This window comes from Fulmarus glacialis, unplaced genomic scaffold (assembly GCF_000690835.1).
Source record: "Fulmarus glacialis isolate BGI_N327 unplaced genomic scaffold, ASM69083v1 scaffold2661, whole genome shotgun sequence".
Lineage (NCBI taxonomy): Eukaryota > Metazoa > Chordata > Aves > Procellariiformes > Procellariidae > Fulmarus > Fulmarus glacialis.
The window spans coordinates 1-65,009 of NW_009193207.1; the positions used below are offsets into that span (position 1 = coordinate 1).

At 40.6% G+C, this 65,009-nt stretch overlaps 1 protein-coding gene across 1 annotated transcript; it reads left to right on the forward strand.

Annotated features, from left to right (window-relative positions):
- Positions 1-3: 3 nt before the first annotated feature.
- On the forward strand, positions 4-27,684 carry SLC15A4 (solute carrier family 15 (oligopeptide transporter), member 4; the record flags this gene model as incomplete). Its single annotated transcript, XM_009587348.1, has 8 exons — positions 4-372; positions 8,849-9,144; positions 10,021-10,189; positions 11,240-11,317; positions 13,693-13,861; positions 18,172-18,327; positions 23,705-23,863; positions 27,217-27,684. Coding segments are annotated over 8 exons (1,545 nt in total), but the record flags the coding sequence as incomplete, so codon positions are not given.
- Between the last annotated feature and the right edge of the window lie 37,325 nt (positions 27,685-65,009).

The window sequence follows — 65,009 nt, forward strand, 5'->3', positions numbered from 1 at the left end:
GGTGCCCAGGCCAGCCAGGCCCTGCTGCTCTTCATGGGCATCACCTACCTGGTGTCGCCTTTCGGTGGCTGGTTGGCTGACGCCCTCCTGGGCAAGTTTGGCACCATCCTGCTCAGCATGGCGCTCTACCTGCTGGGCATGCTGGCCTTCCCCGTCATCGCCGCACCGCACACCCGCCAGGGCCTCTGTGGGGACATCCCCTTGTTCCCCGTAGAGAACTGCTCCTCTCCGGCAGCCAATGCCACCATGGCGCCTTGCTCCCAGGTGGGAGCCACCCGCTACTGTGCCACCGCCACCTTCGTCGGACTGGTTCTCGTGGGGCTGGGCGTCGGGTCGGTCAAGGCCAACATCACCCCTTTTGGGGCGGACCAGGTCAGGTATTATTTGGCAGCTGCTGAATTGTTGGGTGCCGATCTGAACCAGGGGATGGCTGTCAGTCATACAGAGGGGCTTGCTTTGGTGGGATGGGCAGTGCACCTACTGATTCACATCTCTGTAGGTGTTAAGTCTCAGAGGGAATTAGATCATCCAGCTTTGTTCCCTGTGTAATGCAAGCTGTTAAGTTGTACCCTGCTTGATACAATTTTGGTGTCTCTGTGGTGTCTGATCTCTTATGACCCTTTGTCTCCTGGTAGCCCTGCCATAGGTGTGGTACCTGGTTTGGCTAAGGCATCACCATGATGAGGAGTTGGGTTGAATACTTAATGGCCACTAAGTGGATTGATAATTATCCTCCATTGTGGAGTTTGTACCCAGTTAATTTGACCTCAGAGCTCATCAGGTGAAATACCTGATAATACATTTTAGCTTTGACAAAGATAGCATGGGCCTTCTAGGGCAGTGGTCAGAGGCCTTTATCATCCTGTGATAAACGAAGGCTAGAGAACAAACAGTTTTTTATGCTTTACGTATTCTCTGTGTACTGCATTGTGCCCTTGAGTGATATTTTTGTGCAGGCTAATGTTGCACCAGATGACGGTGGGAAGGTGCTCTCAACATGGTAAACATATTACCTGGCTGTTCTCATAATGACATGTCCTGTCAAACGACCTTACTCGGATCCACTTCAGTGATATCATTCATTGGATCATCACTGCAGAACCAAGTGGCTTTACAGAAAATATTCGAGAGACAGCTCATAGTTCAGTATGAACTGGAATGCGCTGTTGCATGTATTTTTTTACAATCTTACACAAAGGTAGTGTGCTGACTGTGGATGTTGAATTGGAGTATAATTTCTGCTTTACAAATTGAGAATTTCAGATGCTTAGATACTGAGCAGCTTTTCTAACCAAACCGTTCTTGATGGCAAAGCAAGGAAAATACCTCCAATCCAACTGCATGTCTGTTTACTGGCCCATTGAGTTATGGTTAGTGCAGGTATCAGAAATGCCATGAAATTCTTTGCAAGAGGTAGGATCTACCACAATATCTTTGCCAAACATACCTCTGTTCTCTGCTGTGCAGTTTACATTTGTCATTCTTTGGCATTTCATATATTATAAATTCTGCAGTTCTGGGTGAAAGGCAGTATATAAATGTAAAACATTATTATAGCCTAGGATTGTGTGTCCCCAGTGTATTGGTTCTGTTTAAGCCAGCATGAGCCCATCAAGTGAAATAGCTTTAATATGACTTTATCTTGTAAGGTGTTTTTCAAAACTGACTGCTTATCCCCAGAACACTTTATGAACGTTAAATATAAGACATAAATAATGGCAGGAACAGAGCAAGAGAAGAACCATTGCCAATGGAAGTGTAGCTGTGTAGCTGGATTTTTTTAAAGGCTTTCCCCCCCAGGATTTCACGGAAAGCAGTTTTTGGCTAGGTTTGCAGATAATTCACAGTGATTTATGTAGGGTGAAGCAAAAGAAGTACTCCTTTCTGGTTCATAATAATCAGCAGAGCTCTGCTGGGGACTGAATTTTCTCCCTTCTCTGTTTTTCTGGCTTATCTACTGTTAAATATATTACAGCATACCACTTACCTGTTGTGCAGTTTTGGGCCCTCTTGGGTGCCTTCTCCCTGCATAGGAATGTAGCAAACTGCTGGGGAGATGGATATATATTGCTGAGAATAAAGTCTGTCTCCCAGAGTCACATTCTTGGGAGGCCAGAATACAATGCAAATATGTTTTGGCTGGGCGTATGCTGATAAGATTTTCCTCTTTCCAAAACAAAGGAAAATATGAATTGTATGTCGTGTACTTTAGCTGACATGAACTACCTTTCAGATATTGTTAATTACATTTCATTGCAGATCTCTTAAAAATTACCATGTACATTTTTCAGTTTTAACGGATAATCTATAATTTGGGTAGAGAACCCATATATAATGAGGATTTTTTTATTTAGAAGAAAAGAATCACTTTGTGGAACATTGGAAACTAAATTCCAATACTTATTCTCCTCTGAGGTTAAAAAGATGTAGTTTCTTAATATCTGTTAAATGGATGCTTTTAGAAGTGCTGTTACAAGTGACTAAGTAGACTTAGTATAGAGTAACTTTTGCCAGTCAGCTTAGCAAAAAAAGAGTTACTGCAAACTAGGTACGGACCAGCAGACTAGCTTTACTTAACTGTGTTTATAAATAAGAGCCATTTTTCTAGAAGTTGCAGACTGATCCATCATACAGGTCTAAATCTGAACTGATGGTTCTCAGAATAGTGGTTTTAATCATGTGATGTGTATAACCTGGCACTTTCCAGTTCCCCTTTTAAGTGCGAATGTTTTGCAGTCACTTCCTGTTCTATGTAGCAGTTTGTGACTTTCTGTAGTTAGGAAACAATGTGACTATCCCTCATTATTGTGAAAGCTGGTTTAGCTTCAGCGTTGAAGCCAATATTAGTAGTAGACTACTGATCTTGTATCGGCTATAATCACTGTTCTGATTATAGATGGATCTGTTTTGGGGTTATGGTAATCACTGATGCTAGTTTTAACCCACAGTATATCTTCTTTCTGAATTGCCATCATAGTCAAATCTATCGGTCCATAACCTGCCAAAAATCTTCTAGCTAAAGAAAACCATTGTTGTTACAGTGGCATCACCAGAGGCAGGACGCTACTGGAAATTGCTGGTGTAAAGATGGCTTTAGAGTGATTTTTGACCTTTATTTATTTATTTGTAGAACTTAGATTTTCCAGCTTCTGGGGAAGGATGGGGGACCATGTGTAAAGAATTGAAGGTCACTAACTGCAAGTTACTTTGTTATTGTTGTTGTTGTTGAACTTCTCAGGAGACTGTGGACATCTAAGACTCTGCAGATAACAGTTTGAAAACTCAAGTTGTGGCATTCACATGGGCAGTACTAATTTGTTTCTGTTTCCGACAGAAACAGAATAGATATGACACTAGTGAGAGGAAGCAGACTTTAAATGTGAACTGGCCAAATTTTAGTATAAAAATTTGAAATTATGTAGCAACTGAGTAGTACTGTATAGCTCTGTTACGGAGCTCTCTCCAGATGCTCTCAAAGAATAACTGGTGTCTGTAGTGATGGATTAGAAGGTGAGAATTCTGCAAGTGTAAATTTGACTGCGGAAAACTATTGTCATTGCTCTTCCTTTTGTAGGTGAAGGACAAGGGCAAGCTTCTACATTTTCATCCTTGCTCTGTTGTGTGACTGCTCACATAGTTGGCTGGGATAAGTTTGGGTTTTTTTTTTACATTTGTCACTTGTGACTGTCAGTCGATTGCAGGAACAAATGAAAACTGCTCATGTCAGTAACTTTTAAATAATCTTCCTTTTATGTGAGTCAAATAGGAGGTCATAGCTTTGGATCTGTCATGATGTGAAGAGGGAGAGAGGGAAGATTATGACCTACTGGAATTCTGAAATGTTGGTGTTTAGGAAATACCTGAGATCTTTAGCAGATGATGTCAGGAATCAGATGTCACAGTGGAATGGTAGGCACCAGATAGGCACTAGCTGCAGCTAGTGCCTGTGGATAACCATTTCTTTGAAACTGACCTAGCTGTAGAGAGCTAGGAAACTACTTTGTGACAAAGCAAAGCACCTAAACAGAGGAACTATGGAGAAGCAATGATGCTTGTATAGATTCCTGGCTCTTTACATAAAAATCAGGAGGATATAATAGAATCTTAATATTTGAGCTGTGTAATATTTTTGGTTTCAAGCTGTACGAACTGCTTTGGTTAGTACTTGGATCATCTCCTAAGGAAGATACTGGTGTTGAAAAATCCAGGGGAGGGATAATTCAGCAAGTGATCATCTTTCTTCTAGGTCAGAATGAGGTCTAAGTATTAACTTTAGGGACAGCTGTGCTGTGGAAGTTGCAGTCGGTCAGATATTTGTAATGACTTTTCATCAGGTGTTGTAACTAAAGATCTAGTTACTCTTTCTCTCTTTCTTTTAGTTGCATTTAAAATTTTGTTCTGATTGTAATATGTTAACCTTATATCCTAAATGAGTTTAGAGTATTGCAGTGCAGAGTTACACAGCTGATGTGTCCTCTGCTGAAAGTGGCTGTAAATAACCTAATGATTACACAATTCCCATAATATAGTGTTCCAGGCACTCAGGATTCTTTATCATGAAAACTGTGGTCGTAATTACATCTCATCTGACCATAATCATTCTGATATAAGTGTTTTGTATTAGAAGTATTGATTTGGAGAACTATTCTTTTACTATTTTGAAATCCAGTGCAATATAGGTCCCAGTTACAAAACTCAGAATGTCACTATGCTTTTTTTTCTGCGTTTGGATTAACTATATGTAAACGATAGTTATTAGATATATCAAGAAAAACACCTTTTGGACTGTAGAAAAATCAAGTGTTAGGTTAGATTTTCTATTGCAAAAATTATGTTAGATATCTTGAAAGTAGCAAGATTATTTTATTTCCTCTTTAGAGGCCCACCTGAATGCAGGCAGCATTGACATGTGGCCAATGACCGACAAAGCAGCTGTGGCCAGAATACTTAGTTGCTCATTTCCTTCATTTCTTTGTTGGTGGGGTTTTCTGATGTGGGTTTTTTGTTTAGTTTTGTTTTGTTTTAATTAAAATTTGCCCTATAGTTTAAAAGAGGAAAATTTAGGGAAATCGGAATGCTTCTTGTATGATACAATAGGTCATTCTGTATTTTTATTGAAGTAGAAGCACTACTGGATTGTTCCTTAGTGTTCTTGGAGAATGATGTGCTATCCCATTTAGTAGGGAAAAAAGGTGTGAAAGTTTGAAGAATGCAGAACAGTGAACTGGAGACTCAGGACTGGATATTATGCAATGGGAGTTGATCTAAATAAGTGACAGCTGTCCAACACTAGTAAATTCTGTGGAAAATGTCTGAATCTGAGCTCATTTGCAAAACAACGTGTTACCTAGAGCAAATAAATTGTGTGTATTAGATACTTGTTAATGTTTGTCTGAGTCAGGGCACCTTTGAAACAGTTTTACTACAGTGGTTTTGTTCAGTGATAGGAAGCCTTGCACTCTAGCCGTGGCATTTTGCTGATATTGTTTGCATTCTCCTGTTGTAAGGAGTTTGACTAAAACATGTTAAATCTCAGAAGGTGACATTTTTCATACCTTTTAGGCACTACTACTGTTTTTAAGCTGTTTTGTTGTGATGGGGACAAAATCTTTTAAACATACCTACTTTGACTTTCCGAGCAGGGATGTTGAACCCTTATCCGACAGGACAGATTCGATCCAGGACCCACACCATACTTCTGCCATTTATGTGCATCATTTTCCTGCTGCAGTTGCTGGTAGGATGTTAAGAATATAATGAAGCTGGTGATGCTGGTACCACGAGGAGAGTGCTGCTATGCTTGAGCACAGATGAAATTGAGCAGAGGGAGTGATAGATTTTTCTTTCTGCTTGGGTGATTGAAAATAATGCAAGCATAAGGGAGAAAAGGAGAATTCCTGCAGTTTTGTGAAAAATACTTGTTCTTGGTAAAAATAAAATAATAAAATTCTAAGATGGTTTTCTTCTTCTTGGTCCCTTATTAAAATGTAGCATCTAGTTTTGAAGAGAATAAACCAATCTATTTTGTGCTGTCACACAGCTCAAGTAATAGCCAGCAGGGGGAAACTTTGAGTAGTCCGCTGTAAATGTAATATAGCTAATATTTTGGGCAGCCGATGTGATGTTGGAAAGGAACTACAAGGATTGCCTTTTAACTTTACCGTGTTTTCTGGTTTTGGTATGACATCTTCATAGTTCTTCCACTTTGACAAGGTATTCCACCAGCTAGTTCAGTGTGACTTTTATTAAGTTATTGATGTTTGTCAATAAAATGCCATAGTGGCATTTCAGACGTGGCTGTGATGTGATTTTTAGTGTGTATATATGTTTTGATAAGGAAGCAGAAAATGGATTATTTTCATTTTAAGTCTGTGTCTGTCCCTTGAGCATTGCATTCCTTTTTGGTCACTCTGTTTCAAAAAGGATAGTGGAGCTGGAGAAGGAAGTTTCAGGGAAGGGCCACAGACATGGTCAGTAGTTTCCATGCAGGGAATCATGGAACAGTCTACAACTTCCTATCTCTGAAAAGGCAGCTAGAAGGAAGGTGTGACAGTGGTTTGTGGAAATAATGGTCAGGGGCAGAGAGGCAGAAATGGACCAGGCATGGGATAAAGCTCAGCTGTCTTGTGTTGTTTCCTGGAACTAGGGAAAACGCGTGAGGCTAGCACAAGGCAGGTTCAAATGGAGGTGGTTCTTCCCACTGTATAATTAGCTGAGGAACTCTTTGCCACAGGATATTATGGATTCTAAAAGCTGACCTGGGTTCAGAGGCAGGCTGGACAAGTTCATGGAGAGGAGCTCTGCTGCATTTATTAAGTAGGTAGAAGCCATCCTTGGTTCAGAAAGTTTCTCAGGAGCTAATGGTTAGAGGCTGGGATAATTCTTGATAGAAGCATCGTGCTGTGCTTGCCCTGTTCTTACCCATGTCAAAGTTTGCTTTCATCTCCCAGCTTTTCTTTGCATAGATGTGAGCAAGGTCATTTGTAAGAGAGAGGATGGGAAGTCATCTTCCTTGCAGAAATTATAAGAGAACTGAGACTTTTTGATGAAGAAATGGAAACTTCATAAAATAGATTGCTAACTCTTTACATAAGTTGGAGCACTGTGTTTACGATGTAATTGTTTGCTAATATCCTGCTGCCATTTGGGGTTTAGAAGGAATTCCTAGCTTGATACACTACTGCAGGTGATTACTGTTAAAATTAGGAAATGAGTACCAAGTTGAAACTGGAAAGGGAGAATTTCTTGGATTTAGGCTCTAAGATTGTATTTGACATGCTAACAGACCTACCTGGCTGCCTAACAGTGCTATTAACTATGCATAGGAATAGATGCCTTAATATTTCTTTTGTTGGGCTTGGTTAAATGATACAGATGGGTTTGTGCACCACTGAGAATCTTGAAGCTGTAAATCAGAACTGAAAATGGTAAAAACTTATAGAATCATAGAATCATAGAATCATAAAGGTTGGAAAAGACCTCTAAGATCATCAAGTCCAACCGTTAACCCAACACCACCATGCCCACTAAACCATGTCCCTAAGCACCTCATCTACATGTCTTTTAAATACTTCCAGGGATGGTGACTCCACCACTTTCCTGGGCAGCCTGTTCCAAGGCCTGACCACTCTTTCAGTAAAGAAGTTTTTCCTGATGTCCAGTCTAAACCTCCCTTGGCGCAACTTGAGGCCATTTCCTCTCGTCCTATCGCTTGTTACTTGGGAGAAGAGACCAACCCCCACCTAAAGGTCCTTATTTCAAGACAGCTTGCTTTTCATATTGCAAACTAAACACAGATCTTTTGAAGATTGGGCAAATGAGGAAGGGAAACTTGCAATTAGAAATCAAAACCAACTCACTCAAAGACCGGTGCATGGCACTGACTTGCTAGTCCCTGCTAATGGCCTTTCAGTCATAAAACAGTGACAAATATGGTATTATGAATTCTTCTACAGACTAGTTGATCTTTTTAATGTATTTCAAATTTTAACTTGCATAATTTCTCTTACATCACATCTTACAAGTGATGCTGGGTTCCTGTGACTTAATTACAAAAGATAGGGTGACTTATGGTAGGCAATACAGAATAAAGAGTAATGGTGAAAACTGTACAGGAAAATTCTATAAACCAAAGATGTCTTTACTTTCACTGGAGAGGCATCGAGAGCTTCAAGCAGAAAAATAGCACTATGAACAGTGCTGACTTAATGGAGGGATAAATGTTTACTGGGGCCTTGTAACACCTCAGGCAACCCAAATTTAATTTTTTTTTTTTTTAAAGGTCAGAATGGCAAGTCTTCAATTTATGTTCTGATGACAGGCATTAGGACTGTGTTAAAATTTAAATTTGTGCTTTAATTACCAAGTAGTCATTTGAGGCTTAGAAAATGGAATATGGTAAACTGTTATGTGTATACAGTTGGAAGAAGCAATTGCTGCAATGCTACTAATACATGAATTTTTAGGTAGCTTAACTTTTTTTAACTAAAAAAATAGTTGTTTCAACTTCTGTGGACTATGGGACGTTAATCTGAGAGAGCTTTGTCTAGAGAAATGACCAAACGAGAGACAGCGCAGTAGAAATAATAACAGCCTTTATAGGGAAGCTATGTAGTTATTGTATGGCTTTTTTATCCCTATGCTGAACTTCTAGAAAGTCACTGATATAATGGGGTAGCTCAGTAAGGTGTCATTTCATCAAATACCATGCTAAGCCCAAACACTTTAATCATTTCAGTATGACTATAAATTAAACCTGAACTCTTCAGTGCATTGAACTTGATTGAATTCTAATAAACAGGCTTAATTTTCTTCAGAAATTGAATTACTTGCTTTTAATCTTTTCCAGGTCAAAGATCGGGGTCCAGAAGCCACAAGAAGATTTTTTAATTGGTTTTATTGGAGCATTAATTTGGGAGCTATTCTTTCTTTGGGAGGCATTGCATACATTCAGCAGAATGTGAGCTTTGTTATTGGATATAGTATCCCCACAGTTTGCATTGGGATTTCATTCATGGTTTTCTTATGTGGTCAGAGTTTCTTCATCACAAAACCGCCGGATGGTAGTGCCTTCACAGACATGTTTAAAATTCTCGCATATTCTTGTTGCTCAAGAAAAAGACATGTGGAACGTTCAACTAATAGGTTTGTAATGAGCTCCTTTGTTTAGTCTGAATTCAGGGTATCAGCCTAAGAGTTGGAACTAGTTAGTTGAAACTAGCTGGCAGTAAGTCACGCTAGAGAATACACTAGAATACGCAGTTTTGCTTTGAGAACTGGAACTGGAAAATCGGAGTCCTGGAGATATTTTCTGGGAGTTCTGGAATGAAAGAGAGGCACATTTTGAGATCACTGGATCTCCATGCTGCGAGATCAAGTCTGCTGTTTTCAACTGAATCCTCTGTCTTGCCAGTTCAGAGTTTTTGAAAGTGTAATGTAACCGAAGTATGTTGCTTTTAAGCATTATTTAACTTTCTTCTCTGCTTAGATATGTTTATGGGATGCCTTCTGATTTGAAAAACACTATCATCTGCATTTAATGTTTTAAGTAAGTGGCTTGATGGGCAGCCAAAATGTGTACTGGCTTTTTGCTTTCCAAATAGTTACTCCACACTTAAGAGATGCCCATGGAATACCGGTGGCTGAATTTAGTCACTGATGTTAAGAGATGTCAAGTGCCTCCTCTGCAACGGGCTTTCATGTATTCAGATTGCAAAACAATTCAATGAATTAGAATAACCTGTATTTTGTGATACTGTTTCTTAAGTTCTGCATATTGCAGTGCCAGTTATTTATGCGTGGTGGGGGTAGGATGGGAAATAAGGAAACCTTTATAATGGAAGTTTTCAGCTTGTGCTTTCACCTGCTGATGATCCATTCTGGCCTAGTTGTTTTGCTGTAACTTAGAAGAGTAACGTATTTTGAAAGTGCATGAGCTTTTTATAATGAAGTGTCACAAGATTGCCAGTTATGTCAGTTTTTGTTGTTGTTTAACTAAATGTTTCAAATTCTTTTCAAAAGCGAAGGCCAGGGAGTACTTCAGCAACCTCGCAAGCAAAGCCTGTTTGAGATGGCCAAGCTGTCTCGTGGGGGCCCATTCAGAGAAGATAAAGTAGAAGATGTGAAAGCTCTCGTCAAGATTATCCCTGTCTTTTTGGCTTTAATACCTTACTGGACAGTGTATTTTCAAGTGAGTAGTTTGAAATGGTTAGATTTGTATTTTACATGTCTAAAAGACATAATTTCTAATTTAAGGGCTGTAACTTCCTCTTCTCTCAGTTGCATTTGAAAGGTCTCAGGGCATTAGCATTAAGTTGCAGTTCTGAGCCTGTGTTATAAACCTAACTCCTGTCTGAAAATTGCCCCCCAGAGCAGTTACATGGAGGAAACACACAGAAGCTTTTTGGGGGAAACTGTTCTATAAGGTTTACTTACAGTTAGCATTCAGTAGCTGTGATTCTAAAGAAGGTGAATATTGAAGAGGATTTTTCAGAACTCTGGTATTGACAGTTTGACTTCTTTAATACCCATGTGTTCAATGATGTTAACTACTTGTCTTTCACACACCTGGGTCACACATCTCAGGAATCATTTTAATAATATTAAGTTAGCAAAAATAATACTGTGTGAGGGTAGCTTCTTCTGAATTTTTTTATTTGCTATATAAAATTGTTGTGGAAAGCTTTATTAGCTTACCAGTATGCCAGAGTATCTCATTTCACATTTTTCTGGCGGCTCTTTCGTAAATATGAAGTTGAGAGATGAAAAATGGCTGCTAAGAATAGTTTCAAATAATATCTTAATAATAAAAAAGAAAATAAACTCATTAAAATTATAGATAAAACTAACAGTTGAACAAATTAACATATCTTAAATATTGCGCTCTGTTTCATCTTGCAGTTGATTCAGATAGGTCAATCTGAATGGTCTAGATTTCATTTTAATTAATTCCTTTCTGGCTCTTCCGTCTTAGTGAGATGAATTAGGATAGCAAATATGTTTTGGGGGAAAAATATGCAGAAATTGCTTTTGAAGTCACATGAATGATTCTTTGTGCTTTTAGTAAAAATAAATGTAAGGGTTAAAAAAATCTTGCAGTGTTCTAACAATAATTCTTTTTGTTTTGCTATATTAGCACTTTACCTCTGGTATAATCTTTGTTAATTATTAAAAATGTAAAACTATCTTGCTCTCTGTACTCCTTGTCCAAGTAATCTCAACTCATCTTTCCTAATGCTAGATGCAGACAACATATGTATTGCAAAGTCTCCATCTGAAAATTCCTGAAATATCAAATGACACCAACTCTATTCATACGGTAAGCAGGGCAAAACAAGTGAAAAGTTTTTTCTTTAGTTGAAATGCAAAATAGGTAAGTATTGTACAAAAATTTCAGGAAGTTAAGGTAGTGACTAAGGGGAACTGATGGCCACAGACATTGGGCATTTAGAAGCATGACACATAATACAGAGATTTTGGTATTCCTACCTGTATATCGAGTTCACACCATCGGGTTTGAATGTATTCAGATAATTTTCACTGATTTAATTAAGCATGTCTTTCAAACTGCTGAATATTTTCATATAGCCAAACCAGCTTATTATTCCATTTTCAAATCCATGATCTTGAAATGCCGGGGAAACATTAAGGAGAGGTTAGGATGAATTCAGTTTTACCATCATCATCATAACTTCTTGGGGTTGGCAAACTATGAACCAGAAGGCATTTGCCTGCGTTCTTTGGAAAACTGCAATGACGATTGTAATGCAGAGCAAGAAAGCAATAGTATTTTTAATGACCGTGGTTACAACATGTCTGCATGCAGAGAGTGCTAAAAATGTGCCACATACATACGCTAATGCTGGTTGGAGATTTTGACAAAGCCTAATATGGTTTTGATGTCAGTCAAAGACTTGGTGCTCTTGGTGCAAACTCCTGCTTTGATTATGAAGAACTAAAGGTTCACGTTTTGCTAACTCTTGTTTTTGCAGTTCGTCATCATCTCAGCCATACTGGAGTGATTACAACCAATCAGTGAAATAGGGCGAGAGGTGCATGCCCACAACGTGTTAGAGGCTGAGGGCTTGGGTTATTGAGATGGTTGCAGTGGTTGAGATTTGTAGCCTTAAGGGAATCTGGTTGTCTTCCTCTGTTACTGTGGCTGTAGCTTTAGATTGTCACAGGCCCCTTGGTCATCCTGGATAATCTCTAGAAAATTTTCATCTATTCTAACCCTGAGTTTCCACACACACAGAATCAGTTTAGTACCAAAAACTGAATCCGCATCTGAAACTCACAGATCAAGCAGTGCTTGTATTTTGGGTGAAAGAGTCAGTGTGATGCATAGTACAGTATTACACTGGGGATATTTTAAAAAATATCCCCAAACCAGAACATTTTTTATAAATCTTCCTGTACTGTCTTGGTTTGTTAGCTTAGACCAGAATATTATTAAGCGTGGTAGAAATTGTCTCATTCATACAGTCGGGAATCTTATTGTCAATTACTGAATCTTGCAAATGAGAAAGAATGCATGTATTACACAATACTCTTTGTTCATTTGACAAGTGTAATTTAATTTTAATTGAATTTTGTATTACATTAGTAAAACTGTTTCTCCTGTTTTGAGGCATGTTTCTGAAAGTTCTAAGCCTAATAATAGAAGATCTACAGAACCTGGCTATTAAATACTTTTCATGACTGAAGTAGGAAAAACGTTTAATTGTGTCAGACTAGACTGTAAGCACAATAGTAGGGACTATTTAATTGCATTAAATCACTTCCTGACCAGTGTGCCATTAATATTGACTTCGAATGCTTTTAAAAATGTATCTTGGGATGTATTCATTTAAATAATCTGCACAATTTTATTTACTAAATTTGAGTGGCACAATCAGTCATTCCTCAGACAAGTGTTCTATGACTGAAAAATCTTAATGGCAGAAAAGCTCCCAAAAGACAGTGATTTTTTCCATTAAACGTATTTCACGATGTATGCAGAAAACCTCAGATGTTGCGATAATGCTAATGCCCATCTCAGCTTTCAAAAGGAATTCATATAGTTTTAGTTAGATAGTTAACTTGTTTTAACAAAAATTAATTCAGAGTAAGGACCTAAAATACGAGCCCTCTGAAACTTAGAAATCTTAAAAAAAAATCCTTTGCAAAACATCTTTGCCAAGTTCTACATTTTGTTTTCTCAGAGTACCCTCTTCATCTTCCCAGTAATTTCTTATTCTTCATTTTCCTTGGAACTATGTGCAGTAGTATTTGCTTTTGTGTAAAGAACCTTTTTGCTCTGAACACTTGATGTTCTTCAGTTCCAGCAGAAAGCTCCTATACCCCCTTCATCCCCCTCAAAAAAAAAAACCAACACCCACCTCAGCACAGCTGGAGATGCATCTTGAAAGTGAGAATATGCAATACTGTTGGAGTTACTATGGTGAGGAATCATGTGTGCTTCTGAGCTAACAGAATTATGAACTGCCAAATCAAATGAAAACCTGAATAGCTGAGTGTTTATTTTCTTCAGCTTTTACACACTCTTATTTTTCTTTTCCCAGTGTCTGTCAGTGCACTGTGGTTTGTTTTGGATCTCAGTGTTTCATGGAAAATATTTTTTCCTTGGTTAACGAATAGTAAAAATCAACCCTTAAGTATGAAATTGCTAATATAAGTCATCTGTCCTTTCAGTTTCCAGCAGCCTGGTTGACTATGTTTGATGCAGTGCTTATTCTGATCCTAATACCCTTAAAAGATAAATTGGTGGACCCCATTTTAAAGAGGAATGGCTTGCTCCCATCCTCACTGAAGAGGATTGCAGTTGGAATGTTCTTTGTAATGTGTTCTGCATTTGCTGCAGGTAAGAAAACAACTTTGAGATCTACTTACATAGCTATTTATTCAGCTACTTGCAACAGCATTTTTAAAAAGCCTTTGTGAATCTTTAATTCAAGATTATTCAGAAGTCTTTTTCATGGGATTGTTAGAATGCAACTGCATGAATGCATTTCCCACAATGAAAGAGATTTTATCCAAAAACTTACTAAACTGTTTTGAACAGTTTGCGATAAAATTGGACCATTTTTCCTGCCTGAAATAGACTTCAAGTATACCTTTTAAAACCAACTTGCTAGTTAAGGTTTTCATATATAGTGTTACTTTCTAGTATGCTTGGTAGAGGAGAACTATTTGTTTTCTGACCATACTTTCTCAACACATGCCTTAGCTTCATGATCAGGGTTTGGGTTGCCTGAACAAAGTGTCCAGCATTTGGATGTAAGACTGTTAGTCCTCCTAAAATAAACTTTATGGTATTGTGGAGGTCCATGTTGTCTGATTTATTAACCATTTATCTTGAAGTTGAAAATTTATTTATCCTGAAAAACAAATTAGTTCAGAAATAAGTATGTTCCTTCATATGGTCTGACTTCCAAGTAGTAAAAAAGTGAAATTTTATCTAAAATCCTTTCCCTTTATCTGAAATAATAAAGTTAAGTTATGGCTGAACAAGAGTTTCCTCCCACTTAGGGTTTTTTCTCCCCTACCTTAATGTTCCCTAATGTTTGGGAATTACTGTAGTGTAAAATAGCTTAGCCTTAGCATGAAAGGAAAAAGACAGCAACTGTTCGAACCATAAATCAGCTGCTTTTGAGATGATTTAAAGTAGTAAAGCACTGCTGATGTGGAACTGAACATCTCTGAGCAATGCTTCATAGAACCTATAGCCTTCACCTAGTATCACTGTAATGAACATATTGATAAAGCATTATAGCATTAAATAAATTAATTTCAGCACTTGTAATCTCCTATATTTTAGAGAGAGGGACACTTTATACGGCTATTAAGATTTCTCTCAACGAGAGAGATAATTACCTTATTAGGCCAAGGTCACTTTGTATGTGGGCAAGTAAAGTTCTTAAAGCAAAGTCATTTAAACTTAAAATAGGAATGTTTCTCTTATTCCATGTTACTTAGGACACTGCTACCAGCAAAAGAAGATGATGTAAAACAGTTAAATGTCAGGTCTTTAAATAGAACCTGCTGGCTCCCATGTAAGTGAATTCAAAACCAGCAATATCTGTCTTTGTTAGTACTGGGGGGAAAAAAGCATATCGAGCTATGATAGCTGAGTTGGGGAATGGTTTCATATAGCAGAATTCTTAAAAATTTCAAATGCCTTCTTGTTTTCTATTCACCTACAAATCTAACACATGCTTTTATTGGTTTGATCCTCCCCTAACTCTTCCACAGTAGAAAATGAGAAGGTGAATTCTTTGGGTGGTTATACCTGCAATCTGGTTGGAAAGTTTTAACCTTTTGGAGTAACTTAACATCTCTTCATCATAACATGAATTCAAGAACTTCAATTGTGACAAATTTGGGGCATAGGAAACTTTGTTTATTTCTAGCTGGGGGGAAAGCTTCTGTTGGTTTATCTGTTTCATAAAGTTTTTATTTTCTCATTAAATGATATTTATAGAAGCCATATTTTAATATTCTTAAAATACAACATTACTTCCAACCATTTCTGCCTTAGAGAGAGATACTGATTAAAATCTTAAAAGTATGAAGATGTTAATATCTTAACTTGCAATCTTGGAAGTATCTTAATGATTTGTTTGTGCCATATGTCCATTTTAACTTACTTATCTAACTGGCATTAGTTCTGGACATGACTTAGGCTGCCTATTAGATTGTTTAGATTATTTTAGATATCTTATAAACTGTGTGAGAATACAACTGATTAGATTTAATGAACATCTGCTGTGCTTCATGCATTTTATCGTAAATTCTGAGCAGCAGTATTTAAGATTATTCAACTGGAAAATCTACTTCATTTATAGAGTTTAAACAATTATAGCAAGAACTTAAGATTCTTTTAACTACTAAAACTGTAAGATTAAGCTTGAAGTTTGTCTATCAAAGTCTAAGAAAGAATCAATAGATTCTAGATTCTGAAGTACTTGGCTTTGAAGATAAATTTATGGCCAAGTTTGGTATATGGTAGTTATGTTCCTATGTGGCTAAATGCCTCCTAAATCTGCTTATGTTGTGAAGAGTATCAAACACATTAAGGATCACTACATGTTGTGAGGTGCAATAATTCTGTGTTGAATGTATATGAATGAAATTATGTCTGAGTTCTTAGCTGACCGTACTGCTTAGTTTACATTTTAACTAAGTTCCACTCTAAAATGTTTGTCAGCTATATTAAAACCAAAACATCAAGAAATCCAGCTTTATTTTAATTACATCAGCTCTTCATAGTTCAGAGGGTACTAAGGTGGCTGAAGAGCTAAAGAAAGATACTTAAAAATAAGATGGGTAAGTGGTCACCTAAAAAGAAGTGAGGAAGGTAGAGAAAATGTGGTGGCCTGGCACTAAGAGGTACTACGTTCAGAACAGTCTTTACCTCAAAAACAAATGTTAGTAAGGAAAACACTCTTTTTAAGAAACATTTTGGGGCCTCAAGGTAGTATTTAAACAAACTTGAGTAATTCTGAACTGTTTTGCCTCTACAACTCTTGTGTCTCAGAAGATTAGACTGTAGAGCTGTTGCGAGATTTCATACTTTAATAGATTCTGAACTGCTATGAATGAATAAACATGGATTATACAAATGCAGCTTTCCATCCTTTTCAAAGTACTTTGTAAGTCACTTTTGAATGCGTGCTCCCTCAGTCTCCTTTTCAGAGCTCTGGCTCTAACTCCCTACAATGATGAAATACAATGTTATTCTTAAGTGTGCGAGTTCTAGAACTACTTGTTTAGTTATGGCCTCACCTACAGACTATATATAGGGACTACAGGGAGCTTTCCTCATGCTTTCTTCCCAGCCTGGGTCTCTTGCCATGACCAGGACTAATAAGAAACTGTCGTGGTATGAGGTGGTTTTGGCGAACATCAGTCATTTCCCTTGGAACACTGTCGCTTAGCAGAGAGATGATGATGTGGTTGGCCCCCTCAAGGTTTGTATGTCACAGATTTGGGAAGAAACAGGAGAACAGATATTATATTTTGTATTAGAAATTGCTTGTGCTTGTTTATATGAAAAGTGCTGTCAATAACTTCAGTCAACATCATATTAAATGTCCATGCCATCCTTTGGCTGCCTCTAGGAAAGAAAAAGCTAGAAGTGAGGAAGTAGACATAATCACTTGTACATGGTATGATATGCATGAAGCATCGCGTCTGATATCTAAGCCTTGTACAATTTTTTTTGTAACAGGATATTTTGTGCCCCAAGATTAGGTCAGATCTTGGCTCAGTAAGTAGAAAGAGACTGAAACTGACAGGCACTAAATGGGAGGCCATGTGTTTATAACACGTATTATAGGAAGTAATGTCATAGACTCAACCTTGCTCCTCTGAATGGTGAATAAATCCACCTTACTTCCAAGGATATAGACATTCTTTCTGGGTGAAACAGGGAGTTTTATTAACTCTGAGCTATTCTGTGCATTTTATGTAATGGTGAGGCAAATCCTTTCATCTGGGCAACTTCAACAAAAACATTATTTGATATTCAGCATTATTTGATATTCATTTTCTACTCTAACCTGTTGTGTTGAGCAAGCTAAAAATTGTTATATTTTACACTATCATGTCCAATTTTCATTCTACATGAAGTGCTTTCTTTGCAGTGTATTGCTTGTAAATCAAGCTCTAATGAGCTTTTGGATCTCTTGGGATGAAAAGTGTCATATAAATGTCGTGATCATATTCATAGAGGGTTTTCATAGTTCCACAGGACTAGTGTAGGCATTTTGATAAGCAAAATGGTTTCTATTTTATTAATACAATGGTGGCAGATGCAGTGGTTCAACACTGCAAAGTAGTAGTTTGTGAAAACGAGATTGTCTTTAAAAAAAACACAACATAGTTTGTATGAGAAAGCTCTCAGCAAATCCATCTGGAAAAGGGTTAAGTATTTGTATAATTATTGCTACTGAATAAGAATATAATCACTAATTCTATGGCAGAAAACTGTATGTCTTGAAATAACAATAGCAAAAGTCTGAAATGCTTTATGTTAGGAAATAAGGAGATACATATTCCTATTTTATAATTTGTAATTGCAATGCAAGACTGAATCCTAATTTAATTCTTAATATGAAGAAACAGTGTTTGCATCTTAGGTCAATCTTTTTTCCCCCCTGCTCCATACAGGAATTCTGGAAAGCAACAGACTGAAAGTTGTAAAGGTTAAAACAATTAATCAGACAATTGGAAATGTTACATACTATGCTGCAGATTTGCCAATATGGTGGCAGATTCCTCAATATGTGCTGATTGGATTCAGTGAAATATTTGCAAGTATAGCAGGTAAGAGTCTATGTGTGTTTTAAATCTGCTTTCATATCTATCATAAATGATGGATTCTTAGAAAAGAAATATTTACTTCTCAAATCATTATAAATAAGCTCTAATGTTCCCAAATACAGTACTATACAATATAACTTAAGTGGCAAAGCACACAATTGTCTTTCACATTTGAAAATTGGCTATGTAAGAATATGTTTTCAAGATAGAATTTCAAGCAGACCAACATTTAAATATTTGCGTGTCATCCAGTTAGCACTGGATATTTGCAAGCCCTAATGGAAAACAATATACTCTTTCAATATTGTATTTTAAAGAATAGTTTTAATGCAGTATTGTTTCCTCTGAATCTTCCTTTGTGTTGCAAATAAAATTTGTGCTTTGTAATTTTTTTGGCTTAAAAACTGAGTTCACAGTTTAGAAAGTCAATTAGTAAGTGCAAACACCTTTCTGAGGGAAAAAGGAAGAAATAAACCATCTTTAGAAAGATTTATTACCAGTTTAAATTAGTATTATTTGAGTTTTTACATCTTTGAAATAAGAAAAGTTATGTGACACTCAATCTAAACTAGTTTTTTTGTGAATATTAATAATGAAGTAGCTATTTTTTATACAGTTTTATCTGCTTTATTTAGAGATCAGTTTTTCTGTAGTTGTTTTAGTACTTCAGTGTAATACTAGGCAAACTGAAAACACTGTTCAAATCTTGCCTTTCTTGAACAAATGCAAGAGATCTTAAATTTCTTAATACTGTTCTGTGTGATGTAGTGGACAGTTGTGTGATCATACTGATTTTTAAGCTGAAAGTGAAGTGGGAGGAGAGGGTGAATAGGACTATAAAATCTTATTTTCTGGTCTGTTTCATATACATGCAGTGCTCATTAGCAGGAAGAAAGCACAGGCAATTTATCTGTTGTCACTGTGGTATGCCTAACACCGGTTTACTATGATTGAAATGCTATTGTGAATCTCTTAGCACAGTGTTTACATATCAAGGGCTTGGGAGCAATGCTTAGTTACCAGTAACAGAAACCTTTCATAATTGTAGAAGTAGCTATTCTGATACTACTTAAATAGAATTGCAGAGCTACCTGATGTAATATATTGGAACTCCTCCAGTGACTTGATTTAAAAATCATTTAGTATTTGCTTAACTATAGGTACTTATTAATGTGTTGAAATACTGTTTCAGAATATTGAACTTTGAAGGTCATCCATTCAAACTGGCATTACATATAGCTTTTTTTCTTCGATTCCTTATGACAGAATTTCCTGGTTTCGTTTCCCCTGTAGGAGGTTACTTTCATTCCTCATGCTGGGCAAGCACAGTGGGTTAAAATGAGATTCTCTAATTCTGTAAGATCTTGCTGGCGGTAGCCCCAGCTGTCACATGGCCTCCCCCTGTTAGTGGAACAGAGAACTTCTACTCCACTGGGTTTCTGGTTACGTGTGTTCTACTGTCATCACAGTTGTTAGGAAATAAAACAAGGTGGTTGGATTGCTTGGCAATTAGAAGAAAATGTAGGGTTTGTTTTGGTTTTCTTTTTTTCTATCCGCTCATTTGCTCTAAGCTTTTTTCCCAGCTGTCTGGTCTGGGATTTCATGTGACTGGAAGAATTAGACATATCCATCACGTATTAAACTCTACCTTAGTTATTTAGTATGTTGGAGGAATTCTTTTTAGATACGGCTTTGTCTTGTGTGTATTTGTAGTTTTGCGGTATGCATTCAAATGCACCACTAGCGTAGTCTTTCCTTCCTGGTGGATGGTAGGTTGATGTCTGACACCAGGTTGTTGTTGGGAGTGTCCCTTTTGCAGTGTGAATGCAAGGTCGTCCAACAGTTAGCTCTATGCGTGCACGGCATGTACCTGGAAACCAGCACCTAGTACAAACTCTTTTGACAGTAGACACAAGATTTGGACATAAGGTCCTACTGGATTGCACCAGCTGAAATCCTAGTTCTTCACTTTTTGTACTGCAGCAGTCAGTATTGTAGATGCACCTGTAAGGGTCGAATGGCTGAAGGTCTGAGGTCACTGTCTGATATCTGATAAGGGTCCCATTCCTGGTTCCTCGTGTGGTTTCCATCACCTCCCCCCCAGTGATGTATAGACAAGTTCTTGAATTAATTTGCTTCAATAAAGAACTAGTAAGGTGTGGGGAGAGTTCATTATCTTCAAAGCACACTAAGACCCAAGATGCTAAACACTTTAGATTCTGAAATGGAAAGTATGCTTTAGCAGTGCAATCAATAGGTATCCTTTGCTAGAGGATGTATCTGCATGGTCATTGCTGTCCTATATTACAGTACATTTCATTATGTGTGACCATCACGTTATGTAGCCGTCACAAATCCTAACACATAAAAATCTGAAGATGGAACTCTTGCTTAATTGAGTTACTTATTAAAACTAAGGCTGTATTTAACACTTTTATCAAAAGAGTGAAGTGAATTACTTACCTTTAGTTACAACTTTAGGGATTGTGCCAGTTAAATCTGAACTCTGATAAACAGATGACTTATCAGAAATGCAAGTGTTCCTGCAAAAATAAATAAATGTCTTCCCTCTTACACATTCTTGTTTCTCTGTCAGTCACTGTTGCTAGTTTATAGGTGTTCACAAGGAAAAAATAACAAACCTATCTGCAGCTGGTGGAAGGGTCAAGGACTTGATGCATCCTCTCCAAACTGAGGGTTGGTTTTTTCAACTGCTTTAGTGGACTTCTTCATGAGAAGTAAAGTCTTTAAGGCTTACACTATTCTTACGTGAATACCCTGCTGTTCTGCACTTGCTGGGTCTGTACCAACAGCTTTATAACTTCAAAAACTGTTGGTCAATGCTAGGAAAAATGCAAATGCTTTTCTTTCTTTGAACCAGAAATTCTATGCAGGTCTCAATTGCTTTGTGTATTACACTTTCATTTGATTTGTTTTACAAAGCTTTTTTTCCTGCCTTCTGGTTGTTACCTAAACTGAATTCTTAGTATCTTTAAGAAGGCCTCTCAAGACCTAATAGAGTATACTTTACCAATTTGATACTAAAAGTTGATGAAGGCATCTATTGTGCTATGAAACTCAGATTTAAAATAAGCAAAGTGTTAACGGTTACAAAACTATAGTGATTTAGAAATGTTTATTGTGAACAAAAAGGGACTAAATATCATAAGAGCAGAAACATAAGGGGTTTTTTTTGTTTACTGTAAAACTAAGCATATTCTTATTAAGCCACATTAGTTACACTTGAGGTACCTTTAAAAAGATGACACACACTGCATTTATCTTTTGTATTATTCTGTCTATCCTCTTAAAGCACCCTTATTTAACTGGGAATTGTAATCTCACATGACAACACCAACTAGAGAGTTTAATTTCAAAACTGTTTGTTTGAGGTAGCATGAAATTGTTATCAATGGCTGCCAGCAGGCAAAAATATCTCTGAAGGCAAAGAAAAGATTTTATATTCTTTATGCCAGATTAAATATTAGGGTTCCTGGAAATATTATGCAAGTTCAGAAACGTGCAAAAAGTGCATAGTGTTACACCCATTTTGGTTTTTGTTTTGAGTCTTAAGATCTTTTTCTAGCAGTAACACTTGCATCCAGTGTATCTGTAAAATGAACAAGAGAAGAAATGGGGCAGATCCTTTCATGTGATGTACTTGAGCTTAGCTTGTACAGAATGTACAAAAGCCTGGTGACCAAAATGTGACTGATTCTCTGGAGACTCATGGCAGCTATGATAACTTAACAAGAGGTTAAAAAACAAGTCACTGTATCCCGAGAGTAGTCTACTTTTTTTTTTTTTTTTTAAGTGAGATTGGCCAGATAAATACTCCTTGAAAAATCTGAATTGTTACACTAGTGGCAAAGCCTAGAAAAAAAAATTTGAGATTTTAATTCTCAAAATAAATATAATTTCGCCCCCATCCCCCCTTCTCCATTTGCAGATGTCTCTCCATCTCTATAATGATTCTTCGTTACAGTTTGAATTTACAGGAACCCACACAGCTGAGTTGCACGAAGAATGTTTCAGTTCCCTTCTAGAATCACAGACAGATTGCTGTTGGCCCATTCTAACATGTTTTGCAAAGGAAAAGAGAAGCAGTGTGTTGGCTATCAGAGATTTCTCAGGTGGCAGTGCACAATGCTGTTAGATCAGTGAGAACATATAGTTCTGTTTCTTTCACAAGAACAAAGTTTCTCCCTCACAACAGGCAAATTGACCTATCTGGCTTGAAGCGTTAAGCCTCTTCTTGAAAAGAAATGCCAGTGTATTTCTATTAAACTCTGTCTGGAATAGCAAAAGTAAAATATCAGTAATGGTGAAAATAAAGCATACCTTTATTATGCAAGACATGAGATTTGTGCCTTTTTCAGGTCTATAATGCTCTCTTTGCCAAGAAAAATGTTAGATGAAGTAGCATTAATTTTCAGTATGAAGCAGACTGTTTTGAAACAAGCATTTCACCTGTCAGAGAAAAAGCTCTGCAAAGAATGTATTTGCCTGTCTCTTGTGAATAATCCCATTTGATTTTTGACAGGAGTATTATTCTAAAAAGGAGAGTTAATCATGGGCATCAGTCTTTGCAAGGCAGAGCCTAACCCAGTCTGTTCTGTTGGTACTAAAATTCAGTAGCACAGATTTTCAAATTTATGTCACTGGTATGTTTTTGTTGGTTTTATTGGTTGAAATTTGAGTAAGAATAGTTTAAAGTTGAAGTCCCATTTCTACAAGCCTTAAAAAGAATAGGCCAGCAAGCAATGAGCTCGGAGAATTCTAGATCAAAATTAAATTAAAACTAATTACGGCCTTTCCAGCTACAATTAATTTCTCTGTCTGCACATTCAGAGATACGGACACTGAATCTGTGAGAAATAAATGTTCATGGTCAATGCAAGAGTGACCTTCAGTTCCAAAGTACTTGGTTCTCAGCAGGGTATGCTGTGTGCTTTGTAAATACTGCACAACAGATAGGCAATATAGAAACAAGGGAAAGGGGGAACATGAAACTTGCCAGGTTACAGTTAGTTTAATAAACTTCTTTGAGGATAATTTTAGACAGGAATATGCTGCTTCAGAACATTTCTTTATTTTATACATGTAATATTAGTAAGATCAAAGTGTGTGTCTCAAATGTTGTGCATTTAATGGGTTGATACATTGATGACCTTTAACAGGGTTCATAAAGCAGTTAGAGGGAACTGGGAATTGATAGGGATTCACTACCTCAATTCCCTGTCTCCTCAAATCCAAGGCTAGTTTTAGGTCTTTAACATACCAGAAGTAGTATACATCTGTAACTTCTATAACACTAAACTAGAATGAACTACTATTGTTTCTTAGATCTTCCAATAGCATTTTTTTTTATCTTTTACAGGTCTAGAATTTGCATATTCAGCTGCTCCAAAATCTATGCAGAGTGCTATTATGGGGCTGTTTTTTTTCTTTTCGGGGATTGGATCATTTGTTGGCTCTGGATTGTTGGCACTGGTGTCTATTAAAGAAATCGGCTGGATGAGTAATCACACGGATTTTGGTAAGTTATTCTCAGTGTATTCATAGTCTATAAAGTAGAAGGCTTCCTTCAGAAGCAGTTAAGCATCAAGCATGTGGAACTGTTGAGTCTTAGCACAGTTATTATTAAAAAAATATCAATATGTCTACTCTTTTGTTAAAGACAAAGTTTCATCTTGCACATAAGTATGAAGTAATGTGACTATGCAAAATGATACATTGCCCTCATGAAAGCATGGGAAACACGCGTGTAGTATTTTACCTCTGTAAAGCCTGTCAATTACCTGCCTAGCTGTTATTGCATTTCATCACTAGAAATTACTTATAAATTTTTGTATTTTAGTAAAAATATTTAAATTATGTGTGGAAGAAGAATATATTTGGTATAAAGTATTGAAATTACTTTCTGTGGTTATGGGGAGTAAAATGTACCCATCTCTCTCTTAGTGATTATTCAGCTTCCTAGTTTCAAGAGACTTCAATGAAATTACCATGAGTTAATGTTGCATTTCTGTCTGCTAGTTAGTTATACTCCTAAAGAAGTCCAATGTATTGTCTGCTTTGTATTGCCAATTGAAGTTAAAAATAATTATTGGCACCAGTAGGTGGCACCTTGGGAATTTCAGTAGATCATACCGTCATCAGTGGGCTAATTAGTTCTAATAGAAGGAGCGTGAAAAGTTACTAAAACGTATGCTAGACCTACTGCATATACATGGCTTAAAAGTGCAGCCTAAACTTACTTTAAATTTAGTATGAGAGAATTTGCCATTTAAGCTTGATTTGCATGCTACCAAAAAGTAATGTTGTCTGGAACAGTATGTATGCCACAAGTTGTCATCTTTGGTTTATAACTTGTTCTTTAAAAAACTACAAAAGATGACAAGTAGCCTTAACTTTATGGAAGTGTCCTCACCAAATGAAAATTTAATCACATTGAGACTTTTTTTCCCCAGTCAATTTCAAAATTAGAAGAGTATATTTTTCTGCAATTCTATATAGAGATAATTCAGTTGATAAAGGCTCAGTAGGAGGATAATAATTTCATACAAGTTAATATATGTGATATTTGATGGTGCTTTTTTAGCCTCTTGCCTTTGTTTTCTGAAGCAGGCTAAGAGAAGACAGTGCCTAATATTCTCTCTGTAAAATATTCAGGTTGTGCTAAATATATCCAGAGTTGGTTAGAACTGGAAGATGTTACCTTTCATGACTCATTGGTCATCTGTTTTGAATAAGCTACTCAGCTCAGTGGATTGTTCTTTGGACAGCTGTCAGAACTGGGTATTTCTACCTTTCTTAGTCCAAGGACTCGATACACAATTGAGCCTTCTCAGCAGCTATACATCTGGCTCAAGGTTGAAGCACTCAGTGGGTGATTTTGATTTGTAGCATCCATAGTAGCTACTGTTATAACTGTTTATATCAGTAACTGTTTATAACTCAATTTTCATTGGTATAACATGGAAAGTTACCAAATTCATATCTAAAATTTACTTAGGTCTTCCAGGGTAGGACTTGTAAGGAGTCGTCTTTATGAATGCATGACTTCGGAATTTTTCATTAGATGCTGTATAATAACTGTAAGCACGTGCACCGAGTTTCTGCTGTTTATGCTAACTCATAATATCATTTGAGGTAACTGACTGCCTCCAAAATCTACTGAGAAAGCTCACTCTCTGCTGGCACTTCAGTGTTGATTGCTGCCATTGAAATGACTGTTATTTCTCTGACAAAAACTGAGATTTCATGGGTTTAATATCCCATGTCATAAAGGATAATTACAACTCTTTAAACACGTCTGCTCTTGAAATGGAGATTCACATGTATATTGTATTTTAAATGTCAAGGAAAGACTCTGTTTAATTTTATTGCATTTTATTATAAGTTCATTTAATTGAATCTTAAGTTTCAGTAATTAAAGTAATTTAATCTGAACATTTATAGGCATGCTGCATGAACAGCTTGTTAGGATCGATGTATACTTCACTATTTTTACTCTCTCTAACCTTCTTGATAATCATAATGGTCCAATTGGCTGTGGCTCATGTGGCATGTTGGAAATGAGCCACAATATATTGTTCTTGGAAGTACAGCAATAGTTAGTGCACATTTCTTAATAGAGGAATAATATTTTAGCAATGAACTTCCTTAATTTAACATTATTTAATCTGGTACAAATCACTGATTTAAACAAGTTTGAGGGAGTGTCAAAGGTGAATTGAACCAAAAAGAAACCATGTATGGTTTCATGAATTCTAAACTTTGCTCCAAAAGAAGGTTGAGACAAAATCTCAGTAATTGCTTTCTTTATATCTACAGAGTTGCCAAACTTTTTCCTTAATAGCATTCATTTTTTGATTCTTTTTATTTTATCTTTGACTTAGCAGAGAAGGGAGGTACAGGCCTCCAGATGCAGAGTGACCGTATAGCATTAAGCAGGGCTGCTTTAGTATATATAGTACAAAAAAATTGTACTTTTACCTGTTTCAATTAAGCTATAAAACATAAGAGATTTTCTTTTTTTTCCTTGACTAAAGCCTTATCACTTCACTGTATTCTCCAGGCTCCTTAAAAGCCCATCTAGTGAGGATGGTAAAGGCTTTAAGTTACTAGCCTGTATGAGTGTAGCTTTGCTTCCATCCTGAATGCTGCATTTCATTGGGAGCTGTTTCTGAACAGTTTATAGTGCAGGGCTTTATTTGCAGAAATTTTTTTCAAGTCCATTTAGTGGCCAGTACAGGGATGTTTTCTTTTTTTCTTTTGAAATGAGTTGTCTTCTCAAAAATTGATAAGTGATCTCTATTACTTACATTACGAGTAAAGTAAATCCTATATGAAAATACACATTGACGTTTTTAGCTGTTTTATCTGAAGTCAGCAAAGCATTGCAATTTTGCAGTAGAAACCAGACTTCAGAAAAAAGGGGGTGGAGGGGGAAGAAGGGAAGATTATGAGCCTATTAGCCTTTTAAAATTGTTTTGACTCTCATGAAGCATGCCCACTACTATATGTGTGTAGTCTTTGGACAAAGTTCTTACAGAGGTAGGAGGAGCTTCCAGCAATTTTTCAATTCCAGCAAAAAAAAGTAAGAAGTCATGCAGTAACAGCATATCAGTTTCTTCAGGGACATTACTTGGTTTAAGGCATTGAAGCACAGAAGAAAGCAATCCTTGTACTGCGTGCATCTTCTGAAGAAGTTCCATCTTTTGCTCTGGGCAATTAAAAACAAAACTATGCTGTCGGATGGAAATGTGAGTTGGTTTGGTTTTGCCCATGTTTTGCAGAAACTCTCACTACTCAAGCTTGAAGGGATTGACATTGTTATTTGTATATTGTTTATTAATGTTTTTTTTTCTCCCCAATTCTCTCTAGGTAACATTAATGGCTGCCAATTAAACTATTATTTTTTTTTGCTGGCTGCTATCCAAGGAGCAACCCTTTTGCTTTTCCTTATTGTTTCTGTGAAATATGATCATCAAAAATCAAAGATTAATGAAGTGGCTGCCAATGGGAGGATCTGATATCTGTTACAGAGCAGACTTTATTACAGCAGCACACAATGAAGTGGCAGTGCACCCTAAGTCTGCGAGATCTTATGTTTTCTCCAGTGAGACTCTTACTAGACTTGCATGTTACAAGAGTTCTCGCCCCTGCCCCCTCTCATGTAACGTAGGTAAGTGCCTTATGTTGGCGGGGCTTAATTCTTGCACTACGTCCTGGCGGAGGACAAACACAAATCTTGGAAGTGTATTAACTCTAGGCATTCAAGTTGCTCTTTGTTAATCGTGAGATGTTTACTTAACTCTTGAAAGTTGGGACACTTACACTTGGAAATTGAGTATAACGAGTGACATGGATTGTTCCTGACTGAAAAACTCTGCTTAGTGAAGAGCAGTGGATCTAGAGAAACACTCAACAGTCTCAAGCCTACATTGAGGGACACCAGAAAGAAAACATTTTACAGAAACCTCAAGTAGTGGTTACAAGAATAAATTTTCAATCCTGAGAGTCATTTTTGGGGGAGAAACAGGGACAAATTAAACTGCAGATTAGGTCAGATCAAAAAGAAATGTAGTTTTATAATTGACCTTTCACTGGCAGCGTCTCAAGGATTTAAGTCCAAACATGCAGTCAAAAGTATCCAATACTGAAGACTGCGTTATATGTCACAGTAGCTTGTCATATAGCTGCTGTAAGTTTTGGTGCACAATAAACACTTGTTGGGACTGAAATGGTTTTACTTCAGAAGTGTTTTTATTTTTGAATCTGCATTAGATGTATTAGGGCAATATGGAAACATACATCTTTTGACAAAGCACTGTTCAGTCTAATGCTGTTACTTCCCTAAGGAATATTCTAAATATTTGCAGAAAGAAAACTGAGATTGAATTCTCAGAAGATGAATGCGCAATAACAATTTAGAAGCCTTTCAGCCAGTTCCTTCAGTCTTGTGTCTTACTTTGAGCTAACATGCTACAGGGTTTGTATCTTTCAGCAACACATTCCTATAGCAGAGCAAATGATTTTATGTTCAGCCTCTTGAATTTGAATGATTCTAACAATTGTACTTAAGATTGTGCACAGACTGGTATGGAAGATGCAAGGAATTATGCAGAAAGAAAATAAAAACTCAACTTTTTATGTGTTGAATTTTTACATTTTCCTTTGTCTGCGTGTATGTTACTTTGTTAAAATGTCCTTCTTTTGTACATGGACATCTTTTTAATGAGTTTACAAAATAAAATGAACTTCCATGCTGTGACTTTTGACCCTTTGTTTCTAAGTGAATAAAATTATACTACAAATACTTTGTTCTTTAGACTTTATTTCCTAAATATACAGTGGAATCCTAAACGTCCACTGGCATTCTATTAGTTTTGTCAGATAATATTGCAGTATGCAAGCTGTCCTGTCTTTGCCAAGATAAATCAGTGGAGATGCTTCAGCTATTGCATTACTTAGTATGATTTAGAATTGGAATAACTCAAGAAAATAAGTAAGCAACATCTCATGTGAGAAAAAGCTAGTTTCCTTTTCTAACTTGTCTTAAAAGCTCCACATGCTATGTTTCTGGAATATCCCACTTAAAACCAGCTAAAAAGACCTGATATTAAGATGGTATAAGCTGCATAAGGAACATATAGGGTCCAAATAATTTCTGTCTTGAATGTACGCTGTTTTAGTCACAGACTTCTGATATGGGGATGAATCTGTAGTGTTTCATGTTTATTTCATTAATTTCCAAAGCACATATAATCACAGGAGAGAACTGGGTTGTGCCTGCTAAGTAGTATTCTACTAGATTTGTGAAGATTTTGCTTTTAGAAGTGTTCCTTCTTCTGAAGGACTAGTATTCTCAGAACCTCCAAGACTAGTGTTGCTTCTGGTGTTAGATGTCATCAGCTTTGGTGTCTTGTATGCTTATCCCTTTTCCAGTAAGTGAACTTAATTAATTTCACTATTTTTTTCCCCAAGATCTAAAATTTTTCAACAGCATTCATAGATTTCCCATCTGATGTGGGTCTGCCGCTTATAGTTAAAACTGAGTTTAATGAAGAATGGAGAGTAATCTGCAGATTACCAAAGAAACTAGGTGTTGAACAGTAGCTGCGACAGTCTGTGTAGGCAAGCTTTAGTGAAACTATTATTTAAGGAAAAATATACTCAATAAATACTAGGTTAGCCTACTCAATATTTAGGCAAATATCTTTTACCCTGTTACAATCATACAGTAAATGTCTGCATGTTTCTGTAGGGCTGTGGTGGTTCTAACACTCGGGAGATGAGACTGAACATGCAATCGCTTGTATAATTTAATTTTTATTTAGAATGACTTGGCTGAGCTCCAGGCACAAGTAATTATGACCATTTATGAAGATTAATCTGACACTTCTCACCAAAGATAAGGCCTTTTTGTGACTCAAAGGCTTAGCTGATTCCTCCTCCCCATCTTATCTTTTAGTGTTTCCACTCCAGTCACAGAAATAAGACTAATCAATTAACTTTTTGACTGAGCACTGCACCTCATTAATGAAATACCTTGAAGTGTACAGTTTGAATTTAGTTATGTTCACTTCATAGATTGTTCCAGTGCAATAGAAAGATCTGACAGGAGTCACCCCAGTGGACGTTTCTAAGCCTCTGACTTTCCAGGTGTCTTAAATTCAAAGCACAACATTGAAAAGTAAGTACTTGTTCAACATGAGAACAGGTATCTGATTAAAGTTCATTACTTTTACCCATAAAGAATTATGAAAAAAATAAGCGTATACCTTACAGTGCCCGTGCAAGCTATAATCTAATCATCTATCAAGAACAGCTGCCCGGGACCCTGTGTTTCATTTGAGATTATAAGGTGGATGCATTGCTCATAATTGTGGATCTTCCAAGAGTAGAGCAAGACTGCTTTTCTCATGCCTTTGTGTCTACAGTCTATACTGACTATCCCTCCTCAGAAAGGGGAGTCTTTTTTCATCTGCTTATATAAACCTCCGAAGTGAGTTTAATTACAGTAGTTGAGGCATCCTTCAGTATTTCGCTTAAAAATCTGTAGTCAACTCTGTGAGTTGTTTTTGTTTTGTTTGTGTCTTTTTGGTTCTTTAACAGAAGCTGCTTAGGGCTGACACCTGTCAGACAAGGTTTCAGCTTAACAATAAACCTGTATTAAAAGATGCATGGAGTTCTTAACATTTTTTTTTTTTGGTGTTTGAAATTGCTTTTTGAAAAATGTTATCCTAGTGATTTTGTTTATATGCAGGGCAAGTTATATGTTGGTGCAGACAAGCCTTCTGGGGAAACAGATTACAATGCTTTCCATTTGAACAGTCAATAGTTTGAGACGCAAATTAATCTCTGAGGAAGCAGAGAATTTGTAGACCAACATTCAATGCTGCTGGTGGAATAATGCACATACCTGAGAGCATGGTACCTGCTGGCCCCAGAGCAAGGATGTCACTGCAGTGAAAGAATAAGCTAAGGTCAGAAGCTGTTAAACGATAAGCATGTAAACAGACACCTTGCTCCAGGTAGCACTAAGTTCAGAATAGCAATGAACAGTGCTTTCAGTCAAGATTGCCCAGTGACAGTTAATATAATCTGGCTGTTGGCTGTTTCTTCATGTCATGTACACAATATGGTTTAATAGTCCTTTCCATCTTGGAATTAATTTTTCCAGTTCAGTATTCACAGCATAGATTTTTGCTCTAATTCAGTGGAAAGAATAGTTGTCAAAACCTAGTTACATAGTAATTGGATCCACTTACAGTGGTTTTCAAATGAGTCTTACTATGTGACTAGTAATCCCTTACCTACAGTCTGTTGGACTTAAAAGATCATAATGAAGGATGAAAAACATTACACTTTTACAAGCACAGAATTGGGAATTAATTACAATTCATCCCACTACCTTCATTCTGCCAGTGGCTGTAGTAATGCTTGAAAAAGGAGGTAAAATAACCTAGCGTGTTGAGGAATGATCAGAACAGAAAGGACTAGGAAGTTTAAGTGGCTACTTTATATCCTGAAGGATGAAAGCTTACTTTTCCTTCCCTTCTTTGATTAATTCCATACTCCATTATATATATTTTTTATTATCTTTCTTAAACATGCTTCCTTTATCAGGACTTTCTCCTACAGTGACTAAGTTCAAAATACGTATGTAACATTAATGGATGTCCTTTAGTGGAAGGAATGTCTGTACTCAGCTGAGCTGTGACTGCATTTTATGTGGACAGTCCTGAGCTAGCGAGCTACCGACCGGAGGAACTACAGCACAGGTCGGTATGGACGATCCTTGGCTGGCTCTGCTGCCTCAGAGGTACATGTCATCAGCGTCCACACGCACTGCAGGCACATGGAGGCTGCAGTGTAGACATACTGCAATACTGTATTCCTCCTTCGGTGCATAGCTACCCTACAGTATTTTACTGTAAGACTTCTCATCCCCCTTACTAGGAAGTGTTTGTCAGCAATGAGATTTAGTGATACAACAGAGTCCATAAATCACTTTTGACAGGGAATAGAACACTTTAATGAACAAGGGAAAACAAGGTAAATATTGCTTAGGCTTTTGAAGATGGAACCTCAAACAGATAACATCCTTTCTGAAAGCTATGAAGCATACTTGACTATCTCTGCACATCTAATGCTGTACATCACAATCTCTTCCTATCTATCCCATCACCTTTTCAAGAGAAGTTTTCTCTTGGCTCTGAACTCTCAGGAGACCCTAAGGTCTTGAATTGTTCTGCCTACTGTAGCTATGGAAACTGGTTAATGCCGTGTATCAACACAAAATGACTATAGCATATTTAAGTAATAATAACTGTTAACTTGATCGTAATGACAAATGGCTTTACTGTCAGGCAAGATGCTATAAACTACTAGTCTGCAAACTAAACATCTGTGAAGAGCAGTGTTCTGCTCGGAGTTAGGATGAAGGGGCTTGAGGGAGAAGATGTTAAGGGCTGGTGTATAGCTCCGAGTTTTAGGCAGATTGCTATGCAGACGCTGCAATAATTAAAATGTGGGGAAGGGTTCCCATTAATTAATTTCACATTTTAGAACTTTGTCAAAATGATCCAGAGTTAAAACAACTTCCTAATGTTGTCTGGCAAATTAATATCCTGCACAGGAAAATCTGGATTAAGTTCCTAGAATGAAATAATTAAGATGACACGTTGGCAGACTTTGAAGTGAGTTTTCATCCCACTCGTAGCTAGGTGGAAGATAACGCAATTGCGGTAATTCTGGAGCCAAGGAACATGTGTGAGATCCTAGTGATGCCTGTGAAGTGCAACTTCACATTTAAATTCTTGTTCTTTCCTTTGAAAGATGACCCAAGCATTTGATAAGCTCTATCCCCTCAATTCCTGACACCCTGCCACCTCTGGGGAGAAGGGCAATAGTCAGATAGAAAAAGGAAAGCAGTCAAAGGATGGCGTAAAGCAGATGTACAGATGCACAACTTCATGTGACGTTACAACAGATATGATACTTCTCTTTCCAGCTTTGTCCATACATTTGGTGAGGTGCTTTTTTCTGTCTGAAGACTAGGGATGACTGTAGAGCACCGGCTTCGCTGTCTTATTTGGAGGTTTAAAAAGTAAAGCTATGCTAATGAAGCATTTCTAATAGTGAAGACATTTTTTTAGAAATAGAAATAATGCTATTTTCTCTTTTTTTTTTTATTCCACTGACAACATATTGTCAGTGAAGTACTCCTGGACAGCTTGATGACTCAGTATGATTTCACAGTAACAATTACAGCCCAACATCAAGCTCTTGGCTGGATAAATGCGAGTGGCCTCATTGACCTCAGCAAATTCCAGTATTGCTCTTATGTTAAACATCAGGAATTTTTCTGCTTGTTTCTTAAGCCATTACTGATTGATAATCTCCATACCATCTAAATACCTGTCAGCTCATCACAAATTAAAAGAAATGTGTTTTTTGATAGGTGTCCCAACATTTCCTAGGTTTTTAATGCAGAATTTAGTATTGTATTAGATGTCACTGATAGAAGGAATTCAATTAACCGTTACTTTACAGAAATCATTGGTGTGGTCATTTTTGTTGTTTCTGCTGCCTCTGCCCACCAGCTGGCACAGAAGACCGTAGAAGCAGTGCAGTGTTATGGCAGATGGTTTATGACGAGAGGTGATAGTCTGGGTTTGAGACTAGAGTTCCTGGGATAAGAGATGGAATGTGCCCTTCCCCTTCTCTTCCAAGCAATTAAAGAAATGGACAAGTGATGCTCTGGGGGGGCTCCGTGGGTTTAGGCAGAACAAGACCTGAAGGATGGGACCAGGTCATTCGGGCCCACTGCAGACAAACGCGTTTAACTTCTATGGCATCTTGTGCAATGAGATGTCTGTCTTGAGGCATAAAAGCCTGAAGAAGACTTTTCAAAAGGTTGAATTTCTGAAGGTCTGAAACCCTGCAGACTAACTTGGATGAAATAAGCTGGTTGTGCATTTCATTTGTTCAGCATAAAAAAGAACCTTCTAGATGCTGCAACCTACAATTTAAAAGTTGATAAATTTCATCTTGATTCTTCCAGAAATGAAGGAAAAACCACCCAAATGTTTCTACTTAAAAGCCTGAAGGACTAAAGGGAGGCAGATGATTACGCTCAAACAGCAGACATTCCACCTCAAAGGCGTAACTCAGAAACATGAACCAGGTGTTCCTCTGCTTGTAAATACAGCACAAGCACTGTAAGAGGTAAATTACTTAAAATGCACAGAAAAAAGTAGAATAAAAGCAGCAGAAGGGATCTCTGCTGTAACCCAAGCTTTTACAGCGTCATATATATTTAAAAGGTGAGTAGCTTTAAAATTAATGAATTATTACTGCATCTTCTAATTTCTTCACTGCTGCTACATAAAAATCCTATAGAGATACTTGCAGAGGGCTGTCAGAGCTGCACTGCAGAAGATGCACAAGTCACTGGCCATGCTTTGGTTTAGTTTAACATTGGTGCTAACAGATAATACAGATAATATTTGGGCTTTTTTTTTCTACAGTTACAATGAGATATAACCCAGTAGTGGTCACATTACATGATTAGTTATACTTGCCTTCTTTTACTGCTGTAGATTACACAACTCCTTGTTACGGTAATTATTAGTGTACAGCCCGGGCTACGCAGATGATAAAAATAACTTCTCTACGAATACAAAACCTTAGATTTGTAAGTTAAGTAGTGATGGGAATCATGGGCCATTGGACACCTCTGGTCTGTCTCATCCATCAAAGGTGACGCCATTATGAAAAAATTACTTAGGAGGTTGTTTGGATATGATGGTGCAGAAGGTCTCTGCTGTGATTTAGCAGTAGATTTGAGCACAGTGCTCAAATCTTAATATCAATGCTTGAAGAGTTACTCTAAATCAGACTAGAAGAAAGAAGTAGAGGGAGTAGTCATAGAGCAAAGGTCTAAATAGCTTATGTTGGGGATTGTCTACAATGACAGGTATCTAGGAGCGTATCTAGAAGATTAGTCTGTCAATAGCTGGTTTATGTTAACTCCTCATATTGATACTTACTCTGTATGGACTACCAGTCTTACCAGTTTTAGCAGTTTTTATCTGAGTTAGTTTAAATGAGAAAAGCATTCCTAGCATGAAGGAGAGCTTAAGACATGTTTGAGTCACCTTTGACAACTCAGTGGTCACCAGCTGAGCCCCTGCTAATTGCATGTAATTTTAACCTCCCAATTGTGAAGCAACAAAACTGAACACAAACCTTTCCCTTGTATTCTAAGTGTCCTTTTCATTGTGTCGGATCACTCGGAGGGCAGGCTGAGAGCCCTCCTGGAACTACGGACAAGACCTCAACAGACATGTAATAACTTGTTTAAGTGCTGCAGTTCAATCTTGTCTCTGAACCTAAAGGGTCAACGTAGCAAGTCAGTGTAGACGAGTGATTACGGCATAAAATAAGTAAAACTGTGAATTTTAAAGCATTTTTGCATTGTAGAGAACCCAAACAGATACTAGAAGTCTAAAGAAGCACTTAAGTCCTGTTTCAACAGACTTGAATCTTGGTAGTTTAACCTTTACAATTTTCCCCCTCTTTACTGTCTTATGGTAGCCTACACGTCAGTTGTGTAGCGGTCTAATATCATTTACAGCTATTAACTGAGCCCAGAAACAGCGGATGGTGGGTAAAGCCTGTCAGTGATGCTGTTACAGGGTTTCAAAAGTTTAATAATTTCAAAAAGTATATTATGCATGTCCACTATCCTCATCATTTCTAAATTCCAACTCATCAAATTTGATGATCTCTAATGTTATAAAATCGTTCTACATGATACAAAGCTGTCCAAATTCAAGTACTTATAAAAGCATGAAGTACTACAATAATTTTAAATAGCTGTGTGCTTTGCAAAGCACTCTCATATTGCTGGAACACTTCAAATATTTTTATAAGGATGGAATGTGGTCAAATAGCCTTTCGAAGTAAAAGCGGAAGACATCAAAACACACTCCAGAGAGTGAGAAAAGCACTTGGAGCATCTTGAAAAATGATAGTTTCAGCTCATCTCCAGCTTGCAGCTTTCTGAAGGAAAAGTCTTTATGTTGATGCAGTTGAAGCAAGAGATTTGTCCCTTATGGATGTGTTCCGGAGTTCGGGTCCTGATCCTGCAAACAAGCGTTTGCTTCATTTTTTATATTGGCCTAATTCTTACAAATTTCCATACCCAAGACAGCAGCTGGCTATCAATGGAGGTGTATCTACTTTTAGCTATCACCAAAATATGTGGTCTTACCTATGTATATCCATACATGTAGTGTACACTAGAAAAGTTCTAAGAAACTTCACATGATTTCTCAGCAGTTACTATGTGCTGAATCCAGCAGCCTGATTTTCATGTTTCGTGGAAAAGATGGCTAATTCAGGGGTCAAATTAATTTTGTTTAGTTTTGCACGTATGAGTAAGACTTGACAGGAGCTGCCTCTAATTAAAATGGTGCTACTGCCTCACTCAGTCCTACAGACTATGTAGTGGGAAAATATGCCATGATAACATCCTCCTTCAATTTCCTCTTTAATTTTTGGTACAATAGATGTATTTTCTTCTGCCTTCTGAAAAAGAGACTAATGCATCCCTGAAGTTAATAAAATGATATGGGGTCATTTTTATTGAAAGAAAGTTAAACATCTGCTGTGTCTATTGCAGTATATTAAACAATATTTTATTATTCTCACTTCCCTGACCTGATTTGTGTCCCCAGCAGGCAGAGAACCCTATTGTCTGCTTTTCATATACACGTAGCAATTTAAAATGTGCCTGTGAAATAAAATTTAGAGATGCAGACCGGCTGCAGATAGGAGCAGTCAAGGACAGGTGGCATTAATGGTCCCTAGCTGTCCTGTGCATGCCCACCCAGCTCGTGAGCCCTCCCTACTCCCCGTTCCGTGAAAGGGCACGTGGAAATTGCTTCAGGGGACATTGTGCCTTGCAAAGGGAGAGGAGTCCTTGCAGTGAACAGCAGTGCTGGGGAAGGGGACACAGCCCTCAGCCGCTGCAAAGAGCATCGGTGCTTTGAACAGATGCAGTGTTGGCAATCCTCCACATCAAGAGCAGTGCTGCGTACGACGTACTTTGTAAGTTTGCTTAGAGTTTATTCCACTCCACTCGCAGAGATCAGCTAAGGGCTCACCAAGAAAGGAACTTTTAATGTGTGCGCTAAGCACGGGGCAAGTCTAGCAAGAGAGAGCATCTGGCCACAGAATGACATCTGGGTAACGGTATGCGGCGAGGCAGAGCACCGAGACAGGACTTGCCCACGCCTCTGCCAGAAAGACGTGGGCTCCCAGGAGATCCACATGCCTGGGATGTTTAAAGCAAGTCTAGATTAAGAGAGTGCCAGACCTGCTCTTAGTCTTTTCCATCTCTAGTAGGAGTAGGATGCTACTAGTTATTATGAATGAGGCACATCGTATTGTTTCGAGTCTTTTATACAATTCAAGTTTACGCAGTAGATGACAGATTCTTTGTTTAAAAGGGTTTTTTGCAGATGGGAAACCGAAACTGCCTGACTGCTCACGTACCTGAAAAGCAAAAGGTCTCCCCCCTAAAAAAAACAACAAAAAAAGACTTTTACTGCTGAAACCCATCCAGATGTCAAATGCTAGACCATAAGGAGCAGAGGCACCATCTCAGGCACAGGAGTTCAGCTTCCAGTCCCCGCAGTTGTCTGCTGTAGCCAGAACTCCTGAGTTTCCTCAAGGTACAGGGAGTGTGGGGGGAAGTTTAGGGATAAGGAAGCTGTTTTGGGGTGGGTTTGGTGGTTTGTTTTTGGTTGTTTGTTTTGTTTTTTTTTTTTAATGTGAGAAGTGAGGTAGTGTTGTAGAGTGATTTGCTTTCTCTTACGCTTTTTTGAAATTACAGCAGTTTTGGTAATGCTTCATATCTACTGTGGGGAAGCACATGGGGAGGAGGAAGGTAGATGAACATTTTTAGGAATTTTTCATCTAGCTCTGATGGAGGCTGGGAGCTCAGGGACAGGCATGAAAGAAAAACACTTCACTTCATATTAACATTTCCTTACGCCCACTTAAGAGCCCTGCATGTGCCAGCAAAAAAAAAAACCAAAAACTAGAGCATCCGTGGGAAGAGAACACAAAAGCGATGTGAGCGGAGCCGGGACTGTGCTCAAGTGCAATTTACAGGGGGAGGAAAAGACTGGCTGAGGCATTTGCCCAGCTCTAGATCTTTCATAGAGATGTTTGCCCCTAGTTGCCAGGATTTAAAATAGATTTGTTTATAGTGAGCACAGTAAAGTGACTATCTACTGAGAGGCTGACGGTTACAATTAAGCCATCGCTGTTGGCATGAGATACAAATTAAAATAGACGGCAGGTTCAAATGGTATTAGTAAATGCCCATGTGTTCCACTACTGCTTTTTCTTAAATAAAATCAACTGAATTCTGTTCATATATGAACTGAGATAAAGCAACACCTATTCAGGCCAACACCTTGTCATTGGGCAAATCTGCCTTTGAACTCCAATTCTCGTGTCAGCAGTGGCATTACTTCAAGCTCAGCGTCCAGCCCCTCAGCACCCCAGCACGGGAGGGGAACAGGTCTGAGGTCCTGCCAGTGGCTCTGCACGCAGCCAGTGCCCTGCGGGCCCTCACCAGGCTGCAAGAGACCTTTAACCTACTGCCACCGATTCCCATCTGCTGAATTTGAATCTGATGATGTGACCCAGCAGGCTGCTGCTGCTTCAGAGCTCTTATTGCTATGCAGTAAAACCAGCCTGGGCTGCCTGCAGCTGCACCCCCACCGTTGCTTCCAGGCCCTTATAAGTGGCACTGAGGGATGAAGCCTTTCAGGACAGAAGTGAACCATTGCCTTTTCCCCTATCCATCCCCTCTCTTTCAGGTCCATCCCGGTTGCTCACAATTAAAAGATGACTCTCGCTTATATTCTTTCCCAGAAATCAGCCTCTCTGCTATTCACCCTTTATTGCTGCGATACCTGTAAAACCCAAATTGGCAAACAGTTCAGCTGTCTTTTGTGGTAAGTGGCATTGCTCCCCTCTTCCCCAGCACTCATATTTCTGTAAGCCAAGTGCACATCTAGAGAGAAATAAAAGACACTTCAGTTCAGGATTTCTGCTTGTTCAGTGCTTAGCACATTCCTGACTTGTCCGTTACGGATCTTCTCAAAACAGTAATATTGCTGATGGAGGAGTCTCAAGCCTGAGGCTGCATTTGAGACTGACCAAACCTACTGCTTTTATTTGCATTTTGTCTTGTTTCCAGTTTAGCACATTCCTACATGTTGGAGTGACAGCGAGTGGCCTCATCTCCCCGTACCAGTGCGGTACAATTGCATAAGAGCTTGTGCTCAGCGTAAGCTGAATATTCCCCTTCTTCCCCGATTCCCACTGCAGAATGGCCTCAATCTACCCACACACATCTTGCACCTTCTCCACGATGAGCCACTGAGCAATTCACCACTCGCCTCAACTGTAATTCAGAAAGTAACTATTTTCTCACTGCCTCTGTCTCAGTCTCCTTGAAGGGCTGCACAGCAGCCGTAGCCCAAGATGCAGCTGTACAGTGAGTTTCAGCAACATCCATTTCTTTACTTACTATCACAAGGCCTTTGTTCAGCCCAATTTTTTGCTCCCTTCTACCGTTACTCCCACTGCAGCATCGTCTGGTGACCACTGCCGCACCTCAGGGGAGCGGGAGGGATGGGGAAGACCTCGATTCAATACCTGACATTACTTTTTCAAGGCCAAATAACAAGTCTGTGGCAATTATCTGTACCTCAGCTGCCCCCATTTGTATAATGAGGGTAATGATTCTGATTTATCTGACAGGGGCATTTTGAGGATCTCTTCAATTCATTAATGTGTTAATGCACCTTGAGAGTCTTTGTTTTAAGGGATTAAACTAAGAATTAGAATAGAATCAACATCTTGTCAGATTCAAGACTTCTTCATGTAAACTGTAATCACAGGCTTAGGTAATTATTGTGTTTCTTTTCCCAGTGTGGCAAAATAAGAGACAAATAAATAATTAGTATAGCCACACGTGAAATTCTTGTAGCAATTAAACCTTCTTCATACCCCTGTTGGAAACCAAAGCCTAACCATAGTCCACAGCACCTCACTAGCCACCGAAACCTCTTCTACACTCTCTTCTCATCCAAAACTAGAGTACAGAAGTCTCTGCACTCTCCAGTCCACAGCTTACAACTGCATATTACACCACACACCTTGCGTACACTCAGTACTATCAGTTGTGTATCAGATGCGTCTCAGCCACAAGAATTTCAACCTTCAGCTGCCAAGAGGCAAGACTGAGTATCTAGTACTAAAGTATTGTACCGTTTAATAGATTAGAAATAGGGATAAAGCCATGGTGTGGCAACACACATGACTTCTTAGGATTTCTACACCAAACAGCCAAGTCCAGAGCACATGCGCTCTGAATAACTTACTTTGTGCCAGGGAACCCAGTCCAAAACCCTCCACAGCCCACGCATCAATGGATCTCGGCCAGATCTGGTAGGAGGAAAAGCTTCCCCTCTGTGAATGAACGTAAGTCAAAGTCCGGCCTGGTGTTATCTTCTCCTGACACTCGGTGTACTTTCCCCCTTGCAAACCGCATATTCCTGTATGCATACACCTTTCTGGTGCCACTTCAGTACACCCCGTGTGATGATCTGCATTGCTTCCCAGTCAAACACCAAGCCTATTACCACTAACAGGGTAGGTACTCTGACAAGGCAGCCATCAGGGAGAGCCCGCGACTGCCACCCTGCTCACATTTAGTGCTCGCCCTCCTGGCATGTTAACTGCCTTTTGAGTGTGCACGGATCCAGCTCCAAGCACTTAACTGGGTTAGGTGAGCCCACCCTCTCCTGGTGGCAGGGACGGTGGTGTCTGCTGGTTTTTGCAGGGAACCCTGTCTGTATTTTGGATGCTTCAGGCTCTCTAGAAAAACCAGCTATAGGACATCTTCTGGTTTTGTTTTTTTGTGGCAGGACTTCCTTTGGACTTCAATCCTGCACGCCACAAACACCTCTCATTTAAACACCTGGGGGAGCAGCACTCCACTTGTAGATGGCCAGAATGGATCAACTGCCATGAGAAGAGAAGCGCAGCATCTTCAGGGGCCTCCTGAACTGCTACTGAGTAGTTCAATCCTTCTCTCCTTGCCTTCTTTCAGTGATAAGGAGGGGATCCAGCTTTCCCTTAACTGTCATACTTAAATTACAGGTTTGCACCGATTACGCTCTTACCTACTCCATTTGCTATTCCATTCCCAGAGCCAAACCACCGCTTTCTGCACAGCTGCACCATTCAATGAGCAAAGGCCACTTTTGCTCCCAGGAGGAGCCTTTCCAGACTTCATGAAATTCAAGAAAAAACTGAGTAAGAGTCACTGCTATCAGCCCACTATCTGTATATTAGGAAGCATTTGAAGGAAATATGTTCCCCCTCCCCACAATTGTTTCCACCTAAACCCTTCACTAACATTATAGTGAAATTTTCCAGCTGGGAAATCAAACTTCATTTTCCCCCAGGGCAGCTCAGGTGATAACTGCTTAGCCACTAGCAAATTTTATTATACCGAGAGGTTTTCTCTTTTTGTTTTCCATCAAACTGTTTTTCTATCTCTACTCTGTATCAGCCAGTGCGTTTGCTTCTCTATTTCTTGCTCGTCAGCTATGCTACGCTGTGCTTCACGTGAAGGTGCGAGAACCGTGAAGCAAAGCTGAATGCTGCTGTCACCTGAAGGGACACAGACAAGTCAAAAACCTCATGGAACTAAGACATGAAAATGCATGTGTTAAAATATTAAAAATCATCTGGGCTTTGGGTGTACTTCAGAGTTTATGATCATCTAGAGGCAACGATGCATTAAATCGGAAAGCTATTTTATTGAATAATATTGGAAAGGTTGTCTGCAAAAAAAAAAAAAAAAAGGTTGAGGGACTATTGAACTCTACCACTGGCACAAGCACAGTTCAGCCAATTCATTAACTCCCAGTATCCTGGAATTTTTAACTGGTCCAATGCATACAAGTAAAGACATAGATGAGCGTTTTTCCCCCAGTTAAAACAAAGCCTAGACTTCACCCATGCATACTCCACTGGCATCATTCATTGCCGTGACACTGCAATCACAGGTTGTGTCGCAAGTAAAACAAAGACAAGCAGCCTGATCGGGGATGCTTGTGCAAGTCTGGGGGTCACAGGATCCCATTTTGCTCCCTCCAAGAAACCTGGGTGGGCACGTTCCTGTCTCTGTCAATTATCCCCCAGGGAACAGGGACAGACCTTCTGAAGTGGAGGCCTGAACTGCTCTCTTTTGGGAAGAAATTAATTTAAACATTTAAAAGGTTCAGCCTATGCTCCTGTTAACATGAGGTCAGAACTTCTCTGCATTTTATCCTACCTATCGCTGCTTTCTTTGCACTATGAGGGGCAAGGCTCAAGAGCAGAAGAGAGGATATGAGCATGGGCTAACCTAAGCTGACAAGGAAAACCATGAATTAGCAGAGTACCGCCACCTCCAAGCAGGTGACAGGGCTTGGTCGGGCAGTTTGGCAAGACTCAGCTCCACCCCACCCCCAGCTTCAAGCCTAAGATTGGGAATAAAGGGTCCCGTTGTGCTCGACCTTGTACTAGCACATAACCTCATCAGTCACTTTTCATCCAGACAGGCATGTCAGACAGCACATACCATAGCTACATCCCACGTGAAGAACCCAAGGGGGTAAATAATTTGCCCAGATCACCTAGAAAGCTTGGAGGAAGATGGGCAATTCAAGTCAGCTCTCCTAGACCTCTGCTGAGTGCTCCCTGCCCTTCCTCCTCCCCCGCACATCCCCGAGCCTACGCCTGGGGACTCCTCAACCCCGAACACGCCTCTCGGGGCTCAGCCCCAGGCGCTGAAGGAGGGCAGGTTACTTATAGGACTGCTGGCTGCTCTGTCATCTTTTTTTATTATCTCTGAGGAGCTCAAAACCTCCCAGAGCTGGGATTTTTCAGGACACTATTTTCATACTGACTGTCTTAACAAAGGTAAAAGCCTCACCAGGGAGCATCCCTGAATACAGAGGACAAACAGCGGGCTTGCTCTGCCCGCTCTGTGTGCAAGCATCACTTAGGTTGCTGGTTTTTTCTTGATACTGTCCAAATATTGACTGTGCTCAAGTGCCACTGAAATAACATCCAGTGCTTGTGCAATCACTTCAGGCTGTGGAAGCTCTCTGCAAGAATACATACTTTGCTGGAGTGCTGCTTTTTAAAAAAAAAAAAAAAAAAGGCACTTTGAGAAGAGTGTTATTGTCCCACAGTCAGTTTTAGAGCGGGACTTAAAGACATGAAGTACAGGCTGGCCTACAAATAATCCTCAGTAGGATGAAGGAAAGGAGGGAAGCAAGTGAGGAACCCCACAGCATTATAGTTTGACATCTCAGAGGGGTTGAGCAGCCTGCACTGGGCAGGGGACACTTGAGGAGAGCTAAATGTGAGCAGCTGGCTCCCTGGCAGGAGCAGCAGGATGGGGCCAGGGCAGAAGAGGCCCCCAGAAGGGCAGGGTGTCCTACAGACTGTGCTCACGTGCAGTCCTGCAAAGAGTCTGGATTAGAGGGAGCATGAGGGGAGAGAAGAGGGAGCACCAAAACCAGGTGCCCACTCCGTGTCCAGCAACTCACGGCCAGTCTCCCAGGAAGGGAGAATTTCAGAGGCCAGAGCGAACCCAGAAGGCTGCAGGTTTCCAGAAACAAGCAACTTCTGATGCAATGAGCAGGACTAGTGCCACCAAGATCAGCCAAGCAACTTCTTCCCTGGTACCGGAGAAAATCTGATGCACAATGTCCCAGGCTGCTGCATCTTTCAGAATATTTTTGTTAATTAAAAGATGAGTTTTGAAGAAAACTTTAAAGCAAAGCATGAAATTCTGCTGCTCCTGAGGGTCTCTAAGGCTAGAGTCCTTCCCTCTGATGTAATGAGCAGTAGGAGAGGTGAAATGACATGTATAACGAAGAAGAGGAAAATAAATAATAAGGAACAGGAAAGTGAATAAGGGAAATAACTCTTCCATTGTTAGAACAGCGCTAGTGGCAGCTTTATAGCACCTTATTTCTATTTAAAGCCTGGTTCGGGGGCTATAATCTCTGAACTGTTTTCTGTACCATCTGGCTGAAATTTAGCATAAAATTTGTTATCTAAGAGGTAAATGAATTCTTTTCCCTTTATCAAAATCGCAGTATTTGGGCAAGGAAACAAAAATATAGAGACCCACATTCAGGAGTGTTTTGATCAGCTAAGGGCAATCTTCCCTTTAAAAATAGCTTGTTGAGATAATCTGGTCATGGGAATGATGTCCAATTCTTCCGCAGTATTTTTCAACATTGTCTGTATATGCTCTGAAAGTCCCATGTGTGAAGCCTCAAAGCTAGATGCGCTGAAACAGCCCCCCAAGAAACTGCCAGGACAGTGCCGTACCCAGAAGGGCACCTTCACGTTTCCCTGAGCCACTTGCCAGGGCTCACAAGCAAAAGCCCCATGATCCAATTTGCACCTCTGTGCAAATTCAGCAACTCAAAGCTAATGAAGTGCATGCAGCGCCAGACCGCACATGGCTGCCTGTTCCTACCTTCCAGCTTCGGCTTTGCCCCAAGTTTGCTATGTGTCCCTGGTCCCGTCATCCACCCCTCTCACCCCACGATACTCATTGCACTGACTTTGGTCAAATACTCAGAGATGCCCGAGAGGGAGAGCTTCGCTCCACTGCTGTCACGTGCTGCTGTACTTGCCAAGGGTAGACAACATACTCAAACATCACTTCTTGCTCCATTTCTAGGCCACCACACTTGGGAGACCGTGCACGCCCTGGAGGGAGCAGCCCTGGGACATGATTCTCAGAAGGCAGCGGCTTCTCACATGCTCTTTCCCCATCTGTAGCCTGAGTAAGGGCTGCTTCCAGTCCTGGCCAACTAACAGGAACAGGAGTTACCATCTACCCATTTTTCCCACCAAGTGCGTGAGCTTCCATTTCACAAGCTGGGGATGCTATAGCTTCGTTTCCACGTTTCACAGCTGAACATTTATTTTTCCCTTAAACCCTAGACAGCTACTTTCTAATTAATTTTATGTAAACCTGATTATTTCCGTGCTCTGAGCTGCTTCACCCCACTGTCATCTTCAGTCATCCTTTGAGTTAAAGGTGTAGAGCTTTATCTCCTGAAAGAAGTCTCTATTTTCCAGTCTGGACCTCGATTATGCAGCAAATAATACAGCTCAGTGGAGGAAGGTTGTTGGAATAATTTGTATCTTTTATACAAACTGATAATAAAAATTTAGCTCCTTGATGTATTTTTCTCCCTTAAACTGTAGTTATGTTTCCTTGAATAGATAAATGCAAGATAAATTCAATTACAGCATAATTTCTCCCAGGATGAATAACCTTTAAATCAGCTCTAATCTCAAAACACTTTATGAGATAACATACTGTCCATTACATTGTTGAAATTGGGGCTATGGCAGTGCCTAGAGTTGTCACTATGAATATCAAATTATTTATGTTCCTCTTTGCATCCTTGAATACCAAATAAGCTCAGGAACACTGACAGCAAGAAGCCCTATTTAAACACAGATTTTTAGCAGAGGCAAGAGGTGCTTGCTTGACAGCTCTTGAAATTGCAGTGCACTATTAATCACGGAGATGTGCAGCAGCATTACAAGCTCCCGCTCTGCTGTTACCTTGCCGAGAGTTTCCCCTCCTCTTGGGGAACAGTTCAGAATTGAAAGCTCAGTTAAGTCTTCCACTTGGCTGACTGCATTGCTGCTGCTCAGAGCTGGTGCTGAACTAAAAGAGGAGCCACCGTAACACTTTGAGTGGGTACTTTGGGTTTGAGCTGTTAATCAGGAGCAGTCCTGAGGTGCCTGCCTTTCCCCATCACCCCAGTCACAAAGATTTATGAGTTCTCTACCTCCTCTTCCACTTTACAAGCCTGAATATTTAACACAGCTATTGTCTGCTTTTGGGGGACGCTTTTGTCAAAACAGTATTCACTACAAAAGCAACACGCCTTAATGTAATCCCCCTCCAAGGTTAGCAGTGTCACACGCTGGAGTCCGAGTGCTCAAGGAGAGCAGCAATGACTCCATGCACCACCTAAATACACTGTGCTCTACGCCACGGAACTTCCTTCCTGCAAATCAAGTTAACCCTATGTTAAATGTGACAAAGCTTGAGATGGTCCAACTTGCTGAGACCAAACAATCCAATGTGATTTTAAGTGCAGACTTGGGAAAGGGAGGGAATTTTTTTTCTTTTTAAGCAGAAGGGTAACTCCAGCTTCACTTGGGAAACAAATGGAGAAGGGCCTTGCACAAGCTAGAAGTCTGCCTGGTCACATTCTGCAAATCAACCTCTGTACAGGTGGTTTGAGACCTCTCTTCCGAAATGCCACCATCCAACAGATACAGTTTAAAAAAAAAAAAAAAATCTAAAGCTATTTGAACTAGGGCCTAGGGGATAAAAATCTGTATCAAAACAGTAAGTGTGCTTAGGAATGGTCTTAGTTTAAAGAAGAGGAAGTTTAATAGTTTATTTCACATCAGAAAAGGCAAACCAAACAATGAACCTATAGTGGACTTGGTTTAGTGGGATGGATGAGTGGAGGATGAAGTAGTTTTTGATTCACCCCAGATAAAATCCCCTTGGCCAGCCACCTAACTCTTCAGTTTGGTCAGTGAGTGAAAAACAAAACTGAATTACTAATACAACCCTACCAACAAGCTGTAGGACACACTGGAGCTTTAGAAAGCAGCTTTTTAACTCTCTAGCAGTCGTTTCCGTTCCTAATTTTTAAGGCCATCAGCATGTCAAGCAGAAAATTCAGTCAGCTGTAGAGAGCTATAATTACCAAGACTGTTTACAAGACGCTTTGACAGCAACAAGCCTCTTGTGCAGGAACAAGTTTACCATTGAAACAATTTGAGTGTCAAAGTCTCCAACTTAAGTGCCTGGATGGCTTGTTACTACCTAATGAAATGATGGGGGCAGAGCAAAAGGTGCTGTCAGAGCTGCTTGAGGCAAATAAGCATGAAAGAGAGAAGCCTTGAGCAAGGAGCACGGATCACCAGCTTCTCCAAACCTCACAGGAGCCTGAAGCACTGGCAGCGAGATGAGCACCCAGGTCCATGCTTCCCAATGCTGGCAGCGTTCCCTGGGCGGCGAGCCGGCAGCCGGCCACGAGAGCTCCCTTGAGTTCCACAGAGGCCAAAAGATACCCTGAGCTTGCCAGCATCCCACCTCAGTGAAGACTGTTGTACCTTATGCCAGGCACGGAGAGGGGGAAAAAACCCCAACAAACCCCAAACCATCAGGGAAAAGCAAGGGTTGGTGCATGCAAGAAAGGCTGTGAGGGGGAGTGGGACCCAACAAACCCCAAACCATCGGGGAAAAGCAAGGGTTGGTCCATGCAAGAAAGGCTGTGAGGGGGAGTGGGGAAGGGCAGGAATCTGCTGGGAGGAAATGGTGCTTTGTTTAAAGCCCAGACAACAGGTGAAATGATTGACAGAAGTGCCTGGAAGCTCCTATTCCTGGTTTTGTGGTAATTTGCATTTTCTTTTGTTAAATACTTTACGACAGAAATAACCTCCTGGGAATTCAGTACAACCCAGGCCCAGGCAGTGTATTTGAATGAATAAGGTTGTCTTACATTCAGTGGTCCTAGATGTCCACTAGGTATTTTTTTAAAGACACAACCTAGACTTGAATTAAAATGCAAACACCCCACCTGACTGAGAGAATTGTGGAGCCACCATGCTTGGGGAGGCTAGTGAACCCCCCCAGTCTCGGAGAGCTCCTCTCCTCGTCCTCCCGAGGGCCCTAGACAAGTACCAGACAAGGCTTTTCTTCACTTGGTACCAGGCAGCCTTCTGCAAGCCACTTGCAATCTGCTTTCTATCTCCTAAAAGACAGAGCTACCTCCAAAATCAAAGCCTTGGCATTTAATTCGATACACACATCTGATGCCGCTTACAGGGGGAATACGGGGTGCTCCCAGATGAGAAGCTGCTTTCTCCAAAGCAGGAGCTGAACTTGACAGTACAAAAAGCTCTTGTTGGTCATGATCCAGCAAAGGGCCCACGTTTATCACTGGGCTTTAGATGGCCCCATTTGACAAGCCTCCGCTAAGCGACTCCGCAAATCACATTACGTTTATCTGCCTTTGTTCTCCTCCCGTCAAGGCAAGTCGCTTTGTAAAAACAACAGCTGTTAGTCACAACCTTCCAGTCCCAGGGAGTCAGCGTAACTTATGAAATAAGACTGCCGGGTGTGATTTACCAAAGAGGGAAAACCATTTAAATTTACTTGACATAACCAACAATAATCATTCTCTCCATCTGAATTTTATTAATATCTGTGCATTGCTGGTGATGATGTATGAAGGAGACAGAATACGATGCTTCAAAGCTGGGAAATGAGGCTGGCCCTGCGGGGCTGAGTAAGTATCTGTGTCAGAGGAGCACACGCTTACAACAGAAGGTGTCATTTTTATGGCACAGCAAAGTCTCTGTGACAGAAAGCAGAATTATTGTGGCAGTAATCTTTCTGAAGACACTCTCAGGTGGGGAGGAGAAGGGAGAGGTCTTCTGATTAGATGGATTTGTTCAGCAGCTGAACCTGGGAGTATTTCGCACTGAAAATACATTCAGTAGGTACCACCTGCACATTCTGTAAAGTCATTTTGCTCTAGGTCAGCCATAGGAACCAAACGCATTTTCGCAGCGAGAGGCAGCACTGCTCAAGGCATATGGAGACGGCACAGGGACCAGGCACACACCCTGACCCTGGAGCAGCTCTGGACCATCTGCTGCCGAGGAAAGTAACTTTATACCTTAGCCTCAGTTTCCCTTCATTTTAAAGGGGGCAAACAGTCAGCTTTTTATGCTATTTAATGAACTTTTTCAGTGTTTTAAAGCACCTAGTACAAGTGTTTCTGGTTAGCAGAAATTGAAACTCAGACTAAGCTGAGCATGACACAAGGCTACAACCCTGGAGATACAAAAGTCCACAGAAGAGGCAAAGCCTGGTCTCAGATACTCCATCTGCTGTCCCTTTGCTGTGGCAGAGCTCTCACAACTGCCGAGAGGGAGCTGAGCGTGAGCAAGGCTGGGAATCCGCAGTGGGTCACATCAGCCAAATCAAAACTCTCCTGACCTTGGGGGATTGAGCCAATGTAGCTCTGCCCTATTTGCACGAGTGATTCCGCGTGGCCGGGCACAGGCTGTGTTTGGGTGGTGGGCAGGCACGGACCCAGACCGATACTCAGCGTTTAACGCTGTCCCTTGTCACCTCCACAGTTCAGATATGCAGCTTCAGCTGCTCCATTTTCAGCTCGAGAGCACGGCAGCTCATGCCAGGCAAAGTGGCAGACTCTTAACAGAGGATGTTTTCTGCCCGTCTAATTATAAGGCTTTTGCATCTTTGGCTGGCTGAATGTTATATAGACACTCTTTGGTACAAAGTATGAGACGAAACTGAAGTAGGGTCAGAGTTGGCAGACCCGTACTCCTGCCTGCCCTCCATGGTATCTGTTTTCCTCTGAGAAGGTCAGTCTTGTGATTAAGACTTCACAGGGAGGTCCAGATTCTTCCTGAAGCCACAGGAAAGTGGCTTCCACTGACATCTGCCAACTTGTAAAAGACCTTTAAATCCTGCAGAGGAGGAAAACATGATCAAAAACCCCTTCTCCTCTGTGCTTTGTTTTATTATTAGAAGCAGCAGGGGAGCTGCCTGCTTCCCCTCAAGCCTTCCTACTTCTGCAACAACCTCTCTGGGAGAAGCTGTCCTCCCAGGTGTACCCCTAACCATCCCCCAGCATCCTTCCCAAGGAGGTGGCTCCTGGCTACAGCAGTCACGCTAGACTAGAACAGCATGAGCGGGAGATGCCCAAGGATTCTACAAGTGCATCCACTGCCTGAACCATCAGAAATCCCTAAAGCCTAAACAAACAAACAAAAAAACCATAGAGCAATAAAACCAGAATCAACCCTAAAGCATTCACCTGCTGCATGGAATCTCTCCAGAAACTTAGTCTCTCATTCTAGCCGCTTGCTACACATTAAAGAGTGTCAAAACCTCCAGCTTTACAAAAACCAGAACTTTCCCCAACAGCTGTTGTTTTATTCAAAGTTTTGGTTCGAGGCAGGCATTTTTCATTCACAAAGATTTTAAATGCAAGCCAAACCAGATTCAAGAAGGCACTTACTGAGGAAGCTTCATCAAGGAGAATTATACCTTTAGACAAACCGTCGCTTTACTTCTATTACCTAATGCACCGCAAGTGATTTAAGAAAGGCAGGGTAGAACTTCCAGTACAGAAATTAATCTACTTTATGATAGCAGATTGCTCTACGATTCTTTTCAGAAAGCACTTGCACAATAATTAAGCTAATACCTACATGATCAACAACACACCATTTTCACTTTGCAACTATTTATGACAGAAAAATGAAACAAACCCCAGTATGATAGTTGTGTATATACACACAGAGTGTTGGCAACAAACTGCAAAACAAAGCTTTCAGCAGCAGATTTATCTTGGGGATTTGAGGGAATAAGCATTTGACTCTTCCCTTTCTGTCTTGATTACCAAACACAACAGAATCATTCTCCAAAAGCGGCCCTCCCTCTACGCCTACAGCGCTTTGCTACTAAGTTTTGCCAAGTTTGCTGCTTTTACGAGTGAGGAAAGAGGGAACTCCACTACACTTGCTGCATGTTCAGGTTAAGGCTTCCCTTTGATAGCCTGAGCAGTGAAGATGATAGCAAAATCTGGTATTTATTGTATATGATGATAAAAATTATTGCCCAATTAACTAAGTGATAGTATACATCCATAAAAGTCATATGCAGGACTTGGGGAAAACTCTGCATGTTTACCAAAACACCACATTAATGGCACAAGGCAGTTTTGTAGTTGTAATCCTCAAGTTGAAAAGAAAGGTTTCTCACATTTCCAAGTAAAATTTGGAAGTGATGGGTGATGTAGGACTCCAATTTCTGCTTGCAAGAGTGATTGAAACCTTATTCTAATAATACTATACTACTTCTAATACTTTGCATACAACAATAAGGACAGAGCAAGATTTCTGAATCATTCCTGGGAAAATTATGGAATTTTAAACTATTCCTAAAAAGTGTCAAGTTTTTTGCTACGTGATCTCCTGAATCACTTTAAACTATTACCTCATCTCTTACATGATGCATGGCTTTCTCCTGGAATTAACAGATCTTGTTGTACGTACACTGCAGACGCACTTAGCATATGCCACCCTTTGAGCTCAGCTGAGTTAAGCATGCATGTAACGGCACTAGAAGTAGACAGGTTTTATTTACACTGCTGCAAGCTTTCTGAACACAGCAGAGATGTAGAGTTACGACCTTGTGTGAAAGTAATTATAGGCAGTGTCCAGGGCAGAGGTATACAGAAGAGACCGACAGCGATAAGGGCCATTGAACAGAGCCTGGTGAGAGCAGAAGGAAGGAGCCAGACAAATGTATCAGCGCTCAGGTCCCAGCCTTCATGTTCCATTATCTAGAGGCACTGGCTGAATAATGCTGCCTACAATGAGGCCCTTCGAAACGCCTCAAGAGAAGCCATGGACAAGATCAAACTAACAGCTGAGTATGGGGATAGAGGGGCATAATGAGCCTCAAATGGTGACCAAATGTCACAAGAACTGTCATCGAGGCTGGAACTCCAAGGCAGGTTTCATGGGGTATGCGTCAGAGAGCCTGCAGACAGCACTGGTACTGGTGGGACTTCCACCCAAATGGCATCTGAATTTTTTGGCCAGTATCTATATTCAAAAACCAAATCCCAGAAGTTTTTAATAGAAGAAAAAGAATAAAAATGTAAAATTCTTCAGAGCAGAGTCAGGAAAAAGGAGAAAAGATACCCTAGCAGCAGCTGGGGCAGAGATCAGATGATGGACATACATGAAATCATGAAGAGGAAACTCAACCGAGGAGTATCAGAAGTGGCAATCAAACTTTAGAAGACTGATCACAATTCAGTCTTCCTGAGAAGGTCATGGTATTTCTTTTACCTTCCTTCCCTTCCCCCCCCCCCCCCCCCCCGCCAGTTCTAATTTGCCTCTTTTTCAGATCTTCCCTTACCTTTCTCTGTAACACAGCATCTCACTTTGCTTTTTCCAAGGTTTGTTTTGTATGGACCATGAAGGCATGACTGAAAAAGCCCACTCAGATACTTGGATTATTTGTAGAAAAATCATTGCACACAGTTCAGAATACAGTCATATATGCTCTTAAAAAAAAAAAAGTAAACCCATCCATTAGACCAAATGGATGTTTAAGAAGGACTAAGTAGCTGTGAACCTGCAGGGAAGTCATGGGTCATCAGTGACACAGTTAAAGCTTCAGCTGTAATGACAAAGTGGAGCTCTGCGCCTTCGATCACTTTTGCCCTTTTACCAAGCAGAAAATTGGTAGAAGCTCATGCTCTTCTCTGACAAATCCTTTATAACCTAGGGGTGTGTTTTTACCATTACTTCAGTTTGTAAGTTGTACTTCAGTCTGCTCAAAATTGAGCAGAAAGAACTAACTGAGCAAGGAACTGTTTCTACCTCACTCCTCCAGCTCATGAGCATCCAGATATAATTGATATCAGCATTACCTTCATGGAGCCTGAGGACAGCTTCTTCTCCTCAAAGACCATAGAAGAGCTCCCTACACCCAAACCTTTACCAGAGGCGGCAGAGCTATCCCAGGTGCACCCAGAAACACAGCAAGAGAAGCCAGCACAAGCCACTCCAATAAGGTGGCACATTGCAGCTTGATGACTGTGCAATCCATTAAGAGCTTAATAAGTTGTGGGAAGTGCATAAGCATAAAGGGAACCCCGAGGTGTGCAGAGGCAGGCTCCCTGGCAAATTAAAAGAAAGCGAGATCTACGTTTCGGCTGTCATCCTGATGCAGTAGCTTGGAAAGCAGCCAGGGATTCGGCCATGTCAGGAACCTCCAGTTAGTAACTCCCAAGCTTGGGGAGGCATTTCAGTCTGCTGGGGCTCTTCAGTGCTGCCTCTTAGCACTCCTGAGAGGGCAGAGGTTGGCTTTGCGTTGAGGCATGTGTTTATATGTATGCGTTTAGGCTGTTCATAGGGAAAACAGAGAGGAGAATTATACGCCCTAAGAAGAAAATAGCAGCACTAGAAGTGAATCCTAGTCCAAGGCTGTTCCCCACCCACTAGCACACAAGACCACCTTATCCTTGGTATAATCCAAGGCAGAAATCTGGACTCTGGCAGCATTTAGCTGAACCAAGCAGCGATAAGGGGGAAAAAAAAAAAAAAGAAAAAAAATTGAAGTTCACAGACCCACATTACCTTTGCAATAGAATTAGTTGCTCAGATGGATTACCCCTTTGGGATTCTTCAGTGAGTGTGCCTGGGTCTGGAGAGGATTTCCAGAATCAAAACTGGGAACTTAATGCCTTTTCTGGCTCAAGCCAACCTCCTTTGTCCTTCATAAGTCCCAGCTACTCATTTAGATGAGCCATTTGACCTGTCTTTACTCCATAATCAAGAGCAGCGTATGGGAATCAGAATGAACCAAAGCTGCTCACTAGCCTTCTGTAATTTCATTTAGCTCAGTAGTGTGATAAAAGGAAATCCATGGAATCAGTATTAGCAATATTAAGTCTGAGGCCACTGGTTGTCATTTTGTTTTCTTAAATTCAGCCTCAGAAGAATGGTTTCCAGATAGGAAAATTAAAGCATGCCAACATCATAGCAATGGGATTATTTCCCCAAATGCTGAAGGCACAAGAAAAGGAAAAGAAAAAAGAAAAATAAGAGTATTGTTAATACTTGGCCTTAAGCACAATGGAAGCATCTGCTGGTAAATGATGAGGGAGAGAAGTTTTGGCAATTTCTGGGTTGTAAATACCGCATGGCTGTGCTCAACTGAGTGGCCAAAGATGAGCTCTGGATGGACTTCACAGTTCCTTTATTGGCCTGATATGAAAAGACTAACTTATTCCCCTTAACTACAACTCTGCTTGATGCTGAAGGGAAAAAAGAAAGATTTTATTATACTTGCAAAGCAAAAGTAATTCTCTTCCACTGCACACAAACTTTATGTGCTTTTAGCTTAAGGAAAGTCTGCGTGAATGGACCATAATGCAAAAAAGGAAAGGAATAACAACGTGTGGGGGGGTTTGCTGAGGGAGGGAAGAGGCATCTGTGTTAGAACTTTTTATTGCTTATTCTGCAAGATGGCAGGTGAAAGGAGCAGTTACTCCTGGAGCATACGCTGGGAAAACATTTGGTATGAAAGTTGGTACTGCATCTCCTAGATTGCTCACAGCTATCGATCGAGGAGGGGAATTGATGCTCCTCTGCTGAGCGGGGTGTGTGTCCTTCACATTCTGATCTCTTATTATCATGGAAAAAACACCCGCTGATATAGTCATGCCCTAGCCACCACTTCAGGCTCTGCTCCATTGCATGTTTAAAACACAGCAATAGGAGATTTTGTATGGAAATCTATGCACAATATCCGATCCTCATTTCCCAAGCACTATGTAATGTTTTCCTTTAACTGCTTACCTTCAGTCCTGCCCCAGCGGGATGGTAGAGAGCTGCCGTTGTCACTCTGTCAGGAGTGCTCAGAGTCCGGCAAGGTACAACACAGCTGTGCGCTATTTATTCAAATACTTGGCGGGGTACAAGAGGGACCCTGCAGCCTCCTCTTCTGCTATAAAGTTACCTTAGGTCACGCTCATAGGAGGAAGCGGGGCAAGAGGGGTGCACTTCTGGGAAGGGACCTGAGCAGCCTGGGAGAAGAGAGGAAGAAGGTGGGGGATGGCATATCCTCAGCATTGATTTACTTTGCTTTAGCTTTATCTGTGGATAGAAATATGATTGAAGAGACCCAATTTACAATGAGGTATCATGCAGGATAGCTTATGCCACAACGTAAGTGTGAGGAGCAGCAGCACAGTAACCCTGGGGCAACAGGACCCACATGGCCACCAGTAACTCACTGAGGACCTCGCATGCTGTTGAGTCCCAGCCCTATTTCTCTCCTTTACGACTCATGTTCTCAGTCAGGTACAGGCACGCAGAGAGCCCATAGCCTAAGAACTGTTGCTCTCAAAACTATTTGCACTCTGCAGAGATCATTAGCAACTAACATAAGCTTTTCTGATGTTCTTTACATCAAAGAGTGTTACAGAAAGCAGAGAGAACAGTTCTACAGGTTTCTCCCTCCCTGCCCCCTCCTTAAAAGTAATTTTTCTACTGACAAGACACATTGTGAAATTGGTAATGTTTTCTTGCTGCTAACAGCAGCAGCTCCACCTTAGGTATGAGACATCTCCATCATAATTACACTTTTCATCTTCATTTTTAAACTGTTATTCATTCAGAAAATCACTCCATTTCTGGCTCCACACACTCAATTATTCCAGGAGGTCCTGAAGCTAGTATGCCCCTTGTATTCAAGGTGCAGCTATAAAGATTGACAACTGTATCTGTATTTGCAGACAGAAGAATTCCACCGCAGTGGAACTGTGCTATCCAAGGGCAGATCCCTCTCCTCAAGAGATCCATAGCAATACTAGAATTGTGCAACAAGCCCCGGAGTTTCTCAACAGAGCTTGCAAGTCACCAAGATAAGGGTTTCAGCAGTGACTTCTTGTTTGCAGAAACTGCCCCCCTATTTTCCTGGATCACAGACCCCTTTTAGGCATAAGGATGCAGCTGCTTACAAAACCTTAGGCTGTACTGATTATACAGAACCCCATCAGCTCTAGGTCTGCATGTGCATAAACTATTACCCAATAGACTAGGAGCAAGCAGATAGGACTCCAAAACACATAGCATGCCATACTTTGAGTGCCATCTTCTGGCAGATAGTACTGCATGCCTGCATTTGTATACAGAGCAGTCTTACAATGCTGATGATGTCTTGACACTGGTTAAGCAGTTAATCATCTCTTGCAATCTCGGCCAAGATTTCTGCCTAGGTAGTTTCCCTTTACTGTATCAGGTTAGCACTTACATTCCTGAGAAATTTCTTCATTTAGGAATACACCAGCTCCTGGTCTTCCCCACTATCAGCTTGGTTTTATTTAACCTTGAAATCTTAGAGCTATCTTTTTCTTATAATAGAATTTTTCTTCATAAACATCATAATGATGAAACCTTTGGATGGAAGCCCAGGACAGACAGTGCCTAGTCCTATGGGGCACTGCACAATGTGAAATGAGTCCGGGTCTTTCGGCTTGAAGATTTTCTGCCAAGTAATTGCTAATATTTCTGCTAGATGGAAAGCTCAAAGAGATGAGCTAAAGGATGAAGATTTTCTGGATTTTCTGAATTTTACTGACTCAGAACTGGGTACTTGGCATGATTTTACCATTTTCTACTAGATCACATCCTTGAATCCAGGAATACCAAGTTCCCATTTAAACCAAAGGATTCAGGCACTTACAAGTGAAAGACTTCACATCTAAAATAGCCCTTGCTCTTCTGTGGTGTTCAGCAGCATTCCTAATGCATCCAAATTTTGACTAAGAGCCCAAGGCTGAAGAGAGGCATTTTCTACAGCTCCACATTAACAAGGGATCTGCAAAAGCCTTCAAATTGCATTTTTAACCATTGCGTCACCAATATCTGAGGGAGATTCGGTAATTTCCAATTCTGGCAGATTAGCAATGCTGCATGGAACTGAATTAATTAAACTTGTCTAATTAAGCCACAGGGCTCTGATGGGAAATTGCTAGCAAGCATATTTGCAGGCCTTTTTAGAACCAAAATCATATCAAGACTTGTTCAACCATCCATTTTCGTTTAAACATACGAATGCAGCTGCTTGTGTGCCACCTCTGCGTGACTGCTTTGCCCTGGGGCCATTCCTGCATTACCTGCAAGTGAACTCCCGCTTTCCAATAAAGGCTCTGTTTTGAAATTCATTATTATTTTGGTTATTATTTTGACCTTCCTACTAAAGGGCCATAGATTTGTTTCTGAATCTAGTGTTCACTACGCCAGCTTAGCGCAGTGAAATTCCCTAGTCCATAGAGACACAAAGTGGACAAATTTGCAGACAGAATTTGAAGTGAATTTATTCTAAAGAGCAAGACGACTTGTTCTAATAACTCCAAAACACAAGTTATGCCATTACCTGTATTAGTTTCCTAATTTAAGGCCGGAAATAACTATTGTTAGAAAGATGCTTGATGAGAGAAGAGACAAATGGGCTAATTAGGTTAATACTTTTTCTTAAAATGACTTCTCAGCATATGGAGATTTTTATGTCCATTACCTCAGCTAGAAGGCTGACATCAAGCTTCCTGGCTGGCCTCCCCCTCTCTGCCCTCATGCTGCTATCAGAGTATTTCTGAAAGAACATATGCTTACTGCTAACTGAGCAGGTTTTGTGAAGTAAAAAGGTCATTTATTATTGCCTTCACTCTGCCGTGGAAGGATCATTCTGGCAATGCAGGATACTGCTTCACACAGACACCTGTCTAGAAGCAGGGGAGGTGGGAAATAGCCATGTCATCTCTCCCCAAACTCCTCCAAGCATTCTCATGATACCTCAAGACACCACAGAGCAGGACGGTCTCTGGCTCTCCTCCCTCCCCCATATACACCCCTTTCTGCTATGAATGGGTCTGCAGTAGAGCTTGGCATGTGTTTAGTAGCAGTACGCTAGAAAGGAACACCAGGCTGTGAAATTCCCCCTTTCTCAGCAACCGAGAGGTCTAAAGAGAAACGGGGTTGCCTGCAACTCAATCACTGTCTCCAGAGCAAGTCTGCTGGAAGATTCAGTGGTACTGAAGGTAAAAGAGCAGGACTGGGAGAAGAGAACAAGACCCAAAGAGGCCATGCATTTGCTGAAGATAGCAGCTGATAATTTCAGGCAAGATTTATGCACAAATCAATTTTCTGCATTTGTCTGCACTGAGGTACGTGCCTGGGAAGGGTTTAATTTAATGCCCCATTTGCACCTACTTCCCATGTGCTTATGCCCTTCACCAGTTGAAGGACTGCACTGGCCAAAGCACTGGTTTATATCATCAACTGAAAGGACTTGGCTTCTCCATATGTTTTTCCAATGAGACCAACACAGAGCAATTCCTCTTAGCATCAACCCTATCATTGAATTTGATTACCTGCTGGTTTAATTTGGTGAATTGTTAATTTGAATCCACTGATTTATGGATTCAGTTTCAATAGCAGCCTTTGATTGCTGCATTATTCCATTCTGGTAGTTCAGTGAAATTGTACTGGATTAGTTTAGCAATATGCCCATTTCATTTTATATTTATTTGCTCATCTTTTTAATAAAACCTGTAAGTACATAGGCCTGGTTATTTTATCAAAGCATAACCTGGTTCATAAATCCAAAGCTAAGGGCAATTTAAACTAGGGTATTAAAAATACTGAACTAAAATAAGACACGACAAAAGCTGGGAAGACATACAGGCCTCCTCTCCTCCTTCCGCCCTTTCCACACGCACTTCCACTGTCTCCTCCCCACCACTCCCCAGTAGCTTATGCAAATGGCAACATAACTTGCTACAGGTCCACACAATATACGTCAACTTACTTAGGGACCAGACGAATGCAGGAATATTTAAATACTGTGCAGCTGGGCCATGCCCTACATGTGGAGCTCCCATGCCATCACCTTGGCCCCATAGGTCCCACATCCCAGAAGCTGCAGTAGCAGGAAGAGCTCACCATGGCAGTCCTTGGGTCACTGAAAAACTGTGGGACATCCCCACACCTGCTCTGGTGAACAGAAAGGCACTGAGAAGAGGCATTGGACATCTGCATCTTTAGCCTTGCGCTTCCAGCTACCTCAGTTTAACTAGACTAGATTTTTCAGCCCAGCTTGTTCCCATTGTGTGTGTGTGGGGGGTAGACTTGGCAGGAAAAAAAAGAAAACCCAAAAAACAAATCACCCAACAAAAAAAGCCTCTGTGTCTTTAGCCTTTTCTAAACAGAAGAGTTGTGTTTTGATCTGCTCCTTTTACAGCTAGCAGCTGAATAAATTCAAGCCCTAGTACAGCAATTACTTCATGTACAGATGATGCTACTGGAAGGACAGCCAGGAAGGAACCTGAAACATGGAGGGCTTTCCCAAAACCTGTATTACAAGAGGACTGTACTCACAGACCTGCACAAACATGGAGCTCTGCGAAAGTTAACGGGAAATGCTACACTTTGTAACCATTCATTGCTACGACAAACCACAGCACACACTCTCAATCGCGCATTATCAGAGGTCATAATTCACTCCAGCCACTTCTACAGAGTGACACACTCGTAATTCTTATATAAATGTTTAATTCCTTCCTACTTGAGATGAGCTGGATATCTCATTAGCACACGTCTAGGAATCTTCCCTTCCCTCACACCCACAAGCGTCAGGCCAATGCCAGCTTGTATCACCAGAGTCCACAGGCCTTTGTTCAGAGAGCAGGAACCAGGGCAGACTCCTGGGGAGCTGAAGTCAGAGCGCAGACGTCCAGGTTCCCTTCTCTCCTCAGAGCCACTTGCAACTCACACAGCCACAAAACCCTCACTCACACGTACCTGACTGCAGCTACCTGGGTCCCGTTGGCACTACCCGAGGGAAAGTGCAGGTCTACAAGTTCTGGTAGTCACGGGTAGAGCCGTGGAGCACAGCACTCCCGGCATGGGGGAAGACATCTGGATTTATAACGGTTGTTTCTTCCCAGTTGGGAACAAATCCCTTTTGCTCCGCATTTAGGGGAAACTTCCATTTTACTGTGCTTGGTGGGTTTCCAAAAAGCCCTGAAGTTAACAGTTATCTGACCTGTTCATTTCCCTCTTCCCCCAACATGATCTTGCATTTTATTTTTGTAATAGTAGGCTTTAAAATAGTACGACACAATGCCCTACAAAGCAGAGAAGATATTCTTGGAGTGCTTCAAAAAAAGCGTGTAAAACTCATGCCATGCTGATGGATGTGGTATGACGCACCTAGAGGCACGATGGAAACAGTAAATGGCAGATCCCAAAACGCAGGGGTGGAGTGGAAAAATAGGAAATGGTGACTTGATTTGCCAAAGTGTTTCTGTTAAAGAACGTTAATCTTTTCAGACTATCCATGAAGAGGCCCTGTAGCAATATCATATTAAATTAATAGAGTCTCATCATTATGGTAACCTCAGCTCAGTTTTATAAGATGTATAGTGTCATCATAACCAAAGAAGAGTCCCCAGATAATTCTGCTCCTATAGCAATCGCTGCTAGATGACACTGAAGTGTCAATCGTTAGCTACACAGCATTTTCGGTGCCTGTCTGTCTTGAACGGGGCTTTCTGCCTGCAGTACGGCTGTCCAACAGGAGCCTCGTAAGCCATACAATTCAGTTTGGGAACCAAAATCTTCCCCGTCATCAGAAAACATACAATTATGACCTGCCCCTAGATTAAGTCACTATCACACACAGCCAGATTATCAATCATATGGACAGCCCTTACCAACAGTACTGTTCATCATACAGTTCCTCAAGTGTTAGACAGATTGTCAGAGCAGAGGCTCTGGTACCTGCTGTGCTGCTCCCACTCCATGTAATGAGAGCCAGGCAACGTAGCCATCCTAAGCCTCAGGAGGTTGCACAGATCTTACCCCCAAACCAGGAAAATTATCACTCCAAACCAGGAAAGACCACAACAGTCAGGGAAATGATACATACATTACAGAAAGCAATCCTACCCTTCACACAACTCCAGTCTTTATCTTTTCTCTGATGGGACTTTGCTCTCATTCTTCAGTTCTACAACATAAACTGTCCACGTCCCTCTCCACCTTCCCTCTCCCCACAGTCCACGACATGAATCTGTGCCAGTGGCTTTTCATTAGTATTGCTGAAAGTTAAATCAGCAATCTCAGGAAGCTAGATGGCAGCTTAAAATACCCAACAGTGAAAGAAAGAAGCAGTGAATGAGTAGAGTTTGATATGGCCGACAGCAGAACAGGCATTTCTCACGCCTCTTCCACTAGGCCATGTGTGAGACAGCTGCAAAACTACCAAAAGCCTTCTGTAAGATTTCCCTCCTATCCCGCATTTGTAGCCAGAGAGAAGTGCCTAGATAATTACGGTGCTGCAATCTGCTAACGAAGGATTCCAACCTAAATTGTGGCTTCCAGGAATTCAGTTGCTACTCACGTTATTTGAATTCAGGGGATCAAAGTTGACTCCTGCAGTTGTCTTGTAGCACAAAGCTCAGAAGGACCGAGAAGCTACTCCAGCAGCCAGGACACAGAGCTACTTCAGTGTCCCTGCACTCACCACTCTAAATAGCCATAGAGCATGCTGGAAACTGGCTACCTGAAAAACCTTCAGATACAGGCTCGAGGGGAAAATGGAGGAGCAAAAAAAAAAAAGTTACCAACTATCTCTAAATATGCTACTGCACCTCCAGAAAGATGCACAATTGGCTGCAACGTGCCTGATAGTGCACAAAGCAACCTCTCCAGCAGCCAAGGGGATGATTAGTAGAGTCTTTGCAACTTGATATGGCTCAGCTGAACATCAGACATATTGTCTCCAAGATGCTTGTGGCTGCCTTTGACATTGTCGCTTCACACAAAGAGCTTTAATCCCTCCCTAGCATAAGCATATAAAGAATGTGTCTGAGTTTGTCCAAAATAAGTAATCAAGAGGGAGAGTTATTTGGTAATTTGCAGCTTTCTCTCTGCTGCTGCATCTTTGCTGACAGCTTATTTTTAAGCACTGAAATCCAGCTTAGGAGTCTTTCAAAACAGAGTAACACTCTTGCTACTATGGCTACTTGGTCTTGGAGCTTGGCAAGAAGGAAAGAAGAAACATATGTGCAAACATTGGGGGTCACTGTCCTATTTCCAACCCAGCAAGCTGGGTGTAGCCCCAAGAACTAACTGCTTCCCCGCTTTCCAAAAGGGAGAGCTTTTTGCAGGTCATCTCTCAAATTTAATCAATGTCAAAGTATTTCTAGAAGCTGAGGGCAAGTCAGCATGCTCACTAGTTGAAGGAATATGGACTTCCTAGCAGTTAAGCCATATCAGAAGGATTCAGGATCTAGCGTCTGATCCAGGATGTACCACGTTGACTTTGCACTATGAGGTGTTCCCATGAAGGAACCAGGTACCAGGCAAACTGCATCTTATTCCCTTAGCAGTGGCCTTCCCCTTGCCAAAGGTAAGGCATGATCAACACACAGTTTCTCTTGCTGATTCCCAAACTTGAGACACCAAAGCAAGCAATAAGATTTCTCCTTCCCTCCAAACACAACCCAGTAATAAAAAAAGACCCAAACCCCAAACAAAGCAGGACTCACGTTTCACCAAGGTCCGTTCTGTACCAGCAGCCAGTGGCCTCACAGCAGCAGGAGAGCTTCACTTCTTCTCTCACCTTCACCCACTCCCTCCTCCTGCAACCATCGTTCTCCCATCCCGTGGCTGCTTCATGAGATGCTGCACTACCCCACCAGCAGCACAGCTTTCACATAGTGCTTGACCTTCATCTGCAACAACCCAAATGCTTTCCTCTCCCCCAGCAGACTGGGCTCCTCGTTACTGACTGCACCAGGTGATTTCACTAATTACCTCCATCCACAGACAGGCCAGCCCTCACGCAGGTACAGCTGTGCTCCCGGGCCTTGAGAAGGGGAATGTGTTCACCCGGCACTGTCTCCTTTGAGAAAACAGGGCCCCTTCAGCCCGCTCACATTTTTATCCTTTACCAACAATTTTTAGTCACTGAGCTTCCCAGATGAAAGGCTCTCCTCTAAGTGCAAATTATTATTAATGAATTTCCATCTTGGCTCCTTGACAGAAAAATGTACCTTGCAGCATGTTATCTTTGCAGCCATGCACCCCTGGCACTCATAGATTCCCTCACCTGGCAAGTAAGACACGTTGCCAAGAGTGATGTTCAGAGCAGCTCTCTGCGCCCGATCCCAGTGCCTTTGTAACTGCAGCACAGCAAAGCTTAAGAAATGTAAATCCTGGCATTTGACCCAATGTGAATTTCTCAAATAAATGATATTTCACAGCCCGGTGATTTCTTCCCTGCCGAGATGATCATTTACGGTGGCTCACTCAGAATTGGGCTTTGACGGAATTTTTGGTCAGTGGAAGATAAATTGAAAAATTTCAGTATCTGCCTCTGTCTCTGAAGCACCATGTTCTGTAGCTTCAGAAAAATTAAATGCGAAGGCAGGGCTGAGTTTTTCCCTTTTTTTAATTCCCTCTGTTGTCTCTTCAAATACAGCCTGCCTTCCTTTGCAAAAACCATGAGATTTTGAAAACATGCTCCTGTTCAGCCATGAGTTGCAGGAGTCAAAATCAATGGCCTCTTCTAAGCTTCCTCTGGGCTTACGACCTACAAAGAGCACAGAGAAGCACAGTGCCAAGATTTCCCGGAAAGCAAGCAAGCCCCTCTGCAGCTCAGCCAGACCTAGGCAGCAGGTACGTACGGCAGCAGGCTGCTGCGAGCAGCAGGAGACACTCTCCCTGCTTCGTTTGAGGCAACATCCTGAAGAGCCAGGCTGGCAGGTGTTAATAAAGGGAATATGAAGATACATGAAACAATTCCTGCGGCTGAGGAAGAGAGCAGGCTGTGCCAGGGGAGGCAGGCATTGCCCTCATCCCACCCAAGTCTCCAGAGCACTCCTGGTAGCCTTATCTCTTCCCACTTTCATGGCAGGGGAAAACAAACCCCTCATCCTGGGAAGCACACAAGTTCAGTTCTATCATGTGGCAAAGCAGCTTTAAAACTCTTCCTAAACAGTCAGGGACTTCTCATATATATTAAAGCAAAAGTCCAGGCTCCTGGCTGCTGTCAATTAGCATGGCTCTACCAGATGGCTTCACTAGAGATGCACAGATTTACAGCAGATGTGGATCTAGACAGAAATGCTGTAGTTGTGACTAACAAAATAGCTGAAGCAGGACCTCGGGACTGGAGAGGCTTCCCAAGTCCTCTTCCCCCCAACCATCACAGGCCTGGCACCATGCGAGCCTGTTGTTAAACACATCGTGCCCTGTCTGAACATATTTTTCACATTTCAACGACTATCACATATATGGTACAGAACCTGGAGCTGTGGTTCTTCTTCTTCGCTATAGTACGATGTCATACTACGATAGGCAGCACGTCAGGAGTCTTCCTCTTACAGCTTTAAAACCCCACCGTGTTGCCAATGTGGAGGTTAGCTGAAGTCCATTAGTTGATAACTCAGGAACTAAAAGACATCAATAACAGGCATGTGTTAGTAAAAAAACACCAGAGAAAACCATTTTATGTGCTTCACAGATGTTATGTTGCCATTTAATTCGCTTTGGGAAAGTGGCCGCACTGACTGCCCCCCCGAATCCTGCAGCACTTAAGAAACTGCTGCTTAAGCCTCTCCCTTTGGCCATGCATGTGCTCATGTTGGCAGTTGTACGTGATTATCAGCATTTGCAAAGTGATTATTATGGCACAGACAAGATAAAGAGTAAGTCAGAACTGTAACAAATGTCCATGGTAATCCGCAGTGTGTGTAAAATGCCGTATGTATTTGTGAATGGCGAGCGTCCAACCCAGTGTTACAGGCTGCAGCCAACGGACTCTACATGTGCAAGCCTCTGAAACCACCCCTTTGGAGGGACTCTACAGAGACTATTTTTTCTAATTTAAATATAATGACAAAATACTGTCACTGAGACCTGAGACATGGCTAATCATCACTGAAATTTTGCTCCCAAGGAGGCATCATGTGTGTATTGGCCAATGCCACAATGATCATCACTGTATATTAAAATAAATTTTTCCAAAGGGTAGTTATTTCAAACAAACTGCCTAAGTCTGAATCTATAGACAACAGAGAGCTATACATGCAGTCAACAAACAAAAAGCAAAAAATAGTGATTATTTCAATGAATATTGAAACAATGAATAAGCTATAATTTTCCTATTCTAACAGAAGAGCTCTGCTCCTCTTTGGGAATGTTGAATCCAATCTGAGTTGCATTAACACAGGAGTGTGTCTTTCAACAAAAATTTACATCACTGTTTTTGAAAAGGAATTGCAAAATAATTTCTGATGGGAAACTTTGATTCCCCCCCC